Consider the following 72,089-nt stretch of genomic DNA (forward strand, 5'->3'; position numbering starts at 1 on the left):
ACATCCAGTAGTTCCTAATTCCTACACCCTGGTGGTCATTCTACCATCCACCACGACATGGTTTTCTATATTAGACTTCAATGATGCCTTCCTCTGTATTCAGTTGGTCCCAGAAAGGCTCTGCTGCCCTAGTAACCAGATTTGGGAATGGAGAACTCACGCCACCTTGTGGCCATTTCCCACAACAGCAGCTTTAAACCCAGTGCTAATGGTCACTAAATATTCACACTCATTGCAGGCCTGTGAATGACACCTGCCCTCAAAAACAATCCTGGGGTCGAAAATTGACCAAAAAATTCAAAAGAGGGCAACCATCCAAGAAGACTATTTCAAGAGGTTAATTGTACTCTCCGTTTCTTTTTTCTGTTTTTCTGTACAAGAAATTTAAAAAGGCATGGAAAAAGGCTGAACGTTAGGAATAATTAAAGATATGCAAATCCAAATTACAAAAACCTATCCGCTCACACCAGTCAGAATGGCCATCAGCAAAAATCCTGCAAACAATAAATGCTGAAGGGGTTTGGGAGAAATGCCTACCCTTGGTTCAACGTGGGACATTGTAAGAGCCAGTAATGAAAACAAAAATGAGGTGCCTTGGAAAGGTAAATACTGAGCTACCATTCAATCAAGCATACCCACTGCTGGGCCTATCCCCTGAGGGGATGAGAATCAAAAAGACACAGGCTGGGCTTCACTGGTGGCGCAGTGGTTCAGAGTCCGCCTGCCAATGCAGGGGACACGGGTTCATGCCCCGGTTCCGGAAGATCCCACATGCCGTGGAGCGGCGGGTCCCGTGAGCTATGGCTGCTGGGCCTGCGTGTCCGGAGCCTGTGCTCTGCAATGGGAGGGTCCACGGCAACGAGAGTCCCACCTACAGCCAAAAAAAAAAAAAGACACAGGCTGGCAATCCTGCACTACAGAACATTTAACATAGCCAATACTTGGAAGCTACGAAAATGTCCGTCAACAGAGGAATGCACAAAGAAGAAGTGGTCCATGTACACAATGGAATATGACTCCAATAAGAAAAATATAAATTCAATTCATAAAGCAAACATAAGTAAGGAGACATCAGCTTTTGGGGGCACATTCCACTCTAGTATATAACCGAGGAACACCACTGCCAGGATGGTCTGTTTCCCTAGTTACCAGATTGGGAAAAGCAGAAATGCTGCCGCCCTCTGGCCGTTACCTGCAACAGCAGCTTTAAAACCTGTACTTAGGGTCACTTCAAATGCACCAATACTGGAGGGCTGTCAATGAAACCTGACCTCAAAATGTCTTGAGGGAGGTAATGGCCAAAATATTTCTAAATGTCACACACACTTCACGAAAACAATTTGAAGAGGTAAGCTGTACTCACAGTTTGAAGAAAAAAAGGACATGCGAGAAGGCTCAATTTCAAGGGATTATGAGACGCATGCAAATCCAACCACAAAGTGGTATCAGCTCACACTAGTCAGAATAAACATCAGCAAAAATACTACAAACAATAAACGCTGAAGGTGTTGTGGAGAAGACCATAACTTCAACTTTAAGTGGGACGTATCCTGGTAAGAGACACTAATGAGAACAGAATGGAGGTGCCTCCACAAGGTAAACATTTTGCTACCATATGATCCAGCAGGCCCACTCCTGGGCCTATACCCTAAGAAGACAGAATTGGAAAGACACAGGCAGGCAAATGTGCATTGCCACAGCATTACAATAGCCATGACATGGAAGCAACCAGAAAGTCCATCAACAGATGAGTGGACAAAGACGAACTGGTACATGTACAGACAGAATAGTAGCCAAGGAAAAAAAGGACACAATGCCATTTGCAGCACCGTAGATGAGTCTAGAGGTAATCACGTGACTTGTAGTAAGTCAGAAAGAGAAAGACACATATCGTATGATATCACTTATAGGTGTTACCTAAAACTTGATACCAGTGAAGATATTTCCACAGAGAAGGGCAATCACAGATTCATTAAACAAACTTATGTTTCGCCAATGGAAAGGTGTGAGGATTGGATACATTAGGATATTGGGGTTAACAGACATATACAAACACAGGTGAAATATAGAATCACCAAACACCTACGGAATACCAAGAGAAGACTACTCAGCATTCTGTCATAACGTACATGGGAAAAGGATCCTAGGAAGAACAGACATATGTATATGTGTAAAAGAACCACATCTTGCACACCTAAAACAACCCAAACATTGTAATCAAACTGGCTGTGATAAAAAATAAAAATTAAATTAAAGAAATGAACAAGAAGCCGTGAGACAAACATAAGGGGCATTTTCCTGGCACATTCCATTCTAAATTACAACCTAGAACACGACTTCCACTGAGGCTCGGTTGCCCCAGTAACCAGATTGGTAAAGGAGAAATGCTGCCACCTTGTGGCCATTTCACACAACAGCAGCTGTAATCCCAGCGCTAATAGTCAGTAGATATTCAAAGTAATTGGCAGGCCTGTAAATGACACCGGCCCTGAAAACAAATCCTGGGGTCGTATATCGACCAAAAACTTCAAAAGACGTCCATATTTCAAAACGACAGTTTCCAGAGGCATGTTTTACGCACATTTCTGTTCTGCTTCTTTTTCTTTATTTTTTTTCTAAAATACGGGAATGGAAAGAGGCAACCCTCAGAATGGGAGAAAATATTTGCAAAGGAATCAATGGACAAAGGTTTAATCTCCAATATATATAAACAGCTCATGCAGCTTAATATATATAAAACAAACAACCCAATACAAAAATGGGTAGAAGATCTAAATAGACATTTCTTCAAAGAAGATGCAGAGATGGACAAGACGCACATGAAAAGCTGCTCAACATCACTAATTATTAGAGAAATGCAAATCAAAACTACAGTGAGATATCACCTCACCTGTTAGAATGGGCATCATCAGAAAATCTACAAACAACAAATGCTGGGGAGCGTGTGGACAAAAGGAACCCTCTTCCACCATTGGTGGGAATGTAAATTGATACAGTCACTATGGAGAGCAGTATGGAGGTTCCTATAAAAACTAAAAATAGAATTAGCATATGATTCAGCAATCCCACTTCCGGGCATATACCCAGAGAAAACCATAAACCCAAAAGACACATTTACCGCAATGTTCATTGCAGCACTATTTAGAATAACCACGTAATGGAAGCAACCTAAATGCCCACAGACAGACGAATGGATAAAGATGTGGTACATATATAAAATGGAATACTACTCAGCCATACAAAGGAATGAAACTGGGTCATTTGTTGAGACGTCGATGGATCTAGAGACTGTCATACAGAGTGAAGTAAGTCAGAAAGAGAAAAACAAATACTGTATATTAATGCATATATGTGGAACCTAGAAAAATGGTAGAGATGAACCGGTTTGCAGGGCAGAAACAGAGACACAGAGGTAGAGAACAAACGTATGGACACCAAGGGGGGGAAGCTACGGGTTGGTGGTGGTGGGATGAGTTGGGAGATTGGGATTGACCTGTATACATGTATATGTATAAAATAGATAACAAATAATAACCTGCTGTATAAAAAAATAAATAAAATTAAATTTCAAGTTTAAAAAAAATAAAATTTAAAAATAAAGCAGAAAAAAGTTCCTCCCTTCACACAGATATATTTATATGAATGAATTATTTCCATGCTTATATCTATAAATACATGAAAGAGAAATGAAATCTACCTTGAACCAAAAAAGAAAAAAAAAACCAGAACCCACCAGTTATACAGAGGAAAACGCTATCAGGGCACTTGCTCCAGTGGTAAACAATTCTGAAGTTCGTCAGAGGTGGGGAATCATCTCCCATGCAGCCAGCAGGCCCCCCACAAGGAACGTCCTCATTGCAAAGCTGGGGGACCATGCCGAGGGGTCTGTGAGTAAACGTGAGATGAGCCCCAGGCCAGCTGCTGCTGAACTGTCCCCACCCTTCCCAGGTAAAACACCTGAATATGTACAAGGACTCGAAAGCCTAGAGGAAGGGCCGTGGAGCCACACCAGAGACAGCACGCAGGCCGACTTGGTGCCTGCAGGCCAGCCAGGATGCTCCTGGCCCCGGGAGCTCTTCTGGAAGCTTTCCATTTCCCTGCCTGAGATACCCCTCCTGTCCCGGCCCCCACTGCTTTTTTCCTTCCTCACCTCTGCCCGGGGAGAAATTCCAACGGAAGGAATGGGTGACACATTCTCTTCTTTAGCAGGTGGCAGCCTGGCAACTCCTGCAGAATCTCCAGCAGAGCCCCACTCACACCGGACCACCCACAAAGCCGTGGCCCCTCACACCCTCCCACCAGCACAGCCCCGAGACTGCTGACGGGGCAGAGAATATGGCGTCAGGCATACCTGCAGTGCCTCTTGCTGCCTGGAGTGGTGTTTATATTGACCTCAACACAGGCACACCTGGGCAGGGCTGGCCGGCAGGGTCAGGCTGCCCAGCTCAGCCAATCCTCAAACCTCAGGGCCTCACATTGCAGAAAATGGACCTCGCTGAACCGGCCAGGTCCAAGGAACAGCTGTGGGCTCCTAAGAGTCAGGATAGACAAGGGGCTGCAGCTCCGGCTTGTTTTCTAATCATTTTATGTGGCCCATGAGTGGGAGACAACGTCAAGAAGACACTCTCTTAATGAGAGGAACCCAGGAGTCAGGGAGAGGAGGGGTGATGGGTGGAGACAGAGGCCTGGTGCCCCGTCTGCAGTGGAAGTCTCTGGAAGACCAGGCAGAGGGAGGCCGCACAGAGTGACGCCCAGGGTCACAGACCTGTCGGAGATGCTGTTTGTTAGTTCAAGTCCTGCTCTGAGGGGCTCTGTGTCAGCTCTGAGAGACAGGCCATCTGGGATGCTGTGAAATGAGGGCTATGTGCACGATTCCTGTGTTCCCAGCCCTGCTGTCCTACCTGCCCACGGGAGCTACGTATCCTGGGAGGGGCCTGATCACGAGAGCCCCATGTGCTGCTGGGTACTTGCACAGGTGAGCTCCATAACCTGGGAGGGGCCTGAGCATGAGAGCCCCGTGGGCTGCTGGGGACCTGCCCAGGTGAGCCCCATATCCTGGGAGGGGCCTGACCACGAGAGCCCCATGGGCTGCTGGGTAGTTGCGCAGGTGAGCTCCATAACCTGGCATTGCCCTGACAATGTCAGCCCCGTGGGCTGCTGGGGACCTGGTAAAGGATGTCAGGACAGTCAGTGAAGTCACTGAGGATATACATCCAGTAGTTCCTAATTCCTACACCCTGCTGGTCATTCTACCATCCACCACGACATGGTTTTCTGTATTAGACTTCAATGATGCCTTCTTCTGTATTCCGTTGGTCCCAGAAAGGCTCTGCTGCCCTAGTAACCAGATTTGGGAATGGAGAAATAACGCCACCTTGTGGCCATTTCCCACAACAGCAGCTTTAAACCCAGTGCTAATGGTCACTAAATATTCACACTCATTGCAGGCCTGTGAATGACACCTGCCCTCAAAAACAATCCTGAGGTCGAAAATTGACCAAAAAATTCAAAAGAGGGCAACCATCCAAGAAGACTATTTCAAGAGGTTAATTGTACTCTCCGTTTCTTTTTTCTGTTTTTCTGTACAAGAAATTTAAAAAGGCATGGAAAAAGGCTGAACGTTAGGAATAATTAAAGATATTCAAATCCAAATTACAATAACCTATCAGCTCACACCAGTCAGAATGGCCCCCAACAAAAATCCTGCAAACAATAAATGCTGAAGGGGTTTTGGAGAAATGCCTACCCTGGGTTCAACTTGGGACATTGTAAGAGCCAGTAATGAAAACAAAAATGAGGTGCCTTTGAAAGGTAAATACTGAGCTACCATTCAATCAAGCATACCCACTGCTGGGCCTATCGCCTGAGGGGATGAGAATCAAAAAGACACAGGCTGGGCTTCACTGGTGGCGCAGTGGTTCAGAGTCTGCCTGCCAATGCAGGGGACACGGGTTCATGCCTCGGTTTCGGAAGTTCCCACATGCCGTGGAGCGGCTGGTCATGTGAGCTATGGCTGCTGGGCCTGCATGTCCGGAGCCTGTGCTCTGCAATGGGAGGGTCCACGGCAACGAGAGGCCCACGTACAGCCCCACAAAAAAAAGACACAGGCTGGCAATACTGCACTACAGAACATTTAACATAGCCAATACTTGGAAGCTATGAAAATGTCCGTCAACAGAGGAATGCACAAAGAAGAAGTGGTCCATGTACACAATGGAATATGACTCCAATAAGAAAAATATAAATTCAATTCATAAAGCAAACATAAGTAAGGAGACATCAGCTTTTGGGGGCACATTCCACTCTAATATATAACCGAGGAACACCACTGCCAGGATGGTCTGTTTCCCTAGTTACCAGATTCGGAAAAGCAGAAATGCTGCCGCCCTCTGGCCGTTACCTGCAACAGCAGCTTTAAAACCTGTGCGAAGGATCACTTCATATGCACCAGTACTGAAGGTCTGTAAATGAAACCTGCCCTCAAAATGTCTTGAGGGAGGTAATGGTGAAAATATTTCTAAATGTCACACATACTTCACGAAAACAACTTGAAGAGGTAAGGTCTCCTCACAGTTTGAAGAAAAAAAGGATGTGCCCGAAAGCTCAACTTCAAAGGATTTTGAGACGCATGCAAATCAAACCACCAAGTGGTATCAGCTCACACTACTCAGAATAAACATCAGCAAAAATACTACAAACAATAAATGCTGAAGTTGTTGTGGAGAATAGCATAACTTCAAACTTTAAGTTGGACGAAACCTGGGAAGAGCCACTAATGAGAACAGAATTCAGGTGCCTCTATAATGTAAACATTTTGCTCCTATATGATACAGCAGGCCCACTCCTGGGCCTATACCCTAAGAAGACAGAATTGGAAAGACACAGGCAGGCAAATGTGCATTGCCACAGCATTACAATAGCCAAGACATGGAAGCAACCAAAAGGTCAATCAACAGATGAGTGGACAAAGAAGAACTGGTATATGTAGAGGCAGAATATTAGCCAAGGGAAATTAGGACACAATGCCATTTGCAGCACCGTAGATGAGTCTAGACGTAATCATGTGACTTGTCGTAAGTCAGAAAGAGAAAGACACATGTCGTATGATATCACTTATAGGTATTACCTAAAAATTGATACCAGTGAAGATATTTCCACAGAGAAGGGCAATCACAGATTCAGTAAACAAACTTATGGTTCACCACTGGAAAGGTGTGAGGATTGGATACATTAGGATATTGGAGTTAACAGACATATACAAACACAGGTGAAATATATAATCACCAAACACCTACGGAATACCAAGAGAAGACTACTCAACATTCTGTCATAACGTAAATGGGAAAAGAGTCCCAGGAAGAACAGATATATGTATATGTGCAAAAGAACCACATCTTGTACACCTACAACAAGCCAAACATTGTAATCAAACTGGCTGTGATAAAAAATAAAAATTAAATTAAAAAAACGAACAATAAGTCGTGAGACAAACTTAAGGGGCTTTTTCCTGGCACATTCCATTCTAATTTACAACCTAGAACACGACTTCCACTGAGGCTCTGTTGCCCTAGTAACCAGATTTGGTAAAGGAGAACTGCTGCCACCTTGTGGCCGTTTCACACAACAGTAGCTGTAAGCCCAGCGCTAATAGTCAGTAGATATTCAAAATAATTGGCAGGCCTGTAAATGACACCTGCCCTGAAAACAAATCCTGGGGTCGTATATCGACCAAAAATTTTAAAAGACGTCCATATTTCAAAACGACAGTTTCAAGAGCCATATTTTATGTACATTTCTGTTCTGCTACTTTTTATTTCCTTTTTTTTTTTTGCTAAAAAACAGGAATGGAAAAAGGCAACCCTCAGAATGGGAGGAAAAATTTGCAAATGAATCAATGGACAAAGTTTTAATCTCCAATATATATAAACAGTTCATGCAGCTTAATGTTAAGGAAACAAACAACCCTATACAAAAATGGGTAGAAGATCTAAATAGACATTTCTTGAAAGAAGACACAGAGGTGGCCAAGACGCACATGAAAATGTGCTCGACTTCACTAATTATTAGAGAAATGCAAATCAAAACTACAATGAGGGGCTTCCCTGGTGGCGCAGTGGTTGAGAGTCCGCCTGCCGATGCAGGGGATACGGGTTCGTGCCCCGGTCTGGGAAGATCCCACATGCCGCGGAGCGGCTGGGCCCGTGAGCCATGGCCGCTGAGCCTGCGCATCCGGAGCCTGTGCTCTGCAACGGGAGTGGCCACAACAGTGAGAGGACCGCGTACCGCAAAAAAAAAAAAAAAAAAAAAAAACTACAATGAGGTATCACTCCACACCATTCAGAATTCCCATCATCAATAATCTACAAACAATAAATGCTGGGGAGGGTGTGGAGGAAAGGGAACCCTCTTGCCCTGTTGGTAGGAATGTGAATTGATACAGCCACTATGGAGAACAGTATGGAGGTTCCTTAAAAATCTAAACATAGAACTACAATATGACCCAGGAATCCCACTACTGGGCATGCACCCTGAGCAAACCATAATTCAAAAAGAGTCATGTACCACATTGTTCATTGCAGCTCTATTTACAATAGCCAGGACATGGGAGCAAGCTAAGTGTCCACTGACAGATGAATGGATAAAGAAGGTGTGGCACATATATACAATGGAATATTACTCAGCCATAGAAATAAATGAAATTGAGTTATTTGTAGTGAAGTGGATGGACCTAGAGTCTGTCATACAGAGTGAAGTCAGAAAGAGAAAAACAAATACCAGATGCTAACACATATATATGGAATCTAAAAAAAAGGGTTTTGAAGAACCTAGGGGCAAGACAGGAATTAAGATATAGATGTAGAGAATGGACTTGAGGACACAGGAAGGGGGAAGGGTAAGCTGGGATGAAGTGAGAGAGTAGCACTGACATATATACACGACCAAACGTAAGGTAGATAGCTAGTGGGAAGCAGCCACATAGCACAAGGAGATCATCTCAGTGCTTTGTGACCACCTAGAGGGGTGGTATAAGGAGGGTGGGAGGGAGATGCAAGAGGGAGGTGATATGAAGAAATATGTACATGTATAGCTGATTCACTTTGTTTTAAAGCAGAAACTAACATACCATTGTAAAGCATTTATACTCCAATAAAGATGTTTAAAAAAACAAAAACTTCTCCATGTTTTTATTTTGTATTTTCATTTTATTTATTTATTTGTTTGTTTGTTTTTGGCCACACTGTGTGGCATGCAGGATCTTAGTTCCCTGACCAGGGATCAAACCCACATGCCTTACAGTGGAAGTGCAGAGTCTTAACCACTGGACCACCAGGGAAGTTCTTGCTTCACTTTGTATAAAAGTTTTAAATGAATATCCTGACTGTCCTGAGATTGCTTTAAAAATCTATTCTTCCCTTACTGTCAACATAGACTCTGAAAGAATGGTTTGTCTACTATGAGTGTTATCAAATCAAAACCTGAAACATTTTAGGTAGACATTATGCCTTGTGAGTAGCAGGTCATCAGCCCTATAAGTTCTGCATGTCTTCTTTTTTCCTATGTTATGTTTGCTATTGTTTATTGGAATGCCTTTTGTTGGTTGAATATAACAATAAAGACTTTGGGCTTATATTTTATATGTATTGTTTCTGTTTTATTTTTCTAGTAACTCACAGTATCAGCCCATAATGTATTGAAAATTAAAATTTTAAAAAAGAAAAACTGGCCCTTCTCCAAACATAATTTGAGAAATACTGATCTAGCCCCAGACTGCTAGAAAACAAGCCAGAGTTATGCAAACATAACTTTCCCAAGGGCTATCTTTTCCAAAATTCAGGATGTGCTGCTTGGTAATAGGCTAGGTATTAAATCACATTGAATCAGGGAGTAAGAACGTGTCTGCAAGCTGACCTTTTTGGAAGAGGTCTGGGTCTTTTAATCGGTCAAGGTAGGTACAAGCTATATATCCCACTCCTCACGATCTTGCTGCTGGGGAGTATGTTAAGTCATAGACTAAATTCAGCCAAAGGTACACTTACTGTTAAGCAGGCATCAAACCTGTTTTGTAACTCATGGACGTCACACTTTCTTCCTCTGGTCCTTCCTCTGGCACTTAGACAAAAGACAGTGTGAGAAAAACACCAGGGTGTCTTGATGGCAGGACAAGCCACTGTCCCAGGACCCTGCCCCAGTAGTGACTCCCGGGCTTCCCACAGCTCATTCATACAAATGGCATCCATTTCATGGATGAAAAATTATTCCTAACATCCCTTAAGGTAAGGAAATCCTCTGGTATAGATTTCTATAACAATACTTGAAGTTCTAAATATCCAGCACTGAGGTGTTCACTCCTTATGAGGGTACCTGAAATATTAGCCTCTAAGAAGAAAATTAGGCAGGGATCACGGCATTTATTCTGAGGCGCTTTGGACTAAATTGACACACATACAATACAAGGATTTTATTCCAGTAATTCTACTGAAATAAAGTCTCTGTTTGATGATAGGGTGCTGTGAATAAAGCTTCAACACCTGCTAACCTCCCATTTTAACAGAGCAGAAATTTGGCTTACAGCCTCTGGCAAGTATCAGTATCAGACTAAAAGTTAATTACATTGTTTTGTTTTCACTGTAATGACTAGTACAGTTACCTTCTGTTGATCATGTAATAATGATATATGAGCTACCTTTTTTTTAATTTTTTTTTTTTTTGGTACGCGGGCCTCTCACTGTTGTGGCCTCTCCCATTGCGGAGCACAGGCTCCGGACGCACAGGCTCAGCGGCCATGGCTCACAGGCCCCGCCACTCCACGGCACGTGGGATCTTCCCGGACCAGGGCACGAACCCGTGTCCCCTGCATCAGCAGACGGACTCTCACCCACTGCGCCACCAGGGAAGCCCTATGAGCTACCTTTTAAAATAAATTTCCTTAAGTTAAAAGTGAGTAAATAGAAAATACCAGGTAATCAATAGTAGAGGCACATAAGGTGAAAATCTGTGAAAACTGTTCCATCCTAAGTTATGGACACACACAAGCACCCCCAATCCCACTTCCCCACACTTTTAGGACACAGCAGCTCGCCACGGACTGGGGAGGGAAACTATTTCTAAAAAGGTCTGGAGCTCATTAATTTCCCATAATTCTACATCAAGCATCACTCAGGCAAATCCCATGGGGTAATCCATCCTTCGTGCAACCCTTTTTCCTTCAACACCCCACAGAGAATGTATGGCTTACAATTCGGCTTCTCTAATGTTTGTGTTAATCCAATTTTAGCAGTATAAAATAGGAAGGGGAGGAAGAGAGTTTTTATACACAACTGGGATAAGATGAAGAAAGACAGAAATGCACTGCACTAACATAGCTATGGAATTGTGGACTGTTTTTTGTTTGTTGGTTTGTTTGTTGTCTTCTCCTTCTCCTGACTTTATTTTTCCAAATTTTCTATAATGTTGTTATAGGTCTCTTATAAACCAAAAATGTGTTAAGAAAAAGTAAAATATAATGAAAAAAATATGCAGAGGCATCTGAGCCTAATGTGATGGGAAATGGGACACAAAACCAAATTTATAAGACCTACATGGTGATAGTTCACTTTACAAAAGGCTTCTGCACATCATCTCAGAGAACTCCCTTAGAAAGTTCCCATTCAGAGGCTCGGTAGGATCCTTAACTCCTCTGTGCCATGCATTCACAGCAATGACACTTACTGTGCATTCCACTGCACATAAAAATGTTTATTAGCAAGCAGGTACAAAAGAATCATACTCTGAATGCCAGTACTCTGGGAGGCCAGTAATGCCAATAATGTCAAACCCAGCCTTAGCTTGGTGCCTGCTGCCTTCTTGACCACCTGGTTGTCCTCTCTGTATCTCTGCCTCTCCCAGGAAGCCCTCTCTGGCTCCTTACCAGTCTTCCCACCATGCCTGTCCCACAGTGTCCCATGGTGTTGGCATATGTCTCCACTACTCCATGCAGCGCCTTGAGAACCAGGACATGTCATTTCTCTGTGTCCCTAGCGCCATGCCCAGATCTTAGACACACAGAGGGAGCCCAACAGATGTCTGCCTTGGTACTGGAACTGATTCAATTTACAACCAAGAAAAAGAAACACAAAACATATTTAATATTAATAATAGCTACCACTTACATAGGTGTTTACATACATCATCTCAGTTAACGTAGCCTTCAGCCCTCTGAGGTACTTATCATTATCCTTGTACTACAGGTGAGGAAACAAGGTGGGGAGAGGCTACGGAGCACACCCCTGTCCAATCTCAAACCCTCAGAAGGTGGTGGAGTCAGGATTGAAACTCCCGCCTCATGTGAAACTGACTTTCCTCTGCCACCCAGTTTCACTTTCACAGGTTCACCAGTACAGCAGAACCACTGTCAACAATCTCTCTCGCAGCAACACATTAGTAACTCAACAACTGTACCCCCAAAAAAGATCAAAATAAACAGAAAATAAACAGAAAAGAGCACCGGCAGCTTGCCTCAGCTGTGACATCCGCACCTTAATCAGTATGTGTTCTGAGGAACATTTGCACGCTTTCTTATTTCTTGAAAACACATAAGTGTAAAGTCCCATAATAAACTTTGCTTCAACAAAAGTAATAATTTATGCTAAGATGCATTTTGTCTCATTGCTTCTCAGTTTTTGAGATCAGTCCAGTCCATTCCTGATGGCAAATGGGCAAAAGCTTCCCTGAAACACTTAGAGAAAGATGGATGCAGATTCAGACTGCATGTATTTCTGACATTTTCCTTGTTTCTAGGGGTCACAGGGGTAATTAGATTTAAGGGAAAATTTAAAGTTTAAGCCAAGAACATCAGAATGATGAGAACTATGTGAATTAGGCATATTTACTTTTTTATGCTTATCTATGTTTTCTATATGTCTTACAAGTGAACAAAAGTACTACTTTTTACAATTAGGGTGGAAAATGTTATAATTTTTTAAAAGAACTAAAGATTTCCTCTCACCAATAATCTATAGCACATATTAACCTAAACTGAACTTGAACATAAGCTACGTGTTATATTACCTGGAGTTTACCTTAAAATACTATGGCAGAGCAATATGAAATGTATGCATGTATTAGTTTTAATCTCCATCCTAATTGGGACTGTACACTCCAGAGGCAGTCAACTGACACTGACTCAAAAGAACCACTCTACCTTTCTCTCCAATCAACACTGGTGGTTTTGATCATAGGTCTTGTAGATGTTAGAGACAAGTTTTCACTGGTCAAATTTCAGTGGCGTTGAAGATGTGGGAACTGATCTCTTTCATGAACCTGGTACTAAAATCTAATGATTAAATGCAATGTGGTATTCTGGGTTGGATTTTAGAATTGAAAAAGAATATCAGTGGGGAAAAGTCTGGGGTTTAGTTAACATTAATGTGCCAGTGTTTTTTTTCTCAGTTTTGATAGATAGAACATGGCAATGTGGAAGGTTAACAAAAGGGGAAATTGGATAAGAGGAATATGGAAACTCTGTATTATCTCTGCAATTTTCCTGTAAATGTCAAATTATTACCAAAAGATAAAAATCTTTTTTTATCTTTTTTTATCATGTGAATGCATGCGTGCAGACCATGACAATAGTAACTTAGGTCTGATTCTTCAAAGCCCTCTGGATAGTCTCTGTTCCAATGGATTCTTGTCCACCCAACATTAGGTAGCTAACAAAGTATTCCTGCTATAACATTGTTGAAATTGCCCCAGGAAAACCTATCATGCAATGTACAACTAAAAAGCACCAAAAAGGACACATTGCTGGGAATTCATAGAGCTTACAGAACAGGTTGTATGAGTCTTTTGTACCTTCTTGCTAATAAACATTTTTATGTGCAATGACATGAAGTCCGAAACTTGCTTTCATTATTACCCAGTAAGAAAGCTACTCCTAAGTGCTGGAGGTTAGTGATGTTTACCAAAACAAATAAGCCTAATAGTTGTGCATAACCAGAATGGCTTAGATTGGTTTGTAATACAATACTCAAAACAGTTTTTCAACTGTAGCTTTTAATGGTGGATGTGCATGAATGTCCCATGAGTAAGCAAAATAGAGACAAGGAGACAAGGCAGGTCTGAGGGAATCCAATCAGCTCTCACGGGAGGAAAGACATAAGTAATTCACCAGAAATAATGAAAAAATATTTATAAGGTCAGAAAAAAATACACTGTGAACAGCAGAAAGCTAGCTGAAACACAGAACAGTGTGGTTTTAGGATCTACAGAAGCGAGTATGCAAACAAAGCAAGTTTCCCATCCATTCCTTAACATCGCTCGTATCCCTGCCAAAACCCAATGGCTGTGGAGCATATGAACACACCGGAAAGGGTAAGGACAAGGAGGAAAGCATGATTTCATTTCACTTTCCCAACAATCTAATGTAAGTAGATACTATCATTCCATTTTACATGTGAAGACTCGACCTCCTCTTGTAGGTAAAGTATTAATTGGACCAAGTCATGGGCCCAGAGACCCAAGCCTGTCACTTCTAAGCAGTTTATCCAATCCTGCAGTCTCCCTTTTACGTCACCACTACTGTGAAGTGAGCAACAAAAAAGAAAAACCTACCATTAGTGGCCAACTCACAACTGCTTTTATATAGAAAACGTGTAACAGAGATAATTATAAAATATTCTCTTCACAATAATGTTTCAGAAACTTATATATGAATATTAGTAAATCATTTTAACCCAGGCACCATCCACAAGAAGCTGTACCTGCCAAACCTGGAAGCTCACAGTTAGGGTTTCAGGCAATGCTAAAAGCACTGCAAATGCCAGGAAAACCTTCTCAGAGGATCAAAGTTTACTTAATGTGGAATAATTTAAAACAGTATGTTTATGTTAAAACAAGAGATATGTATAAAGTAGAATGCTACATCTGCACGAATGTTAAAAACAATGCATTTCAGAGAAACTTCAAACTTGCAGCACAACACTTTGAACTGTATGTCAAGCTCCTGGAGGTTTACAGTTCTCCTAGAAGTATTTAAGTGAAAATGTTTAAGAAACATTAAATGATTTTTATGTCCTGGTTAAAATTTCACAAGCACTCATGTAAATTAATGCCTAAAGAAAGCTCATGGACATGAAGACTCTCAGGCTTCAATTTTTTAATATTTCAACATTTAAAATATATAATGATAAAGATTCCTTAAATTTTTCTTTACAGAGATCATAAAGGTTGAGTGAGTTACTTTCCTCAAAGCTTCACTTTCCTCTTCTAGAAAATGAGTCCCACAAGCAAGGACTCAGTAGATGTTGATGATGAAAGTGATGGTGATTGTGTTGATGATGGTATCTTTGATTAATGTTCACCTACATCTCCAGGGGACCATTTAAACCATTACTTGATATGCCAAATTCTTCCCTCAATAAATATGACATAGACATTTTTTTTTTTTTTTTTTTGCGGTACACGGGCCTGTCACTGTTGTGGCCTCTCCCGTTGTGGAGCACAAGCTCCGGACACGCAGGCTGGGTGGCCATGGCTCATGGGCCCAGCCCCTCCACGGCATGTGGGTTCTTCCCATACCTGGGCACAAACCCGTGTCCCCTGCATCGGCAGGCGGACTCTCAACCACTGCGCCACCAGGGAAGCCCTATGACATAGACTTTTAAATAAATATCTTTAAATTATCCAATGCATTACCAAGCAATTAATTAAATATTAAGGTGACATTGGTGCCTACAAGACCGGAAAATTGACTAATAAATAGAAAACAAAGTCAAACGTAATTTTTTTTTAATTACATAAAAGCAACATTACCACCATCCTGTCCTCTATATGGGAGGTAGAACACATTCAGCCTCCCCCATTTAAAAACAATTTGTTGCCTGAAGCAACCAAAAGCTAACAGACTTCCAAAGTCAGTGCTGAGAGTCAGTGGCAGAAGCATCAGGACTAGAACCCTGGTATCCTGGCATTATAATCCCGGGCTCCACCAACCAGAACAGGATGCTCCTCAAAAAAGCAAAACAAAACAAAACAAAAAAGAAGTCTCTTCTATTGTGCACATCCAAGGCATTGTCAACACATCACTGCTTCATTGTTCTGCTCATTCTTCATCAGAGCAGTCACAATTATGTGGTCAGGCCTGGTTCTTTTCCTAACTCTAATAAAAGCCAGACGAGAGAGAATTCCACATCCCTACAACTTTTCATTCTCTAGAACTCCAAATTCACTATTGAAATGTTTCATTCAATGACTTGAGTAAAAATGAAAGAGGGTAGTCAAGTATCTGGAAACTCTGTTGTTTTCTCTGATCTGTATTAGTGAAGTGCTCCAAAAACTGTGAAATGAGATTTCACTTATCTGTGCAGGGAGTTATGGTTACCCAGAACTAGAAGACTGGTTTGACTAATGAGAGCAATTCTAGCCAAGACACTAAGGGTTTTCTCAGAAATAGACATTTTTTAACATCTTTATTGGAGTATAATTGCTTTACAATGGTGTGTTAGTTTCTGCTGTATAACGAAGTGACTCAGCTATACATATACATATATCCCCATATCTCTTCCCTCTTGTGTCTCCCTTCCTCCCACCCCTCTAGGTGGACACAAAGCACCGAGCTGATCTCCCTGTGCTATGCAGCTGCTTCCCACTAGCTATCTATTTTACATTTGGTAGTGTATATATGTCCATGCCACTCTCTCACTTTGCATGACTCTTTTTGAATTATGATTTTCTCAGGGTATATGCCCAGTAGTGGGATTCCTGGGTCGTATGGTAGTACTATTTTTAGTTTTTTAAGGAACCTCCATACTGTTCTCCATAGTGGCTGTATCAATTTACATTCCCACCAATAGTGCAAGAGGGTTCCCTTTTCTCCACACCCTCTCCAGCATTTATTGTTTGTAGATATTTTAATGACAGCCATCAGAAATAGATATTGAATGAGGGTGAAGGTTATAACCACAGACAGAAAGCACACCACAAGGAATCAATGCTCCTGCACGTAATTAAACTCTTAACATTTAAGATAAAAGAATTTTCTGATACTGCCAAAGCAAAACCATCCTACTAAGCACTCAAAGGGCTGTTGGCTTTTGTGGATTCCCCTCATCTGATGCCAGGAGTGATCAAGAACGATAATTTTCAAAGGAAAATAGGATAACACATCCAAGAGGAAAAAATACATGTTGCCATCTCTCATCACACTTTGATAAGCGACTAAATTTTGTTTGGTAACAGGAACTCAAATAAGTTGAGTTTTATTTTAAATATTTATTATAAATACATTTAAAGGCATTTTATTATTATTAAAACTGAGCCAAGATACACTCTAGTCCTGCCAATAATTCTCTTTATGATATTGGGCAAGTCATACCTACCTGAACCTCATTTTTATATCTGTCAAATAAAAATAATAACCCATCATGCCAGGCTCAAAAGGCTAAAATGATTAAAAGAATTAATAGGGAAGTATGCTGGGAAAAAACATGTAAATACTAAGAGTTGTTATGATTACATAGCCAGAGCCTTAAGACAATGAGGATGCCTCAGCTATGCTCCCTTTCTCTCTTTATGAGGACTGGAATCCAGATGTGATGACCTAACTTTAACCATGCAGATGGATAACACTACACTTGGGGATGGTGGAACAACAATTTGGGAAGAACCCGAATGACCATGAAAAGCAATGATGTCCGGCCACCTGTCCTTTCACACTGGAACTGTCAAATGAGACACAAACATCTCTGCTCTTTTGGCCACTATACTATTGGATTTCTTTGTTACAGTAGCCTACCCGAACTAATACAGTTATTAAGACCTAAGCACAGAAATGAATCTGTGCAAACCAAATCCCGCTTACAGAGCTGTTTCACTTGGCCCTTACAATGTTCATCTATACAGTACTTTGTTTGTATGTTTGTTTGCTTTTTACTTAGATATCAACATTTCAAAATCAGACGGTTTCATATAACAATCCAAAAGTCTTTAGAAAAAAGGAAAAAATCACAAGATCTGGCAACAATGCATTTTTATTTACAAATGGCGACACTTGGAACTGAATAGACTTGTCCCCTTCAGAGGGGCATGTGCTATCCAATTCCCCATAGCCTCCCACCATTATAACAGGGCTGCTTCATTTAGTTCGTTTTCCTATTCTCAAGCCCTAATAAATATTTGACATTGCAACCCTTCATTAAATAAACTTGCGGACATTTAAAATTCTTGGGATTCATATAACACTATGAATTTCAGGCCTGGATAGCAACAGATAAAACAGTTAATTTATGCCACACTCTGCTCCATGATGTCCTGCCTATTAACTATATTATGTCTAATAGATATCCATCCCTGCAGAGTCCATATCACCATATCCTTTCTCACTTGGATTAGAGCAACAGCCTACTGGCCTCCCAGCCTTCCATCTTGCCCATGCATTCATTCAGAGCATTAAAACCAGAACCACCTTTTTAAATTGCAAACTTAGTTCCTTTCTTTACAGTGGTTTCACAATTACTTTTGGTTAAATCCTAAACTGCTTAACAGAGTTTGTGGAGCTGTCCTGTAATTTACTTTAAAATATAGTGAGAGGGCTTCCCTGGTGGTGTAGTGGTTGAGAGTCCGCCTGCTGATGCAGAGGACACAGGTTCGTGCCCTGATCCGGGAAGATCCCACATGCCGCGGAGCGGCTGGGCCTGTGAGCCATGGCCGCTGAGCCTGCGCGTCTGGAGCCTGTGCTCCGCAACGGGAGAGGCCACAACAGTGAGAGGCCCGCGTATCGCAAAACTAAACTAAACTAAAATAAAATATAGTGAGATGGTGAAATATATAGTCAATGGCTCAAGTTCTCTAAATCAAGAATTCACTCCTCTTAGCATTGCCAACACCCTATTCAGGTGTCCACTCTCCTCTGGAAGCTGCTGTACCAAATCCTGATTGTTCTATGGGAGGGATATAAACTTCAACCTTGCTTGAGTTATTATAATGTGTGGCCTCTTTATTGCAGCACCTGAAATTACAATGCTAACACTATAACCAGTGTTTTTCGGTTCCTTAAGTATACCACATTCCCTCTTCCCATGAGTTCTTTCCACATGTTCTTCCCTCTGCCTGGATCTTTCCCAACTCTAACCTTCATCTGGCCAACTTCTACCTCAGTTCTCACTTCCTTTCAGAATATCCCTAACCTTTAGACCAGCTTCCATACCCCTTGACGTGTATTCCAAAAGCAGACTTCTTTCTCACTTTCAGAAACTTTTTGCACAGTGGCTCACTAATTAGTAGAAGGGACACTAGAAACAGTTTTTCATTGATGAAGTGAGTGATCAAGAAAAAAGAACCTGAGTTCCAGAATGACCTTTCAGAGCAGAGCTGCTTATTCACCCTGGCTTATTGACCAATTCCAGACAATTTCATGGGAGAAATTAAGTTTCTGCCTTGTTTGAGATTCCATAATTCGGGGTGGCTTTGTAACAGCAGCTTAGCTTGTATCTTTAAAATGCACTTACCATATTTAATGTTTTTCAGGTCTATGAAAGGAACATGTTCTCTCTCACTTCTGAGTCTTTACACATGCTACTCCTTATACCTGGAATACTCTACCAACTCCTAATGTTAACCAAGCTAACTATTAGTCTCCAGATAGCAGCTTAAAGATCATCTTTTCTGGAGAAATACTCCCTAACCTATGGGTCCGTTAGATCCAAAAGAAGACCCTACAGCCCTCTTATCATTACTTCTTATATACTGCCCTTCGTTTTGTAATAGTCTCTTTCCTTAGATGCACTATATGCTCCTTGTGGAGGGGCCACTTCTGATGTGTTTACCGCTGCCCTGGCAGCACCTAGTACTGTGTCTGGCACCTAACATCATGATCCAGAGCACATCACTCCATCTTGGCCACAATGCCATCTGGAAAGATCTTGTCAATTATCTTGCTATAATCTAGACCTATCTCTAGATTTTATTTTACTTACAGTAATACTAAAAAAGAGAAGAAAGGGGAGGAGGAAGATAAAAGGAGGAGAGGGAGGAGGAAGGAGAGAATAGTTTGGCAAATTTGGCATGGCTTTGTGAACCCTCCTGACTAGGCTACTCCCCAAAACAACTTGTTTAAAAAATACATTCAAAATATGTGGAGGTTGAAAAAAGTTAGATAACTTGTATTTTCTTTAGCTATAATTTTTTTCAGGCCCATAGCATTTAATTTATCCAGTGTGGAAACCAACTGGGTGCCCTCTTACTATCTTTTTACCTTGGATAGAACCTCAGTTGCATCTTACCCATGTTCGTTTGAAGACTAAGACATGATGCTTTGCTAGTATGTTTTAATTCTTCCTGGAAACCAGGAATCCGGAGGCTTATCAATCTTTTGGTAAACAAATAACTATAACGTTATGGAAATGTCCAAACTGAGGTCACCTTATCCCACGCAGAGAAACTGAGAAAGATCCCTATTCTGGTTGGGAATTAGCAATCAATGACCTCTATTTACTTCCAAAATGCTATGTTTCTAGCACACTAATGTCTATCATTGACACAGCCCTTCCATAATATGAAGCAGCCTCAATCACCACAGATGAACCTTAGCTTTTAAATTACTTCAAATCACAGCAACCAAGAGACAATATGCCTCTTTTTTTGGCTTACCTTGTATCTCACTTCCCTTTCCACCCTCCTGGCCTCTCCTTCCATGTGCAGGTTATGAGACAGAAAGGCTCCTATTCCCTACTCTCAGCAAAATCATATGTATCCTTGTCCATGGCACCGGAAAAGGAATATACAGATGTAATTCATTCCTGATTTCCCATTAGTGATGTGTTTAATGAGGCACATAGCTCTGTTACTGTCACCTTAAACTAGGCTGCCTTGTTTCTAGCTCAACTTACCTTACTATAAAACAGTATGAGACCAATACTAGATTCCATAATTTAATGAAATGCCTAAGATGAAAGCTTTACAATCTCTTCTATTCTTGTTTTGTGTCAAGAACAAGAAATCAAATTTTGCTTTGAGGCTAAAATATAATACTAGCCTTGTGGAAAATGATTATTGTACATAAGTGACATCCTCATTCCCGTGAACTATCTAACCCAGTGCATCTGTTATTTAGATATTGGTCAGAAGCTATCCGCTGGGCTGGGGATTTCTTTTTTTACTGTTGATTTACTGCTGCACACTATTCCCAGAACTCTGATTTCATTTGTTTTCACTGATAACATGCATCTGCTAAAAAAGTCCCAACTCTGTGTCCTACACAAAATAGGATCAATTGGAAAGTAATATGTATAAATTTTAATATCCAGCTATTTATTGTCCTACTTCCCAGATGTATTTCCAGACCACAGGAAAGGTTCAGTCTGGCTATAAGTGCGTCTTCAGTATGTGTCAGGGCCCCCTGTCCTTGTGCCGTAAGAAATCTTTACTCTGCTTTGTTCTTAAATTATTCAGTTCTTCCCTGCCACACACACTAAACCGCTCATATGTCAGCATTAATAAACAGGACTAAATTATTAGTGGCAACAAGTTCTGAGATCTCAGTTCAGTGAGTGTGAAGCATCAAGAGGGAATTTGTTACTTTTCTCCTCTTTAAAGAATACACTCAAGGACCATGGAAGAATCTTTTCAGCCTTAGAAGTAAGAAGCAGTGTTGAAATGATGGCTAAATTCTCTTCTATTCTCTTATTCCTCCACTCCACCTCCCATACATATCAGAAGAGAGGCTGCATATTCTGGGGAATGTACGCCAGCTGCTGTGACACAGCAGGGAGCTTAGGGGCTCAGAGACATAAATTTTTCAAAGAGCTAAAAGTAGCTCCCAAGAGCCTGCTAACACAAACCCCTGCCTCAGCCTCAGACAGCATTTCTATTGTCAGTCTCTACTTTGAAACAAGATGGTGCTCATTTAGCTTCCTCCAGTGGCTCCACCTGGCTGGGTAGGTTTAACTAGGATGAACAGATCACTTCTTGTGCATTTCTTGCCTCAAATCATATTAGGGGAAAACCATCTTGCTACAAACCTGAGATACCAAAATCAAATTCTATTTCAACTGCCACAAACTCCTCACATTTAAACAGGGAAACTTCTGAAATGACAAACCCTGAATTAACAAAGCCGCTAACTCCCCGAGGAATGTAGTCTCCTTCAGTCTGTAGCGACTTGTACAACGAAATGACTAACAGAAAATGAATTGTCAATATAACTAAAAAACACTCTTCTTCAACTGCTAAACGAGGTAGCCTCTTAAAAAGCCACATTTTAGGCTTCATTTTTTGCAGCACTCCCGTAACAGGGAAAATAGACATCCCAGTTTGTGAAAATCAGGGAAGCTTTCAGAATGCTGGTAAGGACGCCAATTGAAGAAACACGAAATCAGGATCAGTACTAAAATAAATGCGGGTTGATCCTTACCACCACTGTGAGAAACAGACTGTTTACCATGCTGGTTTTGTTATTTTCTAAGTGCTGCTTCCAACATAATGCATAGGAAAGGAAGATTTCAAACATATCAATGTTTAGAAATTTTATACTGTTTGACATCAAACTTACCTGCCTCTCAGAGAGGTTAGCGAGTTTGGTGTAATGCCATGTGTGACACGGTGTAATGCCAGATAAAGAGACAGGCTAAAGGCCAATTATAGGGCAATTTCATTAAAGTCTCAAGCACACAGCACTCACAGCTTATATGTGAGAACACTGCACATCCCCTTACCACATACCTTTCTAGGTCTAATGTCTGTGGCAAAGTCAACCCTAAATGTGGCTATTCTTCCCCTCCCCAACCTCACCTAACCTTAATTAGTAGTCACTTTGAAAATGCAGAGATGGCATAAGTTCTAAAGTAGCAGAAGAAAAATTCAAGAAAGCAGAAACAGCTTGGAAGAATAGATATTGAGGACAAACTGCCATCAATTATTTTATGTTGTCATTTCACTTTTGTCCAGAGTGTCTGAAATTGCTCATTTTATTAGGATACACTGCCTCAGATGTCATCAGTGAGAGATGAGTTAACAAGCACTGCTTGTTAAAAACAAAAATCCAACTACCTTCAGGGGAATCTCTAGACTATGAAGAATTTAATCAGATTGCTTTCCACTCTAACACCTATCAGAGAACAGTTTCAGAGGGGAAAAAATGGATGAATGAGTCTTCATAATTTGGAAGCACTTTAGGACAATCTGGAAAGGTAAAGTGAGCCCTTAGGAATTATATGACATCCTAAAAGCTCAAGCTCTCTTTTTCTAAATGGCCAAGGTTGGATACAGAGGACACATTAAATAAGTCAGTGATTAACAGATCTTGTGGAGGAGTAACCTGATCTGAGACCATTTTGATGCTCCTATAAAATGTATGTGAAGCCTCAGGCTTTGTCCAGTTCTGAACTCATTAGCTTTCTTGGTTCACCTAGCTGCACGGTTTGTCACTCTGAACTGAGACAGCCGTGGCAGCTTTCTCAATAAGGGGCCACTGTTGGGGTCACAGGACCACATGAGAGACCGAGACTAGAAAGATCAGAAACATCACTGGGCACTTGCTTTCCGGAGAATGTATCTAAACTCATAAATTTTAAAAGCTGCTGTGTGCAGCCTTGCAAAAGCCCTACTACCTGTGTATCTATGCCCCGATCGATTTCCAGAGTTCTTCTGTTGATAAGCAAGAAGAGGAGCAATGCGAAAAAATAATTTTTCTTTTTTTTTTTTTTTTGTGGTACGCGGGCCTCTCACTGTTGTGGCCTCTCCCGTTGTGGAGAACAGGCTCCGGACGCGCAGGCTCAGCGGCCATGGCTCACGGGCCCAGCCGCTCTGTGGCATGTGGGATCTTCCCAGACCGTGGCACGAACCCACATCCCCTGCACCGGCAGGCGGACTCTCAACCACTGCGCCACCAGGGCAGCCCAGAAAAAATGTCTTGATAACCATTAGAGTTTGCCATTTGATGCATACACTCCCACCCAGGACTCACCTCCAGCTTGAAGGGGAAAAGGAGATTATACACCTTGAAAAGTTAAATGGCAAATGATTTTCAGGAGGCACAAGAGCCAATTTCTGGACTACGAGCTGGGAGTGACAAACCAGTTACCTCCAGTCTGCCGAGTGGCCACTGTGCTACATGAATAAACTGAGGATTGATCCAATCAAGTCAGAAGCCACAGCAACTCACTGGGTCTTTGATGGCTGCATCAGTGGTGGTGTGGGCAGAAGGCAGCAGCAGCTGTAAATGAACAGGCCCAGAGCTCCCCACACATCACCCAGTTCATGCGTGTGGGACGGCCATCACCCACCTCATAGCTCCATCACCCAACTCCAAACACAGAAGCCAAGAAAGGTGGAACTCGTGAAAAGAAAGGAGAGGACAAAAACCAGATCCTATTTAATTTTGCCTAAAGTCATTCCAATCAAGGAAGAAGCAAGAAAACTATTCCTCCCTCAATAGCATAGGCCTCCTGCTCCTAGGAAATGACAATTCAGTTACCATATAACATGAATCCGCTTCAGCGGAACAACCTGAACACCTTACCACTATAATAGAATTTCCAGGAAAATGTGCTCCTAGACATAAACAAAAACAAAAAAACAAAGACGGGTACTGGGAAAAGCTGTTGGGAATGTAAGAATGTGCTGTGTATTTATGGGGACAGGTTTAGAGGTGAGAATATTGAAAGGCTGTGGGTGAAAGGCAATAGACTCAAGAGAAATTCAAACATCCAACCTAGAGACAGCTAGCTCAATCCAAAGATTTAAAATTCGATTGAAGCTGAGATCAGGAGGTGGCAGAATTCTTGGCCTACCAAGCAGACCAGACAAGACACAGATGATTGTAATTATGAAAAAGCTTCTCATAAAACCAGGGACAGCCTGAACCAGGGTGGAGAACCAGGCTGAGATGTGGCTGAACAGCACTCAGTAGAAAGACTGACAGAGATGGTCAAGGGCTCCAGTTTTTCCTCTGCCTGATCAAGATCCTTTCCTGGCATCCTTCCCACCCCCTTCCACAAAGTGACCTGTTTGAGTGCATCTCAACTGCTCATGAGAATGACAAACAAGGGAGATGAGAAAGGAGAGAGTGGCCGTCAAATTTTAGAATATCTATGAATACTGGGGGAGCTTGTTAAAAATTAAGAATCCCAGGCCCCACCCCCAAGAGATTCTGATACAGGCACTTCTAAGCAGTTCTAGTTACAGGCAATAAAAAAGCAGCACAGCAGCCTCACATTCATTCCGGCAATGTAAAAGGTACCCACACACTCAACAATCCTTGGAAAGATTATGGCAAAGCTCTACAAAACAGCCCACCTTACCTTTAGGGGAGAGCTATGGCTCCAACTTGGATCACTCCTCTACTAGGCAATCACCTCGTAGCTCAGTTAACCACAGAATTAGTCAGTGCCCCTCCACCCTCAACCTTGAGCAATAAAAAAAAAACGTTTCCGAAACCTTTGAGTTTGTTAAACTATACAAAGGTATCATGAGCTAACATGTTCTGACACTTTTGTTTTAACTTGTGTGAGATTTACCCCCAGGTCCCTTCGTTTTTATATGAAGAACAGCCCTGGTAATATGAGAGAGAACAGAGGCCAGCTTGCCAGCCTCTCATCAAAGCTTACCAGAAGGAAAAGCTTAGTAACTTGCCTGGGTACCAGCTGTTGCCTCTACACCAAGTCAGCCCACTGCCATGGCAGTTTCCTTGGAGCTGAAATACTCTTTGAAAGTGAGAAAAATATCTCTGAACAAATAGACCAAGTCCTTCCCGCAGTGAGAAGTAGTAGTCTGAAAAGGAAGACCCTATTCAATTTTATTAGTCCTAAAAGCAAGGAACTATTGCCCAATGACAATGAATGGCATGAATATTGGCAGAAGTCCAAGAAGTCCCCTAGCGTCTCAAGCTGAGACTAAATGGATGGTTGGAGAAACTCTGAACATTCCTAAGTTCTTGTCTGAGGAGCTCAACCACTGTAGGACTTCAGGTGAATCACTTAACCTCTGAGGCTCATTCTACAAACATATAAAGTGAGGGTAACATTCCCTGCCATCCCTCCACATAGGAAGTGGTGTGGCTTGAATGACAGAAAACACGCAAGAACTGTCTGTAAAATGTTAGTCAACAAACAAATATTTTTAACATATTTTTATCACCATGGTTGTTACTCAAGACTTTTAAAAATTTAAAAAGCAACTATTTGCTCTATCCATTAACTATTTGTTCTACTCATTAATCTTTAAGTTACAATGGTAATCTGTAAGCATCAATGAAATTGCTCAGTACATATTAATCAAGTATAGGAGAGGAGGAATATTTGTGCCTAAGGTACCTAAATCTCAAATACCATCTTCTTTTATCATACATTTTCCTGAAACAAAGAATAAAAATAAATATGAGGAAGTGCAATATTTTTAATCCTTACACTTTCTCCATGGAATGATCACACAAGGAAACAACTAGTCACCCTAGTTACATGACAGATGGTATCAGGAACCAGAAAGAAAAAAGAAAACTTGGAAATTTAGCATTGTAGCAAGAAACTACATAAAATTATCTTCAGCTCATCTGTGCCCTTCCATCCCTCAGTATCTTAATATTAAAAACTCTCTTGGGCTTCCCTGGTGGCGCAGTGGTTGAGAGTCCGCCTGCCGATGCAGGGGACACAGGTTCATGCCCCGGTCCAGGAAGATCCCACATGCCGCGGAGCGGCTGAGCCCGTGAGCCATGGCCGCTGAGCCTGCACTTCCGGAGCCTGTGCTCCGCAACGGGAGAGACCACAACAGTGAGAGGCCCACATACCGCAAAAAAAAAAGAACTCTCTTAGCAGCCTCCTCTAACCCAGCCTTCACTTAATCAAGCACCTCAAACAGCCAATGCTCCTCATTTCCTCCGTAAAACATACTGAGTGATGGATGCCCTTGGACCTCCTGGGGGGCTGCCCTCTGGGGGCCTGTGCACCTCTGTTCTGACCAGCTGAGTTGTGCACCCCCAAAAGCCAAGTGTGTTTGTTCCCTACCCGTTTATGCCAGTTCTACTTGTCATTATAACTATATAATTTAATTAAATATTATGTAAACCACAGACATTCAAGACCAAAAAGAAAGACTGATTGTATCTATGGAAACCAAGTTAAATGATTTAGGAAGATTTGGTAAAGGCAAGTATACTAAAAATATTTCTGTCAAATTAAGAATGAGCAAAGGATTGGGGGAAGTCTTAAAATTCTACAATTCCTCACTCAGACTGCTTCACAAGAGTCTCTAAGTATTTTCTCCAGTGAAGAAACTGGAACAGGAAAGCATGGAGGAATCGCTGTGGGCACAGCTTATGCACGAAAGCCTGTGAGGAGCTGCAGTAAACTGGAAGGTGGCATCTCAGTGATTTTTATTTTTCCTTTGTACCTTTCCATATTGTCCAAATTCTAGTCATCAAATATTGCTATGGTCAGAAACTATTTTAGACATTAATAGTTAAATACAAATTTACAAGTGAAGAGTGTTACAAATTAAGATGCACATAACTTCCCAGAATTTAAATTTAAGGTACATTTTAATAATCAACCCAAAAAGATAAGTCTAGAAACGTTGTAATACATTTTTAATGTATGTATAAATGTGCATAAAAAGAAGTTATATACCCAACATAAAAGGCTCTACACAAAAGTGAACTCTTAGTATTATTGTTGACAGCACAGGTGATGACAGAAATTGAACGTTCATGTTGCACTCCTCCTCAGTATTTCATTCACCTTTGTGCGCTGCCCTTCATATTCTAAGACACTGTTAGTAATGTTTCTTCAGAAAGACAGCTAGATTGGTAACTAAGTATCTGGAAAGCCTTAGGCAGACCTTACCATGGCATTCAAACCATCTACCACCCAGGCAGCCCCGTGCCCCCAGATTTCAGGACTCTGCTAGGCAAAGGAGAGCCAAAGATGAAGGGGGCAAAAACAGCTCTCAAAGCAGGCACCAGAGACACTGCAGCCAGCCTGAAAGGAAAGAGGCTGGTTTTCCTCAAAAGAACTGGCACAGCACCATCAAAGTAAGACCAGAAGAACAGCCTTGCTCCTTGTCCAAGCCCTAACAAAGGCGAGGCCTCCAGCCCCATCCCCAGAAGGATGAATTACCCAACTAGAGTTGGCCACCCTCTGGAGCCTCATGGGACCTTGAAAAACCAGATGAAAATGTTTACCATCTGGGACAGGCAACAGTGGTTAGTGAAGAAGTTCCATTTGTCCCTGAGCTGAGGAACAGGAGTTCTTCACTGTTATAGGGACAGGACGGGGAGAAAGAGGGAGATGCTAGGCCTGAACAGCCACTGCCCCCTTCTCTCCCGGCTTACACACCAACTCCCCCTCAGCCCGCCCCTCCTCTCCCCTCTGACAACTCCACCTAACAAACCCCCAGAAAGTCTCAGCCCACCGCTGCAACATTACCTCATGATTCCACAGGTACCGTTTCTGGAAATGATTTCCGTCCAGAGTCATATTTGCACAGCATGAAGTAGGACCAGGAAAAATAATAGGGCTACTTCTCAAACAGCAAGTCAAAGCAGAGGTCTCTGGAGAGTGTTTATGTTACATACAAAGCTGGCTGGATGACAGGTCAGATCTGGTGTGGCAATTCCAGTCTTCCTGTTGCTGTGCCCTTTTTTAAAATTGGCATGCCACCCACACAGTGTGGTAAATGGTGTGGGGATTCAAGAGAAAAAAGCAAGGGAAAACAGCAAGGGAAAGGAGACCTCCACGGGGTCTCACACTGGTCTCACAGTCTTTGCCCAAGTCCAGACTTTGCCTCTCAGTCTGCAAGCCTTTGGAGCCTGATTTCTTGGTTGCCACATTCAGAGCAGACCCTTCTCTCAGGGGCAAATTCACCTTATTGTAACTCATAAGGCCCACATGTGTGTGTGCGTGGGTGTACGTGTGTAAACACATACCCACAGAGAATGCTAGTGTATTAATTTACAGGGAAAACTCTGCCAAGGTGCCTGGAAACAATTAACATGGAGGCAAATACATTTTCTTCCTTACAGACACATCACATGGAAATCACATAATAGAACAACAGAGGAAAACTGCCCTCTCTGCCTATCCAAATCCATTACTCTTTACTCTGAAAATTTTACTTCTGAGAATGACTCACCCTCCATTACATCTATGGTTTAGATGGTTGGGTGGGCACATGTCCCAGGTCTGGCCAGTCATGGGGCTGAAACTGCCCCAGCAATTGTTAGGTTTGCTAAACCATGAGGATATGAGCTAAGAGATGCAGAGAGCCACCCCAAGGAGAGAGCACTGGCTGAAGATGAACCCAAAAGGTGAGCCAAATGAAGAGGTGGAAAGAGACATTGCCTGACAATATCGTTAAACATCAGAGTCAACCAGGATCCTCCTTGAACTTTTCATTTATTGGAAACAGTGAATTCCCTCCTTTGCTTGAGCCACTTTGAGGTGGATTTCTATCTCTCACAAACAACAAGAAGTCCTGATTAATACATAAGAGTTTTGACAGAGAAAATGGAATTGGACTAAGAAGAGTTTATAATAGGACTTGAAGATTCAATCAGCATTCCTTTCAAGTAGTTTAATGCATCTGTGTCTACACCAGGGCAGGCCAGGGCTCATCCTGGTCATCTGTCTGTCCTTTGACACCCGACTAACCTCACTTGCAATGACACATTCTCTTTTAGACCACGCTCATATGGCTAATCCACCTGGCAGGTCTGCAGTCATTCTGTCTCTGCTCCATTTAACCCTCAGAGGGCAATCATATATCCCTAGTTCCCCAGTCCTTAAGGTGATGCATCACTGGATCCCAAGAACTGAGAGTAATAGAAAACCACTTAATAGATTTTTAACTTCTATGGCACCCAAGAGAACTCATAAATCCTCCAGGTTAAGTGGTATGGATTCCTTCCAGTGAATTCTAGCATCAAAAAATCATTGACTGTAGCAAACTTACATAGTCAATGGTTTTCCAACTATCAGGATACATCATGATATTTTCAATTAAAGTGAACACATAGTTCTTATACTTTGATTAAGGTGGGTTCTGTAAATCCACATGGTTTTAGTTACAAGGAGTTGTTTATGCTTAATTCTATAAGAAGTTCACAGGACAAGACAGAAGTCTGTATCTTTGTAAGTTTAGCTCCTATTATAGCTATTTTATGCAAATAAAGGCTGCAGTGTATTACTTCTTCCACTCAGACACAAATCCTGTCTGTGGTTAGATTCTCTGAGGCCCCGCCCCACCAGTGCCACTTCCCAGTTCCTTGTCCTAATTAACCAGTGCCTTAGAGAGAAGCAAACAGTTGTTTTCTCCTCAAGCTGTTGTCCTCATTTGTTTACATGTCTCCCCCACTAAACTCAGCTCTTTGGATGACTTCATGACTAGTCTAGCACTGTGTCTAGCAGATGCTCTATAAACATTAGTTGAGTGGATTTTACACTTGTCAGATTTTTACCAGAATATCTGGTTTGTGACCTTTATGTCACTACTCAGTTTCAAGCATCAAGGAAAGTACTGGAGGGGAGTTTTAGAAGCTTGGTGTCTGCCCTCCCTTCAAGAACAGGGTCCAGATACAGTTTCTTGTGCGCAAGCATTCAACCTTTGTAAAATTTATCCTGCAACCCTGGCTACGACTATCTGGACCAGGGTTTGGTGCCTGACCCAAAGATGTCAGCTCCAGACCAGACATGAGAAAGGCCACTGGCCTACAAGTGGCCAGCCATGAAAGCTCAACCTCAGAAGGGATAACATGTCCTGAACAGTGATCGAGCAACTCAATAAGATCCTTTCTCAGGGTATTTGAATGCAACTTGTACAGAGAAAGTTGTCATATAATAGTAAGGCACACACACACACACACCAAAAAAAATCTAGAGAAAATAAAAACAAACTCTAAAACAGGAAACGCCAGGAATAATCAAAAGCTCTGAAGACTCTAGGCAGAAGGAGGTATCTAGGACTGAAGAGAAAGAAGAAGACAACACAGCAAGAAGCTAAGTATCAGGAAACTACTCCAGCTACTATTGTGTGGTCTGAAATTTCCTTTACAATATAGCTGGAAGACCCAATTAATCAAAAGACCACATTAAAAGACAGCTACTGTAAGTTTTCCAACCATCTTTACCTCCACTCAAGAGCTGAGGTTGTCTGCTATCAAAACAGACATTAGAGGGCTTCCCTGGTGGCGCAGTGGTTGAGAGTCCGCCTGCCGATGCAGAGGACACGGGTTCGTGCCCCTATCCCGGAAGATCCCACATGCCGCGGAGCGTCTGGGCCCGCGAGCCATGGCCGCGGAGCCTATGTGTCCAGAGCCTGTGCTCCGCAACGGGAGAGGCCACAGCAGTGAGAGGCCTGCGTACAGCAAAAAAAAAAAAAAAAAAAAAAAAAAAAACAGACATTAGAAATCGGTTCTTGTTGTTGAAATTTAAGATGTTTAAGACTTGTGAACTGGCTAGAAATACTTCAGGGGCACCCCACAATTCCATGAAAGGGAATAACCTAGCACACTCACAAGGCTGGACTCAGAAACCTGGCCCCGGCTGGATTCTGCACTGAGGCACAGTTTATTTGGAAGACTGTGGATGACCAATGCTAACTCTAAGTTTAACTGAATCCTGCCTCTACAATATTATCATGTTTTCCTCAAGTGAACCTCTTGAGCAAAGGGAGGGACACCAAAAAAGGCAGAGACATAGACTTTATTAAAGCTACAAAATAGGCTTTAGATATATTTTTATACCCTCTCACAAATTAACATTTGCTTTCATATCTGGGAGCAGGGCCACCAGTGGGAGACCTATAGCCCTCACCTACCTCTAACTACTGGAGTATATTAGTTGGGGGTATAGAGTCAGGTGCTATTACACTGAAACTGAAAAGAAAAGTGGCTTGAACAAGAGACATATTCATGTCTTCATATTTAACAGTCCAGAGGTAACCAGGCCAGGCAGGAGTAGTGTCCACTTCTAATTCCAGATGGCTATTTCAAGTCTCAGCATATCCCAGTCAGCAAGAAGGAGAAAAAGAAATGGAGGGCACATCCTTACCCCATCGGCCAGAATTTGTCACAGGATCATGCCTAGCTTCAAGGGCAGCAAAGGAACTAATGTCTACACCAGCAACTGAGGGGTCAATGCTCTGACAGATAATTAGATAACTTTTATATTAAACAAAAGCTGGATGACCTGAGACTAAAACACATCTGTCTTTAATTAGAGATTCTGAGTCACTTGGGAAAAGTAACTGTCCCTGTTCTACTTTGAAAGGCCCCCAAACAGGTCACTGTGATAAGTAAAGCCACCGATTAAAACATTAGTTATTAGTTTTCCTTATTAGTTTTCCAAACTGTATTTGTATTTGTTAGGACTGCTATAATAAATACCACAAACTGGGTGTCTTAAGCCACAAAAATATAATGTCTCACAGTGCCAGAGGCCAAAAACCCACAGTCAAGGTAAGGGGTTGGCCGGATCAGTGCCTTCTGAGGGCTGTGAGGGAGAATCTGTTCCCGGCCTCTCTCCTTGGCTTGTATTGTAGTTGGCCATCTTCCTCTTATGTCTCTTCATAACATCTTCCCTCCAAGTGTGTCTCTGTGTTGAAATTTCCTATTCTTACAAGGACACCATCCTAACTGGATTACGGTCCACCTTAATCACCTCATTTTAACTTGATTACCTCTGAGAAGACACTATTTGCAAATAAGGTCACATTCCAAGGTACTGCGGGATTAGGACTTCAATATATGCATTTAAGGGGGGGACATGATTCAACCCATAACACAAACTTAGAAGCCCTTTAATCTGAAACCATACTTTACTACAGTAGTCATGATATCCTTTTTAAAAGCTTTTTACTGGGAAATCTAACAGATAAAGAAAATGCATAAGACATAAATATGCACTGTAACAAATAATTATAAAGCAAGCACCTGTGTAATTGCCATTTGGGTCAAAAGAGAACATTGTCAGTAGCCAGGAGCCCCTTCCTGATCACAAATCCTTCCTTCCTCTAGCAAGTATCACTATCGTTACTTTTAAGAAAATGACTTCCTCTTTCCTTCATAGTTTTACACTTCTGAATACATACCAAAAGAGTATAGTTTTGTTTTACCCGTTTTTGAACTGCATCTGAGTGGAATTATGTTGTAAGATATTATTTGGAATCTTCTATCCCCTAACATGTTTGTAAGATTTATCCATATATTTACATTTTAATGGTTCCAAAGAACATTTCATTAACCTAAATCCAATTTTGCCAGTCAACACTATATTTTCTCCGACTTTTACCATTCTCACTCACTTTTAACATCTGCATATCCTTCAATGTCTACAGCAAAATCATATCTATAGGGGACTTCCCTGATGACAGAGTGGTTAAGAATCCGCCTGCCAATGCAGGGGACTCTGGTTCGATCCCTAATCCGGGAAGATCCCACATGCTGCGGAGCAACTACCGAAGCCCGTGTGCCACAATGACTGAGCCTGCGCTCTAGAGCTGATGAGTCACAACTACTCAAGTCCGTGTGCCTAGAGCTCGTGCTCCACAGCAAGAGAGGCCACCGCAGGAGAAGCCCACACACCGCAAAGAAAAGTAGCCCCCGCTCGCCGCAACTACAGAAAGCCCATGTGCAGCAACAAAGACCCAATGCAGCCAAAAATAAATTAATTAAATTGTGTCTATTTCTTCCACTTTAAAAAGCATTGTGGTAAAATATACATAAATCTTAAACATTTTAACCATTTTTATGTGTTCAATCAGTGGCAATAAGTAAATCCGTGCAACCATCACCACTATCCATGACCAGAATGTTTTCATCACACCAGAAAGAAATTTTCTATCCTCTAAACAATAACTTCCCATCACCCTAACCCAAGGGGCCACTCTGAAAAGGCTTGCTCTAGAGGGAAGCCCCTCCTCAGAGCCCTGCCTTTCCCCAGGACCCAGCACCCCACTCGGCTGCCACCCATCAGACACAACACCAAAATGCAGCCCCCAGCAGCAGCCACTTCCCTTTTACTCACTTAAAGCCAAGGACAAGCCAAGAAATTATGTGCTTCTTTAACCTCCTCTCTCAATACGGCACCTTCAGAATGAAAAAAAGTGAAGTAGACAATTACATGTGATGTAGTATCCTTGATGGGATACTGACACAGAAGAAACACACTGGGGAAAAACTAAGAAAACCTGAACACTATGGACTCTAGTTAACAATAATGTATCAATACCATATTATCAATTATTGCAAATGTACCACTAATGTCAGATGTTAATAATAAAGGAAGTAGCTTCAAGATGGCGGAAGAGTAAGCCACAGAGATCACCTTCCTCCCCACAAATACATTAGAAATACATCTACATGTGGAACAACTCCTACAGAACACCTACTGAACGCTGGCAGAAGACCTCAGACGTCCCAAAAGGCAAGAAACACCCCACGTACCTGGGTAGGGCAAAAGAACAAAGAAAAAACAGAGACAAAAGGGTAGGGATGGGACCTGCACCAGTGGGAGGGAGCCGTGAAGGAAGAAAGGTTTCCACACATTAGAAGCCCCTTTGCGGGCAGAGACTGCGGGTGGCAGAGGGGGGAAGCTTCAGAGCCATGGAGGACAGCGCAGCAACAGGGGTACGGAGGGCAAAGCAGAGAGGTTCCCACAATCGGAACTCACCAGCCCGAGAGACTTGTCTGCTCGGCCGCCGGGGCAGGCAGGGCTGGGAGCTGAGTCTCGGGTTTCGGTCAGAGCGCAGGGAGAGGACTGGGGTTGGCGGCGAGAACATAGCCTGCAGGGGGTTAGTGCACCATGGCTGGCAGGGAGGGAGTCCGGGAAAAGGTCTGGACCTGCCTAAGAGGCAAGAGACTTGTTCTTCCCTCTCTGTTTCCTGGTGTGCGAGGAGAGGGGATTCAGAGCGCCACTTACAGGAGCTCCAGAGACAGGCGCAAGCCGCGGCTGAAAGCGCGAAACCCAGAGACGGGGCATGAGACGCTAAGGCTGCTGCTGCCACCACCAAGAAGCCTGTGTGCAAACACAGGTCACTATCCACGCCCCCTTTCCGGGAGCCTGTGCAGCCCACCACTGCCGGGGTCCCGGGATCCAGGGACAACTTCCCTGGGAGAATGCATGGCGCACCTCAGGCTGGTGCAACGTCACGCCAGCCTCTGCCACCACAGGCTCGCCCTGCACTCCGTGCCCCTCCCTCCCCCATGGCCTGAGTGAGCCAGAGTCCCCGAATCAGCTGCTCCTTTAACCGTGTCCTGTCTGAGCAAAGAACAGACGCCCTCCAGCAACCTACACACAGAGGCGGGGCCAAATCCAAAGCTGAGACCCGGGAGCTGTGAGAACAAAGAAGAGAAAGGAAAATCTCTCCCAGCAGCCTCAGGAGCAGTGGATTAAATCTCCACAATCAACTTGATGTACCCTGCATCTGTGAAATACCTGAATAAACAACGAATCATCACAAATTGAGGAGGTGGACTTTGGGAGCAAAGATATATATTTTTTTCCTTTTTCTTTTTGTGACTGTGTATGTGTATGCTTCTGTGTGTGATTTTGTCTGTATAGCTTTGCTTTCACCATTTGTCCTAGGGTTCTGTCTGTCCGTTATTTGGGATTTTTAATTACTTTAAAAAAATTTTTTGTTAATAATTATTTATTTTTATTTTAATAACTTTATTTCAGTTTAGTTTAGTTTAGTTTTTTTTAATATTATCTTCTTTATTTCTTTCTGTCTTTTTCTCCCTTTTATGCTGAGCCATGTGGATGAAACAATCTTGGTGCTCCAGCCAGGCATCAGGGCTGTGCCTCTCATGAGGGAAAGCCAAGTTCAGGACACTGGTCCACAAGACACCTCCCAGCTCCACGTAATATCAAACGGCAAAAATCTCCCAGAGGTCTCCATCTCAAAGCCACGACCCAGATTCACTCAATGACCAGCAAGCTACAGTGCTGGACACCCTAACCCAAACAACTAGCAAGACAGGAATACAACCCCATCCATTAGCACAGAGGCTGCCTAAAATCATAATAAGGCCACAGACACCACAAAACACACCACCAGACGTGGACCTGCCCACCAGAAAGACAAGATCCAGACTTACCCACTAGAACACAGGCACTAGTCCCCTCCACCAGGAAGCCTACACAACCCACTGAACTAACCTTAGCCACTGGGGACAGACACCAAAAAACAATGGGAACTACGAACCTGCAGCCTGCGAAAAGGAGAACCCAAACACAGTAAGTTAAGCAAAATGAGAAGACAGAGAAACACACAGCAGATAAAGGAGCAAGGCAAAACCCCACCAGACCTAACAAATGAAGAGGAAATAGGCAGTCTACCTGAAAAATAATTCAGAATAATGATAGTAAAGATGATCCAAAATCTTGGAAATAGAATACAGAAAATACAAGAAACGTTTAACAAGGACCTAGAAGAACTAAAGAGGAAAGAAACGATGATGAACAACACAATAAATGAAATTAAAAATTCTCTAGAAGGCATCAATAGCAGAATAACAGAGGCAGAAGAACGGATAAGTGACCTGGAAGATAAAATGGTGGAAATAACTACTGCAGAGCAGAATAAAGAAAAAAGAATGAAAAGAATTGAGGACAGTCTCAGAGACCTCTGAGACAACATTAAACGCACCAACATTTGAATTACAGGGGTCCCAGAAGAAGAGAAAAAGAAAGGGACTGAGAAAATATTTGAAGAGATTATAGTTGAAAATTTCCCTAATATGGTAAAGGAAATAGTTAATCAAGTCCAGGAAGCACAGAGAGTCCCATACAGCATAAAACCAAGGAGAAACATGCCAAGACACATATTAATCAAACTATCAAAATTTAAATACAAAGAAAAAATATTAAAAGCAGCAAGGGAAAAACAACAAATAACATACAAGGGAATGCCCTTAAGGTTAACAGCTGATCTTTCAGCAGAAACTCTGCAAACCAGAAGGGAGTGGCAGGACATATTTAAAGTGATGAAGGAGAAAAACCTACAAACAGACTACTCTACCCAGCAAGGATCTCATTCAGATTTGATGGAGAAATTAAAATCTCTACAGACAAGCAAAAGCTAAGAGAATTCAGCACCACCAAACCAGCTTTACAACAAATGCTAAAGGAACTGCTCTAGGCAGGAAACACAAGAGAAAGAAAAGACCTACAGTAACAAACTCAAAACAATTAAGAAAATGGTAATAGGAACATACATATTCATAATTACCTTAAATGTCTATGTATTAAATGTTCCAACCAAAAGACATAGACTGGCTGATTGAATACAAAAACAAGACCCATATATATGCTGTCTACAAGTGACCCATTTCAGACCTAGGGACACATACAGACTAGAAGTGAGGGGATGGAAAAAGATATTCCATGCAAATGGAAATCAAAGGAAAGCTGGAGTAGCAATTCTCATATCAGACAAAATAGACTTTAAAATAAAGACAAGAGACAAGGAAGGACACTACATAATGATCAAAGGATTGATCCAAGAAGGAGATATAACAATTGTAAATATTTATGCACGCAACATAGGAGCACCTCAATACATAGGGGAAATACTAACAGCCATAAAAGGGGAAATTGACAGTAACACAATCATAGTAGGGGACTTTAACACCCTATTTTCACCAATGGACAGATCATCCTAATGGGCAGAAGACCTAAATAGACATTTCTCCAAAGAGATATACAGATTGCCAACAAACACATGAAAGAATGCTCAACAACATTAATTATTAGAGAGATGCAAGTCAAAATGAAAATAAATAAGGAAACACAAGCTTTAAATGATACATTTAACAAGATGGACTTAATTGATATATATAGGACATTCCTATATATTCCTATATATATAGGACAGAATACATATTATTCTCAAGTGCTCATGGAACATTCTCCAGGAGAGATCATATCTTGGGTCACAAATCAAGCCTTGGTAAATTTAAGAAAATTGAAATTGTATCAAGTATCTCTTCCGACCACAATGCTATGAGATTAGATATCAATTACAGGAAAAAGACTTTAAAAAGTACAAACATATGGACGCTAAACAACACACTACTTAATAACCAAGAGATCACTGAAGAAATCAAAGAGGAAATTTAAAAATACCTAGAAACAAATGACAATGAAAACACGAAGACCCAAAACCTATCAGATGCAGCAAAAGCAGTTCTAAGAGGGAAGTTTATAGCAATACAATCCTACCTTAAGAAACAGGAAACATCTCGAATAAACAATCTAACCTTGCACCTAAAGCAATTAGAGAAAGAAGAACAAAAAACCTCAAAGGTTAGCAGAAGGAAAGAAATCATAAAGATCAGATCAGAAATAAATGAAATGATGGTAAAAATAGCAAAGATCAATAAAACTAAAAGCTCATTCTTTGGGAAGATAAACAAAATTGATAAGCCATTAGCCAGACTCAGCAAGAAAAAAAGGGAGAAGACTCAAATCAATAGAATTAGAAATGAAAAAGAAGTAACAACTGACACTGCAGAAATACAAAGGATCATGAGAGATTACTACAAGCAACTCTATGCCAATAAAATGGACAACCTGGAAGAAATGGACAAATTCATACAAATGCACAACCTTCTGAGACTGAACCCAGAAGAAAGAGAAAATATGAACAGTGCAATCACAAGCACTGAAATTGAAACTGTGATTAAAAATTTTCCAACAAACAAAAGCCCAGGAGCAGATGGATTTACAGGTGAACTGTCAAACATTTAGAGAATAGCTAACACCTATCCTTCTCAAACTCTTCCAAAATATAGCAGAGGGAGGAAGACACCCAAACTCATTCCTGAGGCCACCATCACCCTGATACCAAAACCAGACAAAGATGTCACAAAGAAAGAAATCTACAGGCAATATCGCTGATGAACATAGATGCAAATATCCTCAACAAAATACTAGCAAACAGAATCCTACAGTGCATTAAAAGAATCATACACCATGATCAAGTGGGGTTTATCCCAGGAATGCGAGGATTCTTCAATATATGCAAATCAATCAATGTGATACACCATATTAACAAATTGAAAGAGAAAAACCATATGACCATCTCAGTAGATGCAGAGAAAGCTTTTGACAAAATTCAACACCCATTCATGATAAAAATCTTCCAGAAAGTAAGCATAGAGGGAACTTGCCTAAACATAATAAAGGCCATATATGACAAACCCACAGCCAACATCGTCCTCAATGGTGAAAAACTGAAACCATTTCCACTAAGATCAGGAACAAGACAAGGTTGCCCACTCTCACCACTATTATTCAACATAGTTTTGGAAGTTTTAGCCACAGCAATCAGAGAAGAAAAAGAAATAAAAGGAATGTAAATGGGAAAAGAAGAAGTAAAGCTGTCACTGTTTGCAGATGACATGATACTCTACATAGAGAATCCTAAAGATGCTACCAGAAAACTACTAGAGCTAATCAACGAATTTGGTAAAGTAGCAGGATAAAATACTAATGCACAGAAATCTCTAGCATTCCTATACACTAATGATGAAAAATCTGAAAGTGAAATTAAGGAATCACTCCCATGTACCACTGCAACAAAAAGAATAAAATATTTAGGAATAACCCTACCTAAGGAGACAAAAGACCTGTGTGCAGAAAATTATAAGACACTGATGAAAGAAATTAAAGATGATACAAATAGATGGAGAGATATACCATGTTCTTGGATTGGAAGAATCAACATTGTGAAAATGGCTATACTACCCAAAGCAATCTACAGATTCCATGCAATCCCTATCCAACTACCTCGGCACTTTTCACAGAACTAGAACAAAAAATTTCACAATTTGTATGGAAACACAAAAGACCCCGAATAGCCAAAGCAACCTTGAGAACGAAATATGGAGCTGGAGGAATCAGGCTCCTGGACTTCAGACTATACTACAAAGCTACAGTCATCAAGACACTATGGTACTGGCACAAAAACAGAAATATAGATCAATGGAACAGAACAGAAAGCCCAGAGATAAACCCAAGCACACATGGTCACCTTATCTTTGATAAAGGAGACAAGAATATACAGTGGAGAAAAGACAGCCTCTTCAATAAGTGGTGCTGGGAAAACTGGAGAGCTACATGGAAAAGAATGAAATTAGAAGACTCCTTAACACCATACACAAAAATAAACTCAAAATGGATTAAAGACCTAAATGTAAGGCAAGACACTATCAAACTCTTAGAGGAAAACATAGGCAGAACACTCTATGACATAAATCACAAGATCCTTTTTGACCCACCTCCTAGAGAAATGGAAATAAAAACAAAAATAAACAAATGAGACCTAATGAAACTTCAAAACTTTTGCACAGCAAAGGAAACCATAAACAAGAGGAAAAAACAACCCTCAGAATGGGAGAAAATATTTGCAAATGAAGCAACTGACAAAGGATTAATCTCCAATATTTACAAGCAGCTCATACAGCTCAATATCCAAAAAACAAACAACCCAATCCAAAAATGGGCAGAAGACCTAAATAGACATTTCTCCAAAGAAGATATACAGATTGCCAACAAACACATGAAAGAATGCTCAACAACATTAATCATTAGAGAGATGCAAGTCAAAACTACAATGAGATATCATCTCACACCAGTCAGAATGGCCATCATCAAAAAATCTAGAAACAATAAATGTTGGAGAAGATGTGGAGAAAAGGGAACCCTCATGCACTGTTGGTGTGAATGTAAATTGATACGGCCACTATGGAGAACAGTATGGAGATTCCTTAAAAAACTAAACATAGAACTAGCATACGACCCAGCAATCCCACTATTGGGCATATACCCTGAGAGAACCATAATTCAAAAAGAGTCATGTACCACAATGTTCACTGCCGCTCTATTTACAATAGCCAGGACATGGAAGCAACCTAAGTGTCCATCGACAGATGAATGGATATAGATATGGCACATATATACAATGGAATATCACTCAGCCATAAAAAGGAACGAAATTGAGTTACTTGTAGTGAGGTGCATGGACCTAGATTCTCTCAGAAAGAGTGAAGTAAGAAAGAGAAAAACAAATACCATATGCTAAGGAAACAAATGGTCATGAAGGACCTAGAGGCAAGACAGGGATAAAAACACTGACCTACTAGAGAATGGACTTGAGGATATGGGGAAGGGGAAGCTGTGACAAAGGGAGAGAGTGGCCTGGGCATATATGCCATACAAACATAAACTAGATAGCTAGTGGGAAGCAGCCTCATAACATAGGGAGATCAGCTCGGTGCTTTGTGACCACCTAGAGGGCTGTGATAGGGAGGGAGATGCAAGAGGGAAGAGATACGGGAATATATATATATGTATAACTGATTCACTTTGTTATAAAGCAGAAACTAACACACCATTGTAAAGCAATTATACTCCAATAAAAATGTTAAAAAATTAAAATTAAAAAAAATCATAAAGGAAATCGTGTGTGTATGTGGGGCGGGAGGGAGTGTAATAAGTGCACTCCATACTCATAACTTTTCAGTAAATCTAAAACCGTTTTTTTTAGGCCAATTAAAAAATAAAGTGAGGCAGGAGCTCTTGTGATGACCTCATGTGTCAGAGAGCCCCTCCTCTTGAGCACCAGACATCTTAACGGGGCAGTGAGTGGCTCTGGTTCTCACGAAAAGGGTCCTCATGTGGCCATTCCTAGTGAGCTCAGGGGCAGGCCCCTCCGTGACCGCAAAACCCAACTCTGTCCCGGTGGTTCCAGCAACCTAATTATGCTCCCAGAAGACCATGGGCCTGTTAAGGTCTTCCAGACACTGGTGCTGATGACGGAAATAGAGGGGACACAAGTGACAGGTGGGTCTCACAGAGGAGGGCAGAGTCCCTTCTGGAGGTGTTGCACAGACCCCCTCAGGGTGCAGGAGCCACCTGGGGGAGGGCCTGTAGGTTGAGCAGGTTGACACCTGGGCCCAAGCCTGGCTCCTTCATTCCAGGCTGTGCGCCCTCAGCAGTCTCCCCGTCTATGACACTGACCCTTCACTGCTGTTGAAAAGATCTAGTAAGACAACAAAAGTCAAGTGGTTCGCACCCAGAGGGTGCAGGCCTGTCACGTACCCACTCTCTACGACTGGTTCCTGAAGACAGCCGAGGACAGGGACACTGCTCTGCTCAACATGTGCTCTATGGTCAGTTTTCTGGGCAGATGGAACAGGGTGCCTGCTTCCCGGGGCTGCTGCGTCCCGCCAGGTCTTTGTCCTGCTTCTTACTCAGCAGTGCGTTCCATGCACCCTGCCTCATCTAGGACTGGGGCAACCTTGTTCTCTCCACAACACTGTACCCATTTCACAGGCAAGGGAACTGAGGGCCAGATCACCTTTCAGGCGGGCTCTTTTTTTTGCCAGTGTTCGAATCTGACTTGCCCACGGCAGTGTGCGGAACCCTGGTTTTGAGTCTAGGTCTCTCCGGCCCTTTGGCCCAGTAGATAAAAACCGCGGCTCCTACCAAAAAAAAAACAAACACTTTTTGGTTAAGGTTTCTGTCTATGCAAGCAGATTATAACACAAGCAATTTTCATAAGTGTTGCTTCTACAGACGTTTTCCCAGAAAAACCTACAAGAAATGGTAAGCAAAGTATATTTACCAAACGACCTACCTTGTTTCAGGCAATGCTATAATATCCTAGGTTGAACTGGCCCATGGACCTTTTCTCACGAGGTGTGTGAACCACCGGGTAAAGGCAAGAGAGGGCATGATTCAGCGGTTCGAGGGGACAGTCATTTGTCAGGGTCTAGTTGACAGGCTTCACTGATGAGCAAAGGACCTTAAAGGAAAGGCGACAATGTAACCTGCTGGGCTACACTGACCTCAGAGGCTTGCTCAATTCTTGGGTTTTCAACCGTCAGAGAAGATTTGTTTCTTTGTCAGTTCTATTTGAGATGTGCAGTACTCTGACCCTGGCTCCCTGCTTACCTTTCTGAGCTGTATCTCCGTCTGTAATCTCAGGCTGGAATCTGACACTAGTCTGATTAACTCATCTACTGGCTAGTGCCCTGGCCATGCAGAGGTAGACGGACCGGTTTAGATCCTAATTCTTGCTTAGCAGTCTCCATCCACACTTCATTTCCTGGTCCTGATAATCAGTTTTATTACAAATACAGTCAATATAACGATGCTAAAGGAACCTTATTTACACCCAAGAAGAATAACGACTAAAAAGAATTTCTAATGGAATCAATAAAGATTTTAAATCTTTCATGCCTTATTGCTTGCACGTAAGCAAGACAGTGCTAAACATTCAAACTTCCAATTAGGATAAAATCTAAGTATTTGTCTTTTTGCCCAGTAAAAAGTCCATAGTCCTGGGGCTTCCCTGGTGGTGCAGTGGTTGAGAGTCCGCCTGCCGATGCAGGGGACACGGGTTCGTGCCCCGGTCTGGGAGGATCCCACATGCCACGGAGAGGCTGGGTTCGTGAGCCATGGCCACTGAGCCTGCATGTCCGGAGCCTGTGCTCCGCAACGGGAGAGGCCACAACAGTGAGAGGTCCGCGTACCGCAGGAAAAAAAAAAAAAGTCCATAGTCTGCAAGAGCAACTAGGAAATTCAATAAAATCCAAATGTTCTTCTCATCTCCATCACAGCAAGCCAGGTAAACAGCTCTATCTGCTGAATAAGTTAAGAAAGAGCCAAAGAAATGCAATACCATAGGGACCAGAAAACTAAGTCTCACCGTGAAAACAACCAAGTGACACACTCACTTCATTTTATTAGGAAGAAACACAATAACTCTTATAGCCAAAGACAGGGGCAGGAATTTAAGTGAAAAGAAACAGTAACTAGGTGCTATTTTTCACAAACATTTATATGAGATCTTAAAAGATCAAAAAATTTCAAGCTATTGTTAAAAAGAAAACACAACTATCTTGAATCATTCCACTCTAGGAAGTGGAAAGACTAATATTTGTAGACACCATAGCAGAAGTTGGCTTCTATTTGTTGCTCAAACTCAATTCCAGATGATGAATCAGAATATACAAATGCTTGAATTCAATATGCTTCTTTATATATGTGTACATTTTCCCCACTCTATATAAAGATTTACATCTCTGCAGTACTATATGGCTTCAAGTCACCTAACTATAATATCCAGTAATTTTGTTTAAATGGTAAACACGATTATAAATTTCTTTTAAACTAAGATGTGTAATAACTACTCCCTGATTTGGAAGAGAATAAATATGAATTGAAACTTACACTAAATCCTGAGGATATATAATTTAATACAGTCATGCATTCCTTTCATAAACTTCTACAATCTAACTTCAGGATTCAAATCTTGACTGAAACTCTCCTCTCCACGGTCATCAGTGACCTCCTCCATTTTATAAGCAATACTTCTCATTCCTGAATTTCTTTTCCTAGCATTTCTAACTGTTGACTATCACTCTTTTTTTTTGTGGTACGCGGGCCTCTCACTGTTGTGGCCTCCCCCGTTGTGGAGCACAGGCTCCGGATACACAGGCTCAGCGGCCATGGCTCATGGGCCCAGCCGCTCCGCGGCATGTGGGATCCTCCCAGACCAGGGCACGAACCCATGTCCCCTGCATCGGCAGGCAGACTCTCAACAACTGCACCACCAGGGAAGCCCTATCACTCTTTCTTGACATTTTCTACTAATACAATTAATTTGTAGAACAGGACCCACTAAATGGAGACCACCCCAGTGGTCCAGACCACCTCACAAATCTAAACCTAAGACAGCCTGCACTTATGGGAAACATCTGTCAAAGTATCCTAACATACATCAATCACAGTCCTCCAACTTAGCTTTAACCAGCTTCCCTTACCCTAGAAAATAGGATCTGCTAGCCAGGAAGCCCCCAACCTCCTAGCCAATCATGCCTTCCTTCCCTGCCGCCTCTTCTAACTCTCTATGAAACTCCCTCTTGCCCCAAATCCCTCAGGAACAGTGCTCCACTGCTTGTGGGGCACTGAACTCCCCCAATCCATGGATTATTTCTCTTGAATAAAGGACATCAAGCTCATTACTAAACTGTATTATTTTTGTCATTGGGCATTTCTCTCCAGCTTTCATAACCAAACATCACCCTGAATCACTTCGTACCCTTCTCTTCCTATCTCAGTTAATTCAAATATTATTATTGGAATACCTCAGGCCCTCAGCTGCCTGGAAATCCTTCTAACTTTTCCCTATGCAGCGCTCTGGTCCACTTCCATGACAACTATTTCTTACTTTCTTCACTCTCCTCAAAATTTCCAGACAGCCTCTATCTGTCTCACTCACAGAAGACAATCTAACCTTCAACTTCAGAGAAAACAGAAATACAGCCCATTAGCAGAATAATCTTACTATTAAAAGAAGAAGCACTGAGTACAGAGAATGGTACCCAGAGTTATTTCATTGTTTCCTAAATCACCACTTCCAGACATGACCCCTTTGAGAGGCACAGAGAAGTCCTTCCTGTCTTCTGCTTCCTTGTGGTTCCTTAAGTGTCTTCGCTTCCTGGCCAGAGCCCTAGACTCCCTCTCACCTTCCTCTGCCACTGCCCCAGAGTCTCCACCATTCGATTCCACTGGATTCTCCTTCAGTGGAAGAGGGTTGGAGGCCAGAATGGCAGTGAAGGGGAGGATCTTTCCACTTCAGAGAATCAAGAAAAAGGAATTTCCAGATCCAGCCTGAGACTGATGTCTAAGTCTCTGGGACCCTCTCAACATACACCTAGACCCTGAAACACCTCCAGATTTCCATCGCACCTTACCAACACTGTTCCCATTAACGTAGCTTGGTCAAGTCCCCACAAGGGAGACGGCTGTGCACCAAGCCCCAGGAAGGCTGAGAGTAGTGGGGCCCAACAGGAGGAAAATCCCATCCTTCCTCATGGGCTCTTAGGTTTTACTACAGCTGCTTTCTAGGAATCAAATTTAGATAAGCTAGAAGCTAACAACTGTTTTGGCAAGACATTAGAAAATGTATTTCACATGCAAATAATGGTTCTTCTCCAGAAACACCATTTTGTTCAAATCCAGCTCAACAGTATGGATTACACGCAGTAATTCTACTGTACCTGAAAGAGTTTTGAAACCCAGTTAATTAAAGTTGTGGGTTAGCCAACAAAAGGCAGAAACGTAAGTTTATAACTCCCCTATAACCTGAAGGTACTGGCACTCTTTCAAGTTCTTCAATCATTCATCAAATATGTATGAAGCCTCTGTCTCATGTCTGATACTACACTAGGCTCTGGGCACACAATGGAGAATAAAACAGATACGTCCACTGCTTAAAGACTATTCAGGAGATGGATTAAAAAACAAGTAAACAAGTAAGTAGAGCATTACAAATGGTAACAGATGTTTGCATTACACGCCGCGACAATATTATACTCCCAGGCACTACCCAGTTGCCATCAGGCTCCTTAGCAGGATGAAGCAATGACCAAGAAAACACTGTAGAAAATTGCTCCAAATTGTTGGTCTAGACGACATCTGCATTTAACTCTGATTTGTAAAACAACAGTCTGGAGAGGTCTACAGGCTGATGACTCACTGGACCAAAGGGGACTCTTACACAGCTTAATATTCAAATTGATGCCCCACATACTACATGAGTGTTTAACCAAAGGCACCATTAACTTGAGCCATCAACAATATCCAACCCACACAAGTCTCAGAACACATTTACATGACAGTTGTCATTTTCACATAACCAATAAAGTCTCTTCAGTCAGTAACCTCAGCATCTCACTCAAATGACCCAACCCCAAGTGGACAGAAGCCATGGAGTTGTTCACCAGGAAAGGTGCCTCACAGATATCTCAGAGGGAGGTGGGAGGGTTCTTTTTTTAAAGATTTCTTAATTACAATGGCAGAAAATAAGCAACTCCTGATTTACCTTCCTTGGCGCATTGTCTTCTCAGTGACATTTTCATGGTCCTGGAAGCTCCACAAATGGTTCAATGGCTTATCAAAAAACTAGAGAAACATCTCCTAACTAATCCCATTTCATCTGAGATCTAAATCGAAGAAGGAGATAAATAATCAGAATTTCATCCTAAGATATGTGTGCCCCCCAACCCTAGTCTGGGCTTTGCACACAGAGGGAAGCAAACTACTCCCTCATACTGCTTTCTAAAGCAGCTGGGAGCTACTCTCTTATGCCAATACTTTTCTTGTACTAATTCTACTTTAATGCCCACAAACCACATTTCCCAGCAGGCAGCGGGGCTGAGAGGTACTCTGATCCACAAAAATGAAGTCAATCATTGGATAAGTTCAGCCTAGAAGAACAATAAGTGGTAGGCTCTGTGGCGTACAAAACTGCTGCCTTGGAAATTACTTGCAGTGTTTTCAGATCATCCAAGAATAAATTCTCACCCTTATAAAAAGATAACAAAGACAAGAGAGAGATCAGAAAATCCCTGCTTTAGACAACAGATCCACAAACAATAAAGACGACAGTAACACAGTACACAGCACTCAGCCCTCTAGCTTAAAGGCCAAAAGGAGACGATAAAACCTAAAAGGTAAACCCAGAATAAGGACAGCAAGAATAACGATAAATATGGCCTACGTCAAGAATGAACAGATTTCTCCTCAGGTAAGACTAAGTAAGGAAAAAATCAATATAGGTCCTATCGAAACATCTCACTTCATAAAAGGCACAAGTTATATATAAAATTTTATCAGAGGACAGAATGCACTTCAGATCTATGGGCAAAGGAAGAACTGGATAATAAAATAACAACAGCAATAATAATAATAAAAAGCACAGACACTATGACTAACTACTTGGAAAGAAAATTCATAGGCCCCATAAAAATACAGGCGTACCTTGCTTTATGGCACTTAGCAGGTCTTGCGTTTTTAACACGTTGAAGGTTAGTGGCAACTCTGCATCAAGCAAGTCTATTGGAGCCATTTTTCCAACAGCATTTGCTCACTTTGTGTCTCTGTGTCACATTTTAGTAATTCTCACAATTTTTCAAACTTTTTCATTATTATTAGATTTGTTACAGTGATCTGTGATCAGTGATCTTTGATATTACTATTAAAATTGTTTGGGGGAGCCATGAAATGCACCCATATAAGACGGTGAACTTAATAAATGTGAGTGTGTTCTGACTGCTCCACTGACCAGCCATTCCTCTGTCTCACTCCCTCTCCTCAGGCCTCCCTCTTCCCTGAGACACAATAATATTGAAATTAGACCAGTTAACAATTAGACCAGTTATCAATCCTTCAATGGTCTCTAAGTGTTCAAGTGAACGTAAGAGCCGGGTGTCTCTAACTTTAAATCAAAAACTAGAAATGATTAAACTTAGTGAGGAAGGCGTGTCGAAAGCTGAGATAGGCCAAAAGCTAGGCTTCTTGTGCCAAACAGTCAGCCATGCTGTGAATGAATGTAAAGGAAAAGTTCCTGAAGGAGATTACAAGTGCTACTCCACTGAACACACAGACGATAAGAAAATGAAACAACCTTATTGCTGATATAGAGAAAGTTTTAGTGGCCTGGATAGAAGATCAAACCAGCCACAACATTCCCTTAAGCCAAAGCCTAATCCAGAGCAAGGCCCTAGCTCTCTTCAATATTATGAAGGCTAAGAGAGGTGAGGAACATGCGTTAGAAGAGTTGAAGCTAGCAGAGTTTGGTTCATGAGGTTTAAGGCATGAAGCCCTCTCCATAACATAAAAGTGCAAGGTGAAGCAGCAAGTGTAGTAGTTGCAGCAAGTTATCCAGAAGATCTAGCTAAGAGTATGAATGAAAGTGGCTACAATAAACAACAGATTTTCAATGTAGACCAAACAGCCTTACATTGGAAGAAGATGCCATCTAGGACTTTCACAGCTAGAGAGGAGAAGTCAACGACGGGCTTCAAAGCTTAGTGGACAGGCTGACTCTTTTGTTAGGGGCTAACACAACTGGTGACTTTACGTTGAAGCCAATGCTCATTTACCATTCTGAAAATCCTAGTGTCCTTAAGAATTATGCTAAATCTACTCTGCCTGTGCTCTAAAAATGAAACAAGACAGTCTAGATGACAGTATATCTGTTCACAACATGGTTTACTGAATATTTTCAACCCACTGTTGAGACCTACTAACAGAGGAAAAAAAAGATTCCTTTCAAACTATTACTGCTTATTGACAATGAACCTGGTCACCCAAGAGCTCTGATGGATATGTACTGTGAAATCAAATGTTGTTTTCATGCCTGCTAATGCAACATCCATTCTGCAGCTGATGGATCAAGGAGTAATTTTGACGTTCAAGTCTTATTTCTGCTTAAGAATTACATTTCATAAGGCTATAGCTGCCACAGACAGTGCTATTACTCTGATGAGTCAAGGCAAAGTAACTGTAAAACCTCTAGAATGGATTCACCATTCCAGTTGCCATTCAGAAGATGTGTGATTAATGGGAAGAGGACAAAATATAAACATTAACAGGAGTTTGGAAGAAGTTGATGTCGACCCTTATGGATGACCTTGAGGGGTTCAAGACTTCAGGAGAGGAAGTAACTACAGATACAGTGGAAATAGCAAGAGAACTAGAATTAGAAGTGGAGCTCCAAGATGTGATTGAATTGCTACAATCTCATGAAAAAACTTGAATGAATGAGGAGTTGCTTCTTATGGATGAGGAAAGAGAGTAGTTTCTTGAGATGGAATCTACTCCTGGTGAAGAGGCTATGAACATTATTGAAATGGCAACAAAAGATTTAGGACATTACAGAAACTTCGTTGATAAAGCAGCAGCAGGGTTTGAGGGGATTGACTCCAATTTTGAAAGAAGTTCTACTGTGGGTAAAATGCTGTCAGACAGCATTGCATGCTACAGAGAAATTGTTTGTGTAAGGAAAACTCAGTCAATGTGGCAGACTTCATTGCTGTCTTATTTTAAGAAATCGCCACAGCCACCCCCAGCCTTCAGCGACCACCACTGTGATCAGTCAGCGGCCATCAACATCGAGGCAAGACCCTCCACCAGCAAAAGGATTATGGCGTGCTGAAGGCTCAGATGATGGTTAGCATTTTTAGCAATAAAGAAAATTTTTATTAAGGTATATACATTATTCTTTTAGACATAATACTATTGCACACTTAGTAGACTACAGTGTAGTGGAAACATAACTTTCATATGCACTGGGAAACCAAAATATTCATATGACTTGCTTTATTGCATTTTTGGATTTACTCTGGTGTTCTGTAAGCTAATATGCAGTATCTCCAAGGTACTCTTGTAAACTACAAAAGAATTCAAGAGTTAATTTTTTTTTAAAAAAAGAAATCATCGTGTCATCTACTATAAACATTCTGTTTAAATTGCATTAGTGGCTTTCCATTGCTCTTCCTATAAAAGACCAAAATCTACAACAGGACCTAGAAGTCCATATGTGGTCTGGCTTCAAAATTCCTCTCCAGCCATAAACTTGGCCCAATCACACTTCATCTTGATGTCTGTGCTTCAGCAACAATGGCCTCTGCCAGGGCCTGAAATGCCCTCCTCCACTACCTCCTTGCTGTGATTTAACGATGATCTTACTTCAGAGGTTATCTCAAGGTCAGTTCCCGAGAAAACCCATCCTGGGTCTCCCTGAGCAGGTCAGTTACCTCCATTTCTATATTACCACTTACCTCTCCTTCATAAATTAAGGGCTACTTTCCACTAGACTGAAACTCCAAAATGGTAAGGATTATTCCTTTTTTTCACACAACTGACTTAGCACCACCATGTAAGAGGCACTCAATAAAGATCTGTGAAATCAGTGTGAATGAAAACTTGAACTAAAACATGGAAGATCATATAGTCTTGAGGTGGAGACAGACATCCTGAGCATAACACAGAGGCAGAAACCATAAAGAAAAAAACTGATCAATTTGACTAACAAGAAAAAAAGAAAATCTCTATCAAAAACATTTTGAACAAACTTAAAAGTCAAATTTAAAACTGGAGAAAATATTTGCAGTACCACTGATTAAAAGTTGATAGCCTTAAAAAACAAAAAGCTTTTTACGAATCAATAAACCTCCCCCCAAAATGTGCAGAGGACACAGAGAAGCAGTCTCAGAATAATAGTTTCTAAACATAAAGAAATTCAGTATCAAAAGAAAAAATTTTTTAATTTTATGCAAAAATGATTTTTTATCTACCAAATTGGCAATTTTTTAAAATTACAATTTTCACCATTAGAAGATATGAAAACCAAATTTCATATATTCTAAGCGGGAATAGAAGATTTGTAGAACTTCCCTGGAGGTCAGTTTTGTAATAGGTACAAAAGTGAATATAGCCTTTGATGTAGCAATTCCTCTTCCAAGGACTTAGCCCAAGGGGGGGAAAATCACTAGAGAATTATTTATAAATAATGAAAGACTACAATAATGAGATACCACTACACATCTATTAGAATGGCCAAAATCCAGAACACTGACAATACAGAATGCTGTGAGGATGTGGGGCAACAAAAACTCTCATTCACTGCTGGTGGAAATGTAAAATGGTAGTCACTTTAGAAACAGTTTGGTGGTTTCTTACAAAACTAAACAGCTCTTAACATATGACTGTGCAGTCATGCTCCTTGGTATTTATTCAAAGGAGCTGGGAACGTGTGTCTACACAAAAACCTGCACACAGATGTTTATGGCAGCTTTATTCATGATTGTCCAAACTTGGAAGCAACCAAGATGTCCTTCAATAGGTGAATGGATAAATTGTGACACATCCAGACAATGGAATATTATTTAGTGCTAAAAACAAATGAGCTAGCAAGCCATGAAAAGTCATGGAGGAATCTTAAATGCATATTACAACATGAAAGAAACCAGTATAAGAAAACCACGTGCTGAATAATTCTAACTGTATGACATGCTGGAAAAGGCACAACTATGGAGACAAAAAGATCAATGGTTGGGGAAGGGGGCAGATGAACAGGAGGGGCCCAGTGGATTTTTAGGGTAGTGATATTATAATGATGGATATATGTCATTATACATTTGTCCAAACACACTGCATGTACAACACCAAGAGTGATGTTGATAATGGAGAAGGCTGAGTACATGTGAGCGCAGGGGCTATATGAGAAATCTCTGTACTTTCCTCTCAATTCTATTGTAGCTAAAAACTGCTCTAAAATAATTGTCTTAAAGAATGAAAAACTGAAAACAATAGAAGAAATAAATTTTAGGACATAAAATGCCAATGAAATCATGTAATAGAAGAATATTCAATGACATGGGAAAATATTACTAATGTAATAAGTAAAAAAGGTGGGTTTTAAACAAAGTCCTACTATATAGCACAGGGAATTATATTCAATATCCTGTGAAAACCATAATGGAAAAGAATGTGAAAAGAATGTGTATATATGTATAACTGAATCACTTTGCTATCCAGTAAAATTAACACAACATTGTAAATCAACTATACTTCAGTAAAATAATTTTGTTTGAAAAAGGTGGCTTAAAAACCAATGTAATTTTGGTTTCCTTATGTAAAACATGTATATAGGGAAAAAGAAAGAAGATTGGGAAGATATACTAAAATGTCAACATCAGTTATCATTAGGTGGAGAATTATGGTGACTTTCATTTTGTTTTATTTTACATTTTCCACAGTGAACATTTCTGCTCTGTAATCAGAGAAAAGTTAATAACAAAAATTAATAATAACACTATTATAAAATATGCTTACCACGTGCCAACTACTATTCTAAGCACTTCATATATATTACCTCATTTATCCTATGAGGAAGATAGTAATCCTATGAAGTAGGCACCATTCTTATCCCCATTTTACAGAAGAATAAATGTAATTTAAACGAGACAATTCTTCATTTGCTAATTGTCTTTTAAACCTGATTAAGAAAACTAACATTTTCCAAACAGCAACCACTTGAAAACAATAAAGGCACTACATCTATATTAAAATCAGAGCCTCCAAGCTCAGACTTGGGCCATGGGCTCAGATTCAGGGAGAGAGAAGAGAGAGGAGAAAGAGGCTATAATCAGCCGCAGTGAGAACACAGATAAATTAGGGATTTTGTGCCACACTTGCTAGTTTCCCAACATAAGCAGAGTTCTGAATTCAGCTGTAGAACTTTACACTGAACCCTATATCCTTTCTGAACTGTACAGAAAATCTCCCTTTCCAGGGGACACATGAGCATACTTTTTGAAACCAGTGTCTCATTTCATAGCGTTCCTCATGAAAAAGAACTCCACACACTGCAACCACTCGAACATGATTAATTCACCAAAGCCCTTTCCATCACAAGTCAACGTTACACATACCCTCTCTTTTTCCTGACTCTGACTACATGCTGGCATATCCTCTGTGTAAGATGGAAGATTCTCAGCTTTCTGGACATTTAGTCACTGCAAGCTATGATCCAGCTGATAAACCTGCCAGGTTGAACACACTGTGCCTTTGAAGGCCAACATCTGCCATGGTGGTAATAACAAAAGATGACGCTCACCCAGCAAAGAATCACTTGGAAATATATCTGATGGACAAAAATCCCAGAAGCTAATCAGCTTAGCTGAGGCAGGCATGAAAAAAAATGGTAAGCAATTATTTACTATACCAAATGTATAAAGTGATGCATACTTACCTTTCTATGGGCACCTACTCTACACCAGGCACAGTATTAGGCTCTTAATATATTATCTCATTAGGGCCTCACAACAACCTTGGGAGGTATGAATCAACCCTACTTTTACAATTATGGAACTCAAAAGTCAGAGATTAAATAACTGGTCACAAAACTAATAAGCAGGAGAGCTGGGATTCAAATCCACATCCACCTAATTCCAAATCCAATGCTCTTTTCACTGCACCATATTGCCACCCTCCACCTAGCAGTTCTCAGTGGACCTCCCACCTGAGGGAGCCAGTAAGATGTACCTTCAGTCTGCCACTGGCTTGAGGTATTTGCCTCAACAGCACATATATTAGTCTATCAGAGTCACATCTGACTCGTCCATCCCTGAGAAATATCTAGGGATGTGTGGGAGTCCCATATGAGTGGAAGAGGGTCAATTCCTTCACCGTCATCCCAGATATAGTAAACATCTGGAAAGCTAAGAAATGTATATGAAAATATTTATATCAAGCTATCATGAACATTACTAAAGCTAATTCTGGGCTAAAGTGAGTTATCCATACCTAGACTTCAGCTGATTACTTCTCACGGGGTTATGCAGTAAGTGGGTCCCTCTGCCCCAACCGTCCAGAGTCATGGAACAAACAGGCCATGCTACTGTGCTTAGGGAGCCCTGGCAGAGTTAGGATGCAAACAACCGAGGCATCCTAAAGCTTTTCTTCGTAGAACTTTCCCTTCACATTGAAGCATGACTTCAAAAATGTAACCACCTGGTATCACAGTACAAAGAATATACGAAGCAGGAAAAGGGAGGAAAGTATTTGAGCACTCCAGCCGATGACTAAGAAAATGACAAATAAAAACACACTTTTAAAAAATAATTTTCTTGGTCTTCGGGAAACATCTCTTTCAGTCTTCCCAGAAGGAACAGTGTGGGGAAGGTTAATATCTAACAACTGTACTGACCCAAGAGTTTACAATAAATATCCAAAATGTTTTCACTCTAAGAGGATTTGCCTAAATATGCTATTTAGTATCTGCAAGTGCTTCACAACCGGATGAGTCTTTATCACCCAACCAGTTAACATGCAAGGACAGTCTCACAAAAATGATTTCCAGGGCTTCCCAAACCGAATTTATTTACAAGCCATTTGAAGATACTGCCGAATGCAGATTCTGAGTCAACGGGACCAGAACAGAGCCTAAGGTTCTGCAATTCTACCAAGCATCCAGGTGGTGCTGATGTGTACGACCACTGTGAAGTAACACACGCCTCAGCCACAGTTTCTTCACTGAGATCCCCATATGCCTGTGCTTCCCACCACTGCCCCAGGGAACTGAGCTTTACCGAAATTTATTGTGGGTTCTTTTTCTTTATAACCTCAAAAAATATATTTTTCTTATCCAACACCAAGCCTTCTCTTTTGAGGAAATAATTAACGGGTATTTCGAGAAAATTAGTTTTCTTAAGTCAGTTTTTCTCAACACGGAGTATAGAGACATCTTCTTGGTGGGTCCTCGAGAATAATTTTCCATAAAAGAGGTCCATGAAATGTCTTCTTTATCAGAGCTTTACCCTACTCAGCAGCACAGCCAAAATCCAGCTGCAGAAAAAGGACTGCCATCTGGGAACAGACAAAGGTTGGGAGGAAGGGTAATTCTGAAAGTCAAAAATTGACTTCCATCCCTGCAAACCTCTGAAACAGATTACTGACTAAGTGATCTGTGAGAAATGAGGGGCAATGAAACGAGGCATTCACTAGAAAACAGGATGGTTTTGCTAAGAATAAATTACACCAAACACTTTCCTTTTTGACAGGCTTTCTAAGAATGGAGGCTATGACAGTGCTTTAGACAGACTATCTAGATGTCAGCAAGGTATTTCAGTCTCTTAAAACAGTTTGCGGCCTAGAAGAGGAAAGGCGGCCTCAAAAATAATGCACTGCATAGATTCACAGGTGCTTAAACAGAACACGCAGACAATGGATCGATGGCACACTGGCAGCCCAGTAAGTGATCCCTTCACAGCTCCTTCCCTTCTCCCCTCCAATCCCTCCCAACTTCCAACCAAGTTAGAAACAATATCACAAGTGACATGTACTGAAACGGAAATTCTTACATGTACCTTAAAGGTAGACAGAAGTAAAGTCACTAGTATAGAACTTTACAAAAGAAGGATTCAATTTCACTATACTTTGAAGCAACCACCCTTGATAAAGCCCCAGTGCTTAAAATTTAATGGCATTTTCCCTGTATGAGTTATTTATGTCAACGGTTTACAATGGCAATTTCAGTGGTCACGAGTAAAGAGAGGTTGGAAATAGAAAAAGGAGGTAAAGTGGATGCCACAGAAGCAGTAGAGATTTTTCCAAGTAAAAGTTGGGAAAGATAATGGAAAATGGGCAACAGCAAATACTGTATTTCCGAAGTGTAAGGGGGGGTGGAGCATGAAAGAGCAGATATCTGCGGTTCCACCTTAACTATCCACATTATTTTGCATCTACAGGACAACAAAGGGTCTCAGGAGGTAGCACTCAGGAGTTTTTATTCTGAATCATCAATCAGAAAAGGACCAGCTTTGTGAAACATACCAAAAACTTCCTTCTTGCTATGCTTATACTTTTCAGTAAATCAAAGTTATGCACACACCGCTAAACTACAAGAAAGGAGAACCTTCTATCAAACAACTTATGATAGAAATAAATTAACTATTTAAAATGTCTAGCAGACAGACCTGCAAGATGGTGGACGAGTAAGATGTGGAGATCACCTTCCTCTCCACAAATACATCAGGAATATATCTACACGTGGAACAACTCCTACTGAACACCTACTGAACGCTGGCAGAAGACCTCGGACCTCCCAAAAGGCAAGAAACTCCCCACGTATCTGGGTAGGGCAAAAGACAGAAGAAAAAACAGAGAAAAAAGATTAGGGACGGGACCTGCACCAGTGGGAGGGAGCCGTGAAGGAGGAAAGGTTTCCACACACTAGGAAGCCCCTTCACGGGTGGAGACTGCAGGTGGCGGAGAGGGGGAAGCTTCAGAGCCACGGAGGAGAGCTCAGCAACAGGGGTGCAGAGGGCAAAGCGGAGAGATTCCCGCACAGAGGATCGGTGCTGACCAGCACTCACCAGCCCGAGAGGCTTGTCTGCTCACCCACCGGGGCAGGAGGGGCTGGGAGCTGAGGATAGGGCTTTGGTCAGAGCGCAGGGAGAGGACTGGGGTTGGCGGCGTGAACACAGCCTGAAGGGGGCTAGTGCGCCACAGCTGGCCGGGAGGGAGTCCGGGGAAAAGTCTGGAGCTGCCAAAGAGGCAAGAGACTTTTTCTTCCCTCTTTGTTTCCTGATGAATGAGGAGAGGGGATTTAGAGCACCGCTTAAAGGAGCTCCAGAGACGGGAGCGAGCCATGGCTATCACCGCGGACCCCAGAGACGGGCATGAGACACTAAGGCTGCTGCTGATGCCACCAAGAGGCCTGTGTGCGAGCACAGGTCACTCTCCACACCTCCCCTCCCGGGAGCCTGTGCAGCCCACCACTGCCAGGGTCCTGAGATCCAGGGACGACCTCCCAGGGGAACACACGGGGCGCCTCAGGCTGCTGCAACATCACGCTGGCCTCTGCCACCTGAAGGATCGCCCCGCATTCCATACACATCTCTCCCCCCGGCCTGAGTCAGAGCCCTCTCATCAGCTGAGCCTTTAACCTGGTCCTGTCTGAGCGAAGAACAGATGCCCTCAGGCGACCTACACGCAGAGGCGGGGCCAAATCCAAAGCTGAACCCTGGGAGCTGTGCGAACAAAAGAGAAAGGGAAATTTCTCCCAGCAGCCTCAGAAGTAGCGGATTAAATCTCCACAATCAACGATGTACCCTGCATCTGTGGCATACCTGAAGAGACAAAGAATCACCCCAAAATTGAGACGGTGAAGTTTGGGAGCAACTGTAGACTTGGGGTTTGCTTCTGCATCTAATTTGTTTCTGGTTTTATGTTTATCTTAGTTTAGTATATAGAGTTTATTATCATTTGTAGATTTATTATGGATTTGGTTGCTCTCTTCCTTTACATATATATATATATGTATGTATTATTTTCCCTTTTCTCCTTTTGTTAGTGTGTATGTGTATGCTTATTTGTGTGATTTTATCCCTACAGCTTTACTTTTACCATTTGTCCTAGGGTTCAATCTGTCTTTTTTTTTTTTATTAGTATAGTTTTTAGCACTTGTTATCACTGGTGGATTTGTTTTTTGGTTTGATTGCTCTCTTCTTTCTTTCTTTCTTTCTTTGTCTTTATTTTTTACTTTTAATTTTTTTTTATTTTTAATAACTGTTTTATTTTAATTTATATTATTTTTCTTTCTTTCTTTTTTTCTCCCTTTTCTTCTGAGCCATGTGGCTGACAGGATGTTGGTGCTCTGGCCAGGTGTCAGGCCTGTGCCTCGGAGGTGGGAGAGCCAAGTTCAGGACACTGGTCCACCAGAGACCTCCAGGCTCCACGTAATATAAAACAGTGAAAGCAATCCCAGAGATCTTCATCTCAATGCTAAGACCCAGCACCACTCAACAACCAGCAAGCTATAGTGCCTGACACCCTATGCCAAACAACTAGCAAGAGAGGAACACAACCACACCCATTACCAGAGAGGCTGCCTAAAATCATAATAAGGTCACAGACACCCCAAAACACACCACTGGACGTGGTCCTGCCCACCAGAAAGACAAGATCCAGCCTCATCCACCAGAACACAGGCACCAGTCCCCTCTACCAGGAAGCATACACAACCCACTGAACCAACCTTAGCCATGGGGGGCAGACACAGAAAACAAGAGGAACTACGGAACTGCAGCCTGCGAAAAGGAGACCCACAAACACAGTAAGTTAAGCAAAATGAGAAGACAGAGAAACACACAGCAGATGAAGGAGCAAGCTAAAAACCCACCAGACCAAACAAATGAAAAGGAAATAGGCAATATACCTGAAAAAGGATTCAGAGTATTGATAGCAAAGATGATCCAAAATCTCTGAAATAGAATGGAGAAAATACAAGAAATATTTAACAAGCACCTAGAAGTACTAAACGGCAAACAAACAATGATGGACAACACAATAACTGAAGTTAAAAATACCCTAGAAGGAATCAATAGCAGAATAACTGAGGCAAAAGAATGGATAAGTGACCTGGAAGATGAAATAGTGGAAATAACTGCAACAGAGCACAAAAAAGAAAAAAGAATGAAAAGAATTGAGGACAGTCTCAGAGACCTCTGAGACAACATTAAACGCATCAACATTCGAAGTATAGGGGTCCCAGAAGAAAAAGAGAAAAAGAAAGGACTCAAAATATTTCAAGAGATTATAGTTGAAAACTTCCCTAATATGGGTAAGGAAATAGTCAATCAAGGCCAGGAAGAGCAGAGAGTCCCATACAGGAAAAATCCAAGGAGAAACACGCCAAGACACATATTAATCAAACTATCAAAAATTAAATGCAAAGAAAAAATATTAAAAGCATCAAAGGAAAAACAACAAATAACATACAAGCGAATCCCCATAAGGTTAACAGCTGATCCTTCAGCAGAAACTATGCAAGCCAGAAGGGAGTGGCAGGACATATTTAAACTGATGAAAGGGAAAAACCTACAACAAAGATTACCCTACTCAGGAAGGATCTCATTCAGAGTCGATGGAGAAATTAAAACATTTACAGACGAGCAAAAGCTAAGAGAATTCAGCACCACCAAACCAGCTTTGCACCAAATGCTAAAGGAACTTCTCTAGGCAGGATACACAAGAGAAGGAAAAGACCTACAGTAATAAACCCAAAACAATTAAGAAAATGGGAATAGGAACATACATATTGATAATTACCTTAAAGGTAAATGGATTAAATGCTCCAACCAAAAGACATAGACTGGCTGAATGGATACAGAAACAAGACCTGTATATATGCTGTCTACAGAAGACCCACATCAGACCTAGGGACACATACAGACTGAAAGTGAGGGGATGGAAAAAGATATTCCATGCAAATGGAAATCAAAAGAAAGCTAGAGTAGCAATTCTCATATCAGACAAAATAGACTTTAAAATCAAGACTATTACAAGAGAAAAAGAAGGAAACTACATAATGATCAAGAGATCAATCCAAGAAGAAGACATAACAGTTGTAAATATTTATGCACCCAACATAGGAGCACCTCAATACATAAGGCAAATGCTAACAGCCATACAAGGGGAAATCGACAGCAACACAATCACAGTAGGGGACTTTAACACCCCACTTTCACCAACGGACAGCTCATCCAAAATGAAAATAAATAAGGAAACACAAGCTTCAAATGATACATTTAACAAGATGGACTTAACTGATATTTACAGGACATTCCATCCAAAAACAACAGAATACACTTTCTTCTCAAGTGCTCATGGAACATTCTCAGAATAGATCATATCTTGGGTCACAAATCAAACCTTGGTAAATTTAAGAAAATTGAAATCGTATCAAGTATGTTTTCTGACCACAACGCTATAAGACTAGGTATCAATTACAGGAAAAAATCTGTAAGAAATACAAATACATGGAGGCTAAACCATACACAACTAAATAACAAAGAGATCACTAAAGAAATCAAAGAGGGAATAAAAAAACACCCAGAAACAAATGACAAAAAAGGATGACCCAAAATCTATGGAATGCAGCAAAAGCAGTTCTAAGAGTGAAGTTTATAGCAATACAATCCTACCTGAAGAAACAAGAAACATCCCAAATAAACAACGTAACCTTACACTGAAAGCAATTAGAAGAGGAAGAACAAAATAACCCCATAGTTGGCGGAAGGTAAGAAATCATAAAGATAAGATCAGAAATAAATGAAAAAGAAATAATGGAAACAATAGCAAAGATCAATAAAATTAAAAGCTAGTTTCTGCTCAATGTTATGAAACAACCTAAATGGGAAAAGAATTTGAAAAAGAATAGATACAGTTGTATGTATAACTGAATCCCTTTGCTGTACACCTGAAACTATCACAACATTGTTAATCAACTATACTCCAATATAAAATTTAAAGTTTTTTAAAAAGATACTGGAAAACAAAGAGTATACGAGTGTCTTGCTTTTTATTTCAACTTTTTTACAATTAGTAATTTTTGAGAAGGTTAAGGGAAAAAGACAATTTTTTTAATTTAAACATTCATTATTCTTTTTTATTCCCTCTAAGTCTAATTTTCTCCATAAAAGTTTATGTTCCTCAACCTCTTCATGCCCCTCACTGCAGAAATTTCCAGTATAAACGTCCCTTTGGAGACTGGTAGCAATTACAGTTATCTCTGAACTATGCAGTCAATATTCCAAATGTATACAGATCATAATAAAATGTATATTTAAAAATAATATAAAGCATCAAAAGTTCAATGAACAGGGTCATCCAGTAGATAATACGTTAAAAGCTGAGTGCTCATTTCTGTTTCTGTGCTTTCAATTTTTTTCAAGGCAAGAACTTCAACTATTTCTTCACAGAAAGTTAGAGAAACCCTGTGGTAAAATTCAAAGCTGCCTTTAGCCCAATACTTCCCACCATGTTAACAACAAAGTTCCACCTAAGTTATTACAAGACTGATAGCTGTGCCACACGTCTTACTACATGTAAAGATCATCTTAAGCTCACCCACAAGATAAGCCAGTGAGTCCAAAGATCAAGGGAAAAAAAAGTACCAAAAGCTGCAGGTTAAATCAGTGAGAACTCAACCTAAATTGGGGGAATTGAATCCAAAATTGATGATGAGAAAGCAGATGGCACACATATTTCTCTTCTGGCACTCTGCCCAAGAAATAGCAAACCAAGAAGGAATTCTTATGAAACAAATGAACATATTTTAGAGATACTAACTCAAAAACAAAACGAAAGAAAATTTAACATGTTCTTTGATTTTTTATTTCTTATGTCCTTATCATCAAAGAAAGTAGGGGATTAATGAGCAAATCAATTTAAAGGTCAGCTTCTCCACTCTGAAACACATTTCCAATGGAAAGAGATGCTGCTTTAACCAAATTAACATATGATTTCACAAAACTAATGAAAATCCCTGAATAATAGGCTTGTCACATTTCATTTTCATTTTCTGACCAAAAACTGGTTTTTGCTAAGAACTGCTTCAAACACATTAATGAATGATCCTTAACAATTGACAGGATAAAGTAAATAAGTAAGGAAGCCAAAATCCAAAATAAAGTTAACTTTCTATATTCCAAAATAATAACAATCGGCTGTGAGCAATTAAAGATAATAATTTGTTATAGATTTAAAAGTTTCTTTCGAGCTACAAAGGGCAAATAATATATAGTACATTCCAACAGTCACAATATTATTATACTATGAAATGTAGGGATTACATTCCCTACTTCCAAAATCAGACAGTTTAAAAACTATTTCTGTATATGTTTCAAAATATGAACAATAAAGAAGTTTTGTTTTTCTTTAAATTAGTAAGAGGTTTTATAGTTTATTCCCCCCAGGAAATATCAGGAAAACAAGTTTTAAAACTAAGATGCTTTGTGTGTGTGTGTGTGTGTGGTACACAGGCCTCTCATTGCTGTGGCCTCTCCCATTGCGGAGCACAGGCTCCAGATGCACAGGCTCAGCGGCCATGGCTCACGGGCCCAGCCGCTCCGTGGCATGTGGGATCTTCCCGGACTGGGGCATGAACCCATGTCCCCTGCATCGGCAGGCAGACTCTCAACCACTGCGCCACCAGGGAAGCCCTAAGATGCATTTTAAAATTCTCACTTCTGCAGCAAATCCATACACTAAGAATATCTTGCCAAATAAATGAACTGCTTCTAGCGATGACCTATTTCAAAAGAAAAATCTAACTAAAATTTGTGTGACTAAAATAAAATGGACTCTAATGGACTACTTACCTCAAAACCTACTTATGCATTATCTACATTAAAGCCATTATGAGAAATAGCATGAAATACTGTTCCATAAATAATACTTTGTTTAAAAATAAGCTAAAACAAAAAGCCTAGAGGTTATATTTCTATAATACCTGTGGTCTTCACCTACTTAGCTCAGTATCTTTTATTGTTTCAAATAAAACAGTGTAATTTCCTGAAGTAAAATAAGCATTGCTTAAGAGTTCTGTAAGCACTGAAAAACAAGAAAGCAATATTTACTCTTACTCTTTGAAAAATATCTTCATAGTTAACATTTACTGAGCATCTTTCATATGCAGGAAACTGAATGAATAATTTATATGTATTACCTTACCTAACCCTTAAGACAAACCTCTAAGGTAGATACGATTACTATCATTTTAGAGATGAGAAAAGTAAAATTCAGAGAAGTAACTGTGGCAGATCACTAAGCGTTGCCCAAAATCTAATCTCTCCTTTCCTAGTAACAGAAGTATAGCTGGGCACATGGCCATCCAGCCCCCATTCAGTTCGTTGTGGTCATGCACCAAGTTCTCACCAATGGTTCTCACTGGTGAACTAAGTTCCCTCGTGAGTGGAGGTGATATATGTACCTTCCATGTCATGTGCTTCTCTCCCTTCTCACAGTGGAACACAAATGTAGAACTGAGGCAACTTCAACCATTCAGATGATGACAGAGCCCTAAGGGATGGCAGAGAACCGAAATAAAAGAAATAAGCAGTGCTCAAAGTGCCTATCCATCCTGGACTATCGTTCACCTGTGAAATAATGGAAAATATACATACCGTAGTCTCTGGTCCTGCTTCCTGACACAGAGCTCCTGAAACCCTTATAATTTCTAGGTGAAAGGAACATCTCCTGGTCTAATGAGGTAACTCTGGGTGAGCTCCTGGATGAGGGCTGGTCACCAGAAAGAACAAGCCATGATTAGAAGCTTGGACTTTTCAGCCCCGCCTCCCATTCTCTTGAGAAGGGAGAAAGGCTGAAAATGGACTTAATGATCTGTCATGCCTACATGATAAAGCCTCCATAAAAATCCCAATTATATGGGGTTCAGAGAGCTTCCAGGTGGGTGTGCACACCCACATACTGGGAGCATGATGTACCCCAACCCACACGGAAAGAAGCTCCTGCACTCAGGGCCCTCCCAGACCTGAGAGGGTCCTTCATATTTCTCTTCATCTGACTGTTCAGCTGTATCTTTTATCATATCTTTTAATGAGCTGGTAAACAAAAGTAAATGTTTCCCTGAGTTCTGTGAGCTACCCTAGCAAATTAATCTGATCCAAGGTGGGAGGAGGTCATAAGAACCGCTGATTTGTAGCCAAGTTGGACAGAAGTTGTAGGTAACCTGGGGACCTACTTCTTGCCCTTGGCATGTGAATTGGGGGCACAGAGTCATGGGACTGAGCCCTTAACCTGTGGGATCTGATGTTATCTCCAGGTAGATAGTATTAGATCTGACTTAAACTGTAGGACACCCAGGTGGTGTCCCAGAGGATTGCTTGTTGGGGGAAAACCTCCAAGCATTTGGCATCTAGAGGCATCAGAAGTGTTCTATGTGAAAGAAAAGGAGACACACGGGGGGAAGGAATGAAGTTTTTCCAAAACACTCTTTCAGGTAAAAACAAGAGAAATATTAGAGAAAATGTTAGCAAGCAATGAGCCTCTATCTTTAGAGCCACTGTTTTGGGGAAGTGTCGATTATACCAGCTTAGCTCATACTCAGAGAATCTTAGAAATTGGTAACAGAAACGGGGTGCTGATATTATATAAATATAAAATAGGAGGCACTGGCTTAGCAATTGAGTGCTAGGTAACAAGAAAGAAGCTACTGCTAACTGGAAAAGGTTATAAACTAGTGACCCTTGTTTGTCACAGTAAAGTAGTTGGTGAATCTGTCACCTGAGACAACCTGTAAGGCAGCTGAACAACATGCCTATAGAACCTACTGCTCTAAGAAATGTAGACGGAAAGTGCAGGAATAGGTTATTTCTGTAATTTCCAGGTATTCAACCAGAATTAACTGTCTAACATTGATGGGGCTATTGTCACAAAGAACTCCTGGAACTAACTGCATACATTCTTTAGCAAAAGTCTAAGACTTTCTTACCTTATACAATAAAAATATCAGTGTTAAGATGCCTTAGTACGTCTATTTCTAAATTAGTTTCATCCTTCCCTCAATGAGAATTGAACAGAAAGCACTAAATAAAACCTTCTCACATTTTGGAAACTGAGAAATGGAATATTTTATTTCCCAAAAAATTTCTTAGAGGAAAACACATTTTTAATCTTATATACCACAGTTATCCAGTAAATCTTTTGTTTCACTTTAATATTACACACATCTAAAAATACAACAATTAGTAATATATATTATTTCAAACACACTTCCTTTAGAAATGTTTAATTATTTTAATTGGATATTTTGTATATTTTGCTTCACTTGTTCTCTCTCTCTCTCTCTCTCTCTCTCTCTCTCTCTTATTATCTTTACATTTCCAAATTTAGCTAAGGATTTGTTAGAATTTCATTCAAGGTCAAGTTGTGTGTTTCTTTAAAAAGCTAGGAAGTCATAATCCTCAAATATATATGTAAATAGAAATTCAGTGTTATGTTAGTTATTATATGAAACTTTGGTTCCTAAAAGTGCTGTCACTTCAGACTCACAGTACTTTCACCCACCCCCACCTACTACAAAATGGAGACTAGATGTATGAATAAAATTAAGTAAAAGAAAGAGCCTAAAAAAGCACTAGTCAGGATTCCCTGGTGGCGCAGTGGTTGAGAGTCCACCTGACGATGCAGGGGACACAGGTTCGTGCCCCGGTCCGGGAAGATCCCACATGCCATGGAGCAGCTAGGCCCGTGAGCCATGGCTGCTGAGCCTGCGTGTCCAGAGCCTGTGCTCCACAACGGGAGAGGCCACAACAGTGAGAGGCCCGCATACCGCAAAAAGAAAAGAACTATTCAAAAAACTAAGAAAAATTATAGAAATAAAACTTTGTCTCAAATGTCATCTTCTTGATAAACACCAAAATTTATCCAAGAAATGCCTGCTACTTTCTATTCCTAAATATATTTTCCCAATAGCCTACTTTAACAGTGAAATTTAGACCATGATGTTGTGTTGGTTGCTTATTCAGAAGAACTCTAATGATTCTTATCCCACATTCTCCTTTTTCTTTAGGCACATAACAAATAATAAAACACAGAAATTTTAGGTTTCAACTAGAATGAGAATTTGGATTCCATTTAAGTTTGTAATTTACTCATTTCCTAACCCCTGACATGGCTTCAAGTCATTTAAAATGTTTTAAACTTTAGCAGCTTAAAAATGGGAGAACAAGAGAGATAATGCCTATGTCTGAGCAGAATCAGGAAAGAATACTTAGTTGTGCCTAATGAAAATGTATTATATAGCAAAATTTGAGACAGTCAGTTAAGAAAAACTATCAAGTGGGATATTTCTGTAGATGCTTCCATTCAAAACAACAACAACAAAAATAATTATATACTCAAAAGAATTGAAGCCAAGTCTCAAAGAGATATTTGTACACCTACATTCACAGCAATGAATTCAATAGCAATTCAATAGCAAAAAGGTGGAAACAACCCAAGTGTTTACTGATGGATGAATGTACAAACAAAATATGACATATCCATGCAACAGAATATTACTCAGCCTTAGAAAGTAAGGAAATTCTGACACATGCTACGACATGGATGAACCTTGAAGACATTATACTAGATGAAATAAGCCAGTCACAAAAAGACAAATATTATATGACTCCACTTATATGAGATACCTGGAATAGTCAAATTCATATAGACAGAAAATAGAATGGTGCTTGTCAGGGCATGGTGTGGGGTGGGGTAGGGAGAAATGGGAAGCTTTGTTTAATGGGTATAGACTTTCAGTTTTTCAAAATGAAAAGAGTTCTGGAGATTGTTTGCATAACAATGTCAATGTACTTAACATTACTAAGTTTTACATATAAGAATGGTTATTTAAGGTGGAAAATTTTTATGTTATGTGTATTTTACCTCAATTAACTTCTTCAATCTACACATGGGTTTTTTTTAAAAAGCATGTACCTATGGGAGGGGTGAACAAAACAGACATAACAAAGATGAAAAAATAAAAACTACATTTCAAAATCTTGAAAGCAAGCAAGCAAGCAAGAAGCTAATCAAAGTGTAATATCACAAGAGTAGTAGGCAGTTGTAAAATTCAGTAGGAGGGAGAAGCACTTCCAGAATGGCCAAGTAAGGACCCCCAAAAATCTGATCCTCCATAAAAGCAATGAGAACACTGGCAAAAATTGTCAAAGTCAACTTTTTCACAATTTTGGAAATGAATGAAAGGCTTACTACATTATGAGAATGATTAAGGCACAAAAAAATGGTTGTGTCACAATAAGTACAGTGAGCTTAGTGGCATTTTCATTTTCCCTATTTCCAATCACTCTCTCCCCAGCATCACAATACCCCTAAAAATCAGCATCATTACAGCCACAGTGACTGAAAAAAACCCATACTCTAGCAGGCAACGGAGAGAGCAAATGGGTTTGGAGTTCCACAAAATGGCTCTATCCCAGTGAATTGTCACTATTTGACCTGGCAGTTACTTGAAAAGCCCTACTCCAAGGGCTTGTGTTTATTGGACCTAACTCAGAGATCACTCAATGGAAAAAGCTCTAGCCCCATAGCATTTGTTGAAAACACTCAGCTGCAATTGTTTAACAATACACATGTCTATGGCAGCAATACCAGCTGGAGCAAAGAAGAGGCTGGCTTAAAAACTTAAAAGAGAGATCTGGAGAACGAAATGTCCATGGAAGGATTTGAAAAGCTCTGATATATTCCTTATGATTTAAAAGACCACATTCACGTGCAGCAATATGCACATACCTAAGAAATATCTCAGGAGACTCAATTCTTTCAGCTCTGGCTGATCTTGAGGCTCTGTGTATGCAGGAAATGAAGGCTACAGCACAGTTGTCAACTGCCTGGGTACTTGTTGAAGGCATGCCCCAACATGCACATAGAGCTGCTCAGCAAAGACTGAGATACTTACTGGTTTCAGACATTTAAGGAAATCTCTATCTAATCATTAATTGACCACTAAGGGAACAAAGCAAAAATTCAGTAGCCACATGTGACAAGAATGTAGACTTTCCAGAATTTATTCAGTGAAGTCAGTAAATAAACAAAAAACAGCAACAAAGAGCAAACACACCAAACCTTGGGGAGGTAGGACAATCTGATTTTCAGAGTTGCCATATGATATTATTTGAAATGCCCATTTTTCAATAAAAACTGAAAGCATACACAAATAAACAGGAAAGTATGGCCCACACACATGAAATAAAGTAGTTAAACAAAGTATGTCCCTGAGAAGCCCAGATTTGGGGCATCCTAGACAAAGATTTAAAAATACTAAAAATATGTTCAAATAACTAAAGGAAACCATGTGTAAAGAATTAAAGGAGAATTTAAAAACATTATTTCACCAAACAAAGAATATCAATATAGGGATTTCCCTGGCGGTCCAGTGGCTAAGACTTTGCTTTCCAGTGCAGAGGGTGCAGGCTCAATCCCTGGTCAGGGAGCTAAGATCCCACATGCCTCGTGGCCAAAAAACCAAAATGTAAAACAGAAGCAAGGTTGTAATAAATTCAATAAAGAGTTTAAAAAAAGAATATCAATATAGAGATTAAAAATTATTTTTAAAAAGAACCAGATTAAAATTCTGGTGTTGAAAAGTACAATACCTGAAATGGAAAATTCACTAGAGGGGTTCAACAGCAGATTTTAATAGGCAGAAGAAAGAATCAGTGAACTTCAAGATATGTGGATTAAGATTATCCAGGTTTAGGAACAGAAAAAGAAAGAAGAAAAATTAACATAGCCTCAGAGACCTATGAAACTACAGATATTGTATCATGCCGCGCACACTGGGAATTCCAGAAGGAAAGAAAAGAAACGTTATTTGAAGAAATAATGGCCAAAGACTTCCCAAATTTGATGAAAACATTAATCTATACAACCAAGGAGTTCAATAAACTCCAAGTAGGATAACTAAAAAGAATCCACACCAAGACACATCATAGTCAAAATGTCCAAAGACAGACAGAAACTTGAACACAGCAAGAAAAAGTCTCATCACAACCAACGGAGTCTCAATAAGATTAACAGTTGATTTCTCATCAGACACTATGAAGGCCAGAGAGCATTTGAATAACACATTCAAATCAGTGAAATTTTAAAAAGTTAACCAAGACTTCTATATCCAGCAAAATTATCCTTCAAAAATGAAGAAGAAATTAAGACATTCCCAGCCAAGCAAAACCTGAGAGAATCTGTCACTATCAAATCTCTCCTACAAGAAATACTAATGGGAGTTCTTGAGGCTGAAATGAAAATCACTAAGTATTAACTCAAATCCACATGAAGACATAAAGAGAATTGGAAAAACTAATGACATAGTTAAATGCAAAGTACATTATAAATGTATTTTTGTTTACAACGCTTTTCTATTTAAAAACAACTACATAAGACAATAACTATAAAAGTGTTAATGATGGGCTTACAATGGATAAAGCAAGGAATTAAGCCATATTGAAGTAAAGTTTTTGTATACTTTTGAAAGAAGTTGAAATTGATCTGAACTAGATTGTTTTAAATTAAAAATTTCACTGTTTATAACCAGGCAACAACTAAGAAAATAACTCAAATATTATCAGGAATGACAGAATAAAGGCCTATGAAAATTATCTTCTCCAGAAAAGCAACAACAAGAAAATTTAAATGGCACACTACAAAACGTATATATCTAATGAAAGTAATGGAGGAACTGAGGAACAAAAAAAAATAAGACACACAGAAAAGCAATAGCAAACAAGGCAGATATATATCCATTTGATAAACAGTAATTACATTAAATGTAAATAAATTAAACACTGCATTCAAACATTTGAGTTAAACACTCACCAAAAGGCAGAGATTGGCAGAATATATTTTTAAATGATTCAACTACATGCTGTCTAAAAGAGACAATTTAGATTCAGAGACACAAATGGGTAAAAGTAAAAGGATGGAAAAAGACACATCATGGGAACAGTAACTAAAAAAAGAGATGGAGTGACAATGCCAACAACAGACAAAATAGACTTTAAGGCAAAAATGGTAATGGGAGAAAGAATATTTTATAAAGATAAATGGGTCAATTCAAAAGGAAGACATAATGACTACAAATATATACGTTACAAGGGGCTGCAAAATACATGAGTAGAAACTGACAGAGTTGAAGGGAGAAAAAGACAATTTAACAACAATAGTTAAAGATGTCAATACTCCATTTTCCATATTGGATTGAACAATTAGGAGATCAACAAGGACAGATATGCACCAAAATCACAAGAAAGAAAAAAAAAGATACTTGGGCTTTATCAGAATTACCAACTTTTGTGCTTCAAATGACCCTGTCAAGAGAGTGAAAAGAAAATCCAAAAATCATAAGAAATATTTTCAAGTCATATGTCTCCTAAGTGTCTAGAATCCAGAAAGTTACAAAAAATATCTGTACAACACAAAAATTTTTAAATAAATAAATTTATTTTAAAATTAGCAAAGGATTTGAAGAGACACGCTTCCAAAAAATATACACAAATGGCCAATAACCACACAAAAAGATGCTCAACATCATGAGTCATTACAGAAAAGCAAATCAAGACCACAATGAAATACCACTTCACACCCACCAGAATGGTTAAATCAAAAAGAAAAGCAATAACAAGTGTAGGTAAGGATATGGAGAAATCAGAACCCTCAGACATTGCTGAGTAAAATGTAAAATGGTGCACTCACTTTGGAAAACTGTTTGGCAGAGCCTCAAAATGATAAACATAGAGTTACCATATGACCCAGCAATTCCACTCTTAGGTATATACTCAAGAGAACTGAAAACATATATCTACACAAAAACTTTTACACAAATGCTCATTGCAGAATTATTCCTAATAGCCAAAATTTGAGAACATCTCAAATGTCCATCAACTGATGAATGGATAAAAAAATGTGGTATATATACAATAAAATTTTATTTGGCTATACAAAAGAATGGCATGCCAACACATGCTACAATATGGATAAACTTGGAAAACATTATGCTAAGTGAAAGATGCTAGTCGCAAAAAGCTACATATTATATAATTCTACTTTTATGAAATGTCTACAAGAGGCAAATCTATAATGACAGAAACTAGAGTGATGGTTGCCAGGGGCTGGAGGCAGGGGATATGAGTGACTGCTAAGGGCACTGGACTTCATTTGAGGGTGATAAAAAGGTTCTGAAGTTACAGGGTGGTGATGGTTGCACAACTTTGTAAATATACTAAAACCCACTACATTGTACACTTTAAGATGATGGATTTTATGCTATGTGAATTATATCTCAACAAAGCCATTATTTTTTTAAATCAGTAAGAAAAATGAATACCTATAGAATGACTCACCAAGATAGAAAATAAACTATATTCTGTCTTATAATCAGTACAGATCACTGGCCCAGACTGTGGTGGATGTAAAGATGATAATAATGTAAAGATCAGTAATAAACAGTGCTGATCTTTAAGGTATTTAGTTTTTAACAAGAAGTATCATCACTAACAAATCTTTGGAAAGAATTTTGATTCCTTCACCTAGTTTTCACTCTCAAAATATATAAAATGCTAATTTTACCATGACAAACTTTAATAGAAAACTCAATTCCAGCAAACTTTAAATATTAGCCAGGACTTCCCTGGTGGCGCAGTGGTTAAGAATCCACCTGCCAATGCAGGGGACATGGGTTTGATCCCTGGTCTGGGAAGATCCCACATGCCGCAGAGCAACTAAGCCCATGCACCACAACAACTGAGGCTGCACTCTAGAGCCTATGAGCCACAACTACTGAGCCCATGTGCCACAACTACTGAAACCCACGCGCCTAGAGCCCGTGCTCTGCAACAAGAGAAACCACCACAATGAGAAGCCCGTGCACTGCAAGGAAGAGTAGCTCTCACTCGCCACAACTAGGGAAAGACCGCACGCAGCAACGAAGACCCAATGCAGCCATAAATAAATAATTTTTTTAGGTATGTTAAGAAAATTATTTTAAATAAATAAATATTAGCCACCACCTAAATTTACCTACCAGATGCTAAAGGTAAATTAACTCGAATTCTATCTCCAGTCACACTTCTCTCCAAGCACAGTAAGTTCCAAGCTGTGGTCCAGCCTCCCAGCTCTGATGCACCGTGTGATCCTAGCTTGGGGGTGCCAAGAAATTTCCATGACCTCATTTCCTCACCCTGGACCCAACTCCATGCTTACTTCCCCTTCAGATTTTACAGGGCCAAAATTTTATGCCTTTAGGCATCTAACTCTTTCTTTCAAACACCATTAGTTACTGAGGTTCTTCAGACATATATTTTAAATCAGGTCATCAAAGCAAGTGCAGATCCCTTCTTTTATGTCTTTTTATTTCTTTTACTTAGTAAAGATCCAAAATGGTCCTTACCAGGACCAAAAGGCCTC

Source organism: Mesoplodon densirostris, chromosome 8 (genome assembly GCF_025265405.1).
Source record: "Mesoplodon densirostris isolate mMesDen1 chromosome 8, mMesDen1 primary haplotype, whole genome shotgun sequence".
In the NCBI taxonomy this organism is placed as follows: domain Eukaryota; kingdom Metazoa; phylum Chordata; class Mammalia; order Artiodactyla; family Ziphiidae; genus Mesoplodon; species Mesoplodon densirostris.